At 43.0% G+C, this 72,089-nt stretch overlaps 1 protein-coding gene across 2 annotated transcripts; it reads left to right on the top strand.

Annotated features, from left to right (window-relative positions):
* The first annotated feature begins 50,315 nt into the window (after positions 1-50,315).
* Positions 50,316-62,021, top strand: LOC124649926 (ubiquitin carboxyl-terminal hydrolase 9-like). 2 transcript variants are annotated; one of them, XR_006986834.1, is made up of 14 exons: positions 50,316-50,619; positions 51,815-52,039; positions 53,050-53,194; positions 53,811-53,870; positions 53,990-54,085; positions 54,534-54,932; positions 55,008-55,148; positions 56,389-56,559; positions 58,469-58,726; positions 58,814-58,959; positions 60,419-60,970; positions 61,059-61,335; positions 61,452-61,879; positions 61,956-62,021. XR_006986834.1 is itself a non-coding variant. In XM_047189496.1 (13 exons), exons 1-13 carry the CDS (start codon positions 50,471-50,473, stop codon positions 61,629-61,631), a joined length of 2,799 nt encoding a protein of 932 aa, XP_047045452.1. In that variant the 5' UTR covers positions 50,316-50,470; the 3' UTR covers positions 61,632-62,016. The 2 variants fall into 2 exon arrangements, 1 of the variants encoding a protein (XP_047045452.1); XM_047189496.1 differs by having other exon boundaries at positions 61,452-62,016.
* The last annotated feature ends 10,068 nt before the right edge of the window (positions 62,022-72,089 follow it).

Here is a 72,089-nt window from a genome sequence, read left to right as displayed (position 1 = left end):
ACCATACTTAATGCAATTGTCCTGTTACTTTGCAACTTAATATCGGAAGGGGTTCGGACGATAACCTCGAAGGTGGACTTTTTAGGCATAGATGCAGTTGGATGGCGGTCTATGTACTTTGTCGTAATGCCCAATTAAATCTCACTATACTTATCATGACATGTATGTGCATTGTTATGCCCTCTCTATTTGTCAATTGCCCGACTGTAATTTGTTCACCCAACATGCTTTTATCTTATGGGAGAGACACCTCTAGTGAACTGTGGACCCCGGTCCATTCTTTTAATACTCGAAATACAAATCGGCTGCAATACTTGTTTCTACTTGTTTTCTCTGCAAACAATCATCTTCCACACAATACGGTTAATCCTTTGTTACAGCAAGCCGGTGAGATTGACAACCTCACTTGTTTCGTTGGGGCAAAGTACTTTGGTTGTGTTGTGCGGGTTCCACGTTGGCGCCGGAATCTCCGGTGTTGCGTCGCACTACATCCCGCCGCCATCAACCTTCAACGTGCTTCTTGGCTCCTCCTGGTTCGATAAACCTTGGTTTCTTTCTGAGGGAAAACTTGCTGCTGTGCGCATCATACCTTCCTCTTGGGGTTCCCAACGAACGTGTGAAATACACGCCATCAAGGTTCTTCAAGAGTTTCTAGCCTCTCTTCAAGAGAGGCTATAGTTTCTTGTCCTTCCTCAAGGGCATTTTTAAGAGCGGCTATTTCAAAAGAGTCCTCTCTTTCTATTTGGCATTTTTTATCAAGAGTATCATCTAGTTGTGCTAGACGAACCATGAGAGCCGAAACATGCCTTTTAGTGTCACCTTTCAAGTTAAGAATGAATTCATAGAAATCAAGCATTTCTTGTTTCATTTTTAAGCTAGCATGATCAACCCCTAGAGAATTTGATATGATAGGCATAGAGGGGTTAGGGGATGATACCTCGGAAGATTTAGCCATGAGGCAACTTTCTTCCTTCATATGAATATCCTCATTGGGGGATTCAATTGGTGATGAAGAGTTGTTGGAGAGGGAAGCAAGAGCCACCAATCCATTGGAAGTTTCATCTTCATCATCATCATCATCATCATCATCATCATCATCATCATCATCATCCCCGGATGTGTATTCTTCTTGAGTTGATAGCATAATAGATGTGTCCAAGGAGGACCTTGCCATGAAGCAATGTGCATTCTTGATGTGAGGGTTCTCGTTGGGGGATTCAAAGAGAGATGAAGAGGGAATATTGGGGGTGGCAATGGCGGCCACTTCCTTTGAAGTTTCTTCTTCATCACTACTACTTTCAACTTCATCGGAAGAATACTCTTCCTTAGTCATTAGCACAATCCTTGAAGGCCTCTTGTCCTTCTTACTCTTGTTGTAGAATTTCTTGTTGGGGGTCGTTGAATCTTTGCTCTTGTCCTTGGGAATGAGCCTTCCACCGCGAGTTTCCCTATGCTCATAGGGGCATTGGGCGATGAAATGGTTCTTATCACCAGAATTGTGGCATGATCTTGTTCTTGGGCCCAAACTCTTGAATCCGCTTGAGTTGTTCCTCTTGATGTTATCTTCCTTTGCCTTGGATGGATCAACCCAAAAGGTTTTTGCATGGAATGCCATGTGGTCGTTGTAGTGGTATTCCAAATCATCCGGATAGGACATACTCCAAGATGTACTATATGGTTCTTGAGGGTTCACTTCTTCCACGGTATTGACCATCAAGGCAAGGTTGGTCCCTCTTGACATCCCAATGGCACGATTGCGAGAATCTTGAGAGTTTTGTTCGAGCACCTTGAGAGCTTGCAACTCGTGCACCACTTGTTGTGAGGTGAGATAAGGAAAGCTTTCTCTCCCAACTAGAGTCTTGACATCAATGGGTTCAAACGGCATCATGAAATCAATATACTTATTCTTGATCCAAAAATCATCAATATGTTGGGCACCCACATTCCGAAAAGCATCGGCAACGGTGATAAGTCTTCTATACATGACTTGATGATGTTCATCCGGTAGCCTCATGAATCCTTCGACTTGATTCCGAAGAGCACTATACTTGTTTATCTTCATGCTTTCACTTCCCATGAAGCTAGAGGCCAAGCCCTCCCAAGCTTCCTTGGCGGTTGTGAAATTCTGAACAAGGGCCAAGTCCTTTGTCCCCACACTAGTTTGAATCATGTGCAAGGCAATGGAGTTGAGTTGGTTGTCAACCTCTTCTCTTCTAGTCAACTTGTTGGGGTTGTAAGGCTTGTACCCTTCCAAGATGATTCTCCATAATTCATTGGAGGCACTGCAAACATGAGAGCGGAACTCAAATTGCCAAGTAGCAAAATCTTGATCATTAAACTTGGGTGGGTTGATACGTCTCCAACGTATCTATAATTTCTGATGTTCCATGCTAGTTTTATGACAATACCTACATGTTTTGTTCACATTTTATATCGTTTTGATGCATTTTCCGGAACTAACCTATTAACGAGATGCCGAAGTGCCAGTTCTTGTTTTCTGCTGTTTTTGGTTTCCGAAATCTTACACAGGAAATATTCTCGGAATTGGACGAAACAAAAGCCCACGATCTTATATTTCACGGAAGGTTCCAGAGCACCGAAGAGGGACCAGAGGGGAGCCAAGGGGGCCCCACCCCACATGGCGGCGCGGCCAAGGGGGGGTGCGCCCCCCTATGGTGTGGGTCCCCCAGGACCCCTCCGAGGCTGCCCTTCCGCCTATAAAGTCTCTCCGTCGCGAAAACCCTAAAGAGAGAAGCCACGATACGAGAAAAGTTACGCAGCCGCCGCCATCGCGAAGCCAAGTTCGGGGGACAGAAGTCTCTATTCCAGCACGCCGCCGGGACGGGGAATTGCCCCCGGAAGTCATCTCCATCGACATCACCGCCATCTTCATCGCCATCGCTGTCTCCCATGATGAGGAGGGAGTAGTTCTCCCTCGAGGCTAAGGGATCTACCGGTAGCTATGTGGTTCATCTCTCTCTCTCATGTGATCTTTATGTTTTCATGAGCTTTGTGATCTAGTTGAATATCATCTATGTGCTACTCTAGTGATGTTATTAAAGTAGTCTATTCCTCCTTCATGATGTAAAGTGGATAGTGTGTGCATCATGTAGTACTTGGCGTAGGTTATGATTGTGATCTCTTGTAGATTATGAAGTTAACTATCACTATGATAAATATATTATCTTGGATTTATGATTTGACGTGGATATCCCTATGAGTGGTGTTTGTCAAGTACTTGATGAACTCGAGCGGAGCTTTTGTAGCCACTACACGATTAGTGATTCCATTAGGAGAGTTATCCAGAGTAGCACTATTATACACTCTAGAGGTTACTTTAATATGAACTCCGGATTCACTCTCCACGGTGTGACGGTGACGGTGTGCGCATCGTGCGTGTTTCCTTTATGAAGTTGTGGAGCTTGTTAACTCCGGCTTGAGGTGTGCTTTTGTAGCCCTACACAATGAATGGTGTTTGTTATCCAACAAGAGAGTGTAGCATTTATTTATTCAGTTATGTGATCATTGTTGAGAGTGTCCACTAGTGAAAGTATGATCCCTAGGCCTTGTTTCTAAGCATTGAAACACCGTTTATTTACTGTTCTACTGCATGTTTACTTGCTGCCATATTTATTTCAGATTGTTATTACCCCTCATATTCATCCATATCACTTGCATCTTACTATCTCTTCGCCGAACTAGTGCACCTATACATCTGACAAGTGTATTAGCTGTGTTGGGGACAAAAGAGACTTCTTGTATCGTAATTGCAGGGTTGCTTGAGAGGGATATCTTTGACCTCTACCTCCCTGAGTTCGATAAACCTTGGGTGATTCACTTAAGGGAAACTTGCTGCTGTTCTACAAACCTCTGCTCTTGGAGGCCCAACACTGTCTACAGGAATAGAAGCGTGCGTATACATCATGGGTCACCTCTAGTGTTTATATGAGGATGAGGAACTGGGATGTCGGGTGAGCGGAAAGGTGGAGAAACGACATGGTAGCTCGCACCCTCACTTGTTTCCTTAGTAGAGGTAGTGGGGATTTTATTATTGTCTAAGTGATCATCATCCAAGGGTGTGCTAGAAGGGGGGAAGCCCGAAGCGTCTCCCTTTTCTAACTCTATGACGGCGGAGGGAGCCCGCGGCAAAGGCTCGGAAATCATTTTCCTCATGCTTTCCATTTGAGCTTCCATGGAGGACCTCAAAGATGTTTCCATCAACTTGAGATCATCCATAGAGACCGACTTAGCGACCCCTCCCGTAACATCATCGTCTGGCATACTCTTAGGCGGTTAAGACCGAAATAAGAACCGAGGCTCTGATACCAATTGAAAGGATCATATGCCGCACCTAGAGGGGGGGTGAATAGGTGCTAACCAATTTTTAGGTCTTTTTCAATTTAGGCTTGACACAAAGGTAAATTCTCTAGATATGCAACTATGTGAATTTACCTATATGACAAGGATAACAACTAAGCAAGATGTAGCTACGCACTATATAGGGGAGATAATCTGATAGAGGTAACCGAGAGTGGAGCACACGGAGACACGGAGTTGATTCATGTAGTTCTCTTCCTTTGCAAGAAGGTACGTCTAGGTTTGGAGGAGTGTGGTCGCTACGAAAGCCAGACCAACGCCACGAAGGCTTCACTCAGGTCTCCTGTAAGCACCGCCACGAAGGCCTAGCCCACTTCCACTAAGGGATTTCCTCGAGGCGGAAACCGGGCCTTTACAAGGTTCTTGGGGCACACATCCACAACCAAATTGGAGGCTCCTAAAATCTGTAACAATACAACAACAAGAACAAATCAACCACAAATAACTAGGGATTCCAAAATAGGAACACTAGCAAAGGGACCCTCAAGCATATGAGGGTGAAATGTAAATCACTTCGGTAAAGATCTATATCGGGGTCTTCTCCTTCGAATCTCCAAAGATCAAGAGCTTTGGTTGGTTGGAGGAGGAGATCTTGTGATTCTTGTGTTTCTTGAGGTGGCTCTAATGGTGATGAACTTGGCAGGGATTTGAGCAGCTTGGGTAGGAGGAAAAAGGGGGTATAAATATTAAAATCCAACTGTTGGGTGAAATGGAGGGCCGGATTATCCAGTGTAAGTTAGGGACGGAAATCCCCCCCCCCCCCCCAGAAAATCCGGATTCTGGGAAAATCCAGGAAAATGTCCGGCCCTGGTCCAGAATGTTACTACGCGACATTTCCGAAAGTCCTTAGCCAAATTTCAGGGGCTGGATATTTTGCAAATATCCGGCCCGGAAAATCCGGCCTGGTGAAGTTGAACCTGCTGCCTTTTATCTTGTTTTTCCACACAAAACAACCACATACACATACCTATATATTATCCGCACCATCTCATCAAACATTAGTGTATCACATATATTGACATCAAACATTCCAAAACTTAATCTGAGAGATGTTCTTTCAATCTCCCCCTTTTTGGTGTTCAATGACAGTATACGGATTTGCAGTAAAACCTCTAGAAGAAACCAACATGTTGGCAAAAGACAGAGGCACTCCCCCTACATGTGTGCATACAAGTAATTTGCATTTGAATACAAATGCACAACATATAGGTGCGAGGTGCCTCAACACAAAAGATATCCAACATCTGCTCAAACAAGAGACATTGACAAAAAGAAATATATATATATATATATAGTTGAGATAAGGTGATAGAAATCATACCCATATGGAGATATATAATACCGAATATTTAAAATAACACACCATATCATAAGTCTTGGTCTCAACATATAGAATTCTGAAATCCTTAACACAGTGTCTCACAACCACACATATAACATAGTTTTGAACGAACAAACCAAGCCAAATAGTTCAAACGAACGAAATAAAAGAGGACACAAGCTATAAAGGAATGGTAAACGCATATGCTTGTGCCCTACCCATGCAAATCACGTAGAAGGCCTAAATAGAACACTTCTCCCCCTTTGGCATCGAAACGCCAAAAAGGGGAAAAGCGTGATGCTACTCGCCCCACGGAGATCAGTCGGAGTCCGACTCGGAGACATACTCGTCGTCACTGTTAGCAGCTGGTGGAGAGTCGCAAGCGATGTTGGCCCTCTGAATACTGAGCTCAAGGTCAGACCATGGAACCTGGGAAGAGTGCCACCCACTGTAGGCGGGGTGAACTGGAGGCTGAGGCGGAGGCCCTTGCTCACCACTGAGCCTGTGTAGAATGACCGCCTGAGTATGTTGTATCTCTGCGCGCTGACGGCTGGCCTCAAAGTTCTCCTTGTGAATCTCAATGTTCATGCACAGAACATTGCGCTGGAACCAACTGAGCTTCTTCACTTGCTTCTGAATCAGTGGGGTAGCAACAGGACGACCGGGCGCAAAACCACTAGAGCGGGCATCTCTCATAAATGAGCCACAAACTGGTGCAGCATGGGCAGCTGGCTTCTTCTTATATGCCTTCTTGAACTTGTGCTCCTAAGTGGGAAACCGACTCGGATCTTTTGCCACCGCAGGTGTTGTTGATGAGAAGCTGTATGTATGGAGCATAAGGCACAGTCGTCCGGGAAACCATGGTATCATGCATCTCATGAAAGATAAAGTCCATGACATCAAGTGTGAAGTCTGATTCCTCATCACCATCCTGAGCACAATCAAAGGCGAGGCGCATAAGATCCACAAGAGCACCTCGGAGAGCATCATTATTCCCGCCACTTGGAGCAATGGTGGCTCTGAAAAACCGAAGCAGCTGACCATAGATAGGCAGAAGCACAGTGGTAGTACCAACAGCTCCAGATCGGTCATAAAGATCATATAGCACCTCCTTGTCAGTCTTCTGAGGGCCATGGAGACGGTGACCACCTTCAAATGGATAGCCAAGAATCTCCGCAAACCTGTGAAAGGTGGCCTGACATGGAGAAGAGCCAGACATCCACTGAATCGTGCGCTCTTCGTCCTTCTTGAAGGCCAGACTAGCATAAAATTGCTTGATCAAAGGAACGCTGAACTCACACTGGGACCTTCATAAGCTTGTGTAATCCCATCCTCTCAGTGACCCAAATAGCATCTTCAAAGTGATTATTCTGAGAGAGGAGCTCTACATCAATAGCTTGCATAGGCCTCACCTTCTTCATGGGTTCATAGATATCCTTGAATATGTAGAGCTGCTCCATGCACCAGAAACGAGGATCCTCAATATCAACTTCCCGCTCAACATCCTCATACCAGTTCTTCTGTCTGAGTGCAGAATAAGAGATAATATCCATTGTCTTGTAATTCTCCCTTGTTGCCTTTCCTTTCCGCCTCAGAGTGGCGGACTTCCTTGGAGCGTTCTGAGCAAACTCATCACTTGACGTGAGTGTCCGAGAGCGCCTCCGAGAACTACTACCTGTGAAAGACAAAGATGGATAGCATGGAGAAGAGAAAGCTCATAAGTCATGTATTGATACAGTAATGTACTCTAGAAGCATACTAGGAGTCGGTAAGAGTTTAGACATGACAGATTGAACGAAACTGCAGCAACAACATAGTTCCAGGCCGGATAATCCGGTGTCCCCGAGGGGCGGATTATCTGGCCCCGCGGGGGCCGGATAATCCGGCCCTGCGAATCTGCAGGAATCTGTGGGACAAATATGGATTTTAATAAGTTTGAGTAGTTTTGGTTTGGGCCTGTCCAAGCCAAGTTAGAGAGGCCCACAAGGGCTGGCCGGCCACCACCCCCTCATATAAGGAGATGGTGCAGCTAGGATTAGGGGTAGACAAGTTTAGGTTAAAACTATTGTGTGTGTTCACGTGTATCATCCCTCTGGGATACGGCGATGTCGTTTATCTAATTTGTAATAAAGATCAGCGGCGAAGGTTCTTGTGTCATCACGGATTCTCTAGCTCGGGTTTGAGGCGCATCGTTCGTCGATCCGTTGCTTGCTGGATTGGTCCCTCTTCTCCAGGCTACGTTAATCGCGTTGTTGGGAGATTCTATCTACCCGGGTTCTCGATGTGGAAGATCGGGCAACATCCCTAGGAGGATCGGTTGGGATCCCCTTATCATGTGGTATCAGATTTCTGGGTTGCTCACGGAAATGTTCTGTTGATCGATCTCATCGGATCGGTTTGCGTCGGAGGAGATTGGCTCAAGGTTGAAGGGGGTTGGTTGGAGGAAGATTGGTGCTGGTGTGGTGCAGTTTTTCTATCATCTATGGTTGTTCCAGGTGCCAAAGTCGCGAAATTTGTTGTTTGGCTTCGCGAGGAAGAAGCAGATTCGCGACGGGATCCGGCGCCAGGGCCGGCCGACCAGCTCCTGCATCGGCCAGGTCGGTGCCACCCCCGGCCAGACCGGGCCACAGGTCGGCCAACCCGGCCAAAACCGGCCCCCAGGACCAGGGGCTACTGCCCTCCAGGCCGACATCCAGGCCGGAATCCAAGCCGACTTGACCGGGCTCCAGGCCGGCCAGGCCGGCGCCCAGGACGGCATGACCGGGCCACAGACCGGCCAAGCCGGTGCCCAGGCCGGCCAAACCGGCCCCGTGACCGGCCCTGCTGTTGCTGTGTTGCCTCCGGTTGTTTCGTTTGTTACTGATGTTGATGTTTCCGCTATTGTTTCTTCATGTTTTGGTGGTGTGGCTGATAGGAGGGAAGATGTATATCATGATTACCTTAGTATTGTGATGGGTTCACACTTTGATGCATCTACAATCAAGTGGAGGTTGGCTAGCTCCGCGACACGGGCGGAATTTCAGCTTTGGGAATCCCACATTGACGGTGGTTTTGAGAAATGCAAGGTGTTTGATAGAACATTTGGTGGCCAAACTGAATTTTTTATTGCATACAGACGTGTTAATGATGTTGTGGCTAGTTGGTACCGTGATGTTCTGATAGTCGAGGGTATCATTGGTGTAAGGTCTAGTTGGGCAGATTTCAAGCTGTTTCTGCGTGCTAGATTTGTGGGCAAGTTCACGGTGTGCTCTGACACTACCATGGAGCAGAAACCTGGCTCTGATACCATGGGCACTACTTTGACTGTTGAGGAAGATGTACCATTGAGAGGGCTGAATATGCAACTCAAGAAGGTACAAGATGATGCTTGCCAGACAATTGGCAAGGGTCAGCGGTGGAGTTTGTTTAAGACTCAGTGCATTATAAAGGGCAAGGCTTGCAAGTTTATGATTGATGGTGGTAGCTGTACTAATGGCATAAGCAAGACGATGGTGGCAGCGTTGGGGTTGTCTACATGGCGTCTTCCTGAACCTAAGCGTCTTGAGTGGTTGAATAGTTGTGGTATGATGAAGATTACTCACAAGGTGCGTGTGCCATTTACAGTTGATGATTATGTTGATGAGATAGAGTGTGATGTGTTGACATTTGAGGTGTGTGGATTGCTACTTGGGCGTCCATGGCAGTATGATCGTAATGTGACACATGTTGGGAGAGAAAATACATATTATTTTATGCATGGTGGAAAACAACGGACTTTGAATCCTATGGGTGATGTTCATATCAAGTCCGATGTGGAGTTAGTGGTCCGTAAGGAGAAGTTGCATAATCCTAAAGTGCAACATGATGTGCATGATGTTCCAAGCGTCGATGTTGGTGATGTTTCAGCCATGCATGTAGATGATAAGCCAGTTATTGTTGGTGACAAGCCGGATGAAGCTAATCCTATTGTTCATGAAGATATTGCAGCATGTGCTATAGTTCCAGTTTATGTTGATGCCAGTATACAGACTGATGATGTTTGTGCTGATGGTGTTTCAGTGCATATGGCGCATATGCGCGTGGGAGGAGTGGGAGGCGAGCGCGTCAGAGTAGACAGTGGGCAGCGGCACTACCGTGCTAGGAGTACTGCAGTCCAGTTTTCCGCGACACCTCGGATGCATAGAGACAATGATGGTCGTGTTCGGCAACTTTGTGGCCCAGGCATTACTCGTTCACAGGGTTGCACAAAGAAAGTTCATATTCAGCAACACAGGGTTCCATCAAGACCTCACAAGAAGAAGGTATTGGCGCAGAAGTCCAAGCTCATGTGGAGAAGAAAGGAGGCACCAAGTGTTGTATCAAGTCAAGCACGCCGAGAGGGAGGATGTGGTGTGGTAGGTAGGCAAGACTTCAAGACGGCGCAGACGTGTGATGTTCATATCACGTCACCTTTTCCAGAAGACCCTCACGTGTTGGGGACAACGCTTCTTAAGGGGGGGGGGGATGATACGAGCATGAAGGCCGAGGTGAAGCCCAGTTTCACGACTCCACCTAGCTAGTTATCTTATTTATTGTATTTTATATCTATGGTCATATGTGGGCCTGATACGTCTCCGACGTATCGATAATTTCTTATGTTCCATGCCACATTATTGATGATATCTACATGTTTTATGCACACTTTATGTCATATTCGTGCATTTTCTGGAACTAACTTATTGACGAGATGCCGAAGGGCCAGTTCCTCGTTTTACGCTGTTTTTGGTTCCGAAATCCTAGTAAGGAAATATTCTCGGAATCGGACGAAATCAAGACCCAGCATCCTATTTTTCCACGAAGCTTCCAGAACACCCGGGAAGGACCGAGAGGGGGCCACGAGCCCACTGGACCATAGGCCGGCGCGGCTCGGGTGTGGCCCGCGCCACCCTATGGTGTCGCCGCCTCTTCGACCCTCCGACGCCGCCTCTTCGCCTATATAAAGGTCCCGGACCTAAAACCTCGATACGAAAAAGCCACGGTACGAGAAACCTTCCGCAGCCGCCGCCATCGCGAAGCCAAGATCCGGGGGACATGAGTCTCTCGTTCCGGCACGCCGCCGGACGGGGAAGTGCCCCCGGAAGGCTCCTCCATCGACACCACCGCCATCTTCATCACCACTGTTGTCTCCCATGAGGAGGGAGTAGTTCTCCATCGAGGCTCGGGGCTGTACCGGTAGCTATGTGGTTAATCTCTCTCCTATGTGCTTCAATACAATAGTCTCATGAGCTGCCTTACATGATTGAGATTCATATGATGATGCTTGTAATCTAGATGTCGTTATGCTAGTCAAGTGAATTTTACTTATGTGATCTCCGGAGACTCCTTGTCCCACGTGTGTAAAGGTGACGAGTGTGTGCACCGTGTGGGTCTCTTAGGCTATATTTCACGGAATACTTATTCACCGTTATGAATGGCGTAGTGAAGTGCTTATTTATATCTCTTTATGATTGCAATGTGTTTTGTATCACAATTTATCTATGTGCTACTCTAGTGATGTTATTAAAGTAGTTATATTCCTCCTGCACGGTGTAATGGTGACAGTGTGTGCATCCGTGTTAGTACTTGGCGTAGGCTATGATTGTGATCTCCTGTAGATTATGAAGTTAACTATTGCTATGATGGTATTGATGTGATCTATTCCTCCTACATAGTGTGAAGGTGACAAGTGTGCATGCTGTGTTAGTACTTGGTTTAGTCGTGTTGATCTTTCATGCACTCTAAGGTTATTTAAATATGAACATTGAATTGTGGAGCTTGTTAACTCCGGCTTTGAGGGTTCGTGTAATCCTACGCAATGTGTTCATCATCCAACAAGAGAGTGTAGAGTATGCATTTATCTATTCTGTTATGTGATCAAAGTTGAGAGTGTCCACTAGTGAAAGTCTAATCCCTAGGCCTTGTTCCTAAATAATGCTATCGCTGCTTGTTTACTGTTTTACTGCGTTACTACTGCTACCATATTACCACCATCAACTACACGCCAGCAAGCTATTTTCTGGCACCGTTACTACTTGCTCATATTCATTCATACCACCCGTATTTCACTATCTCTTCGCCGAACTAGTGCACCTATTAGGTGTGTTGGGGACACAAGAGACTTCTTGCTTTGTGGTTGCGGGGTTGCATGAGAGGGATATCTTTGACCTCTTCCTCCCTGAGTTCGATAAACCTTGGATGATCCACTTAAGGGAAACTTGCTGCTGTTCTACAAACCTCTGCTCTTGGAGGCCCAACACTGTCTACAAGAATAGAAGCACCCGTAGACATCAGGGCCAAATAAGGTTTCTAATAAGTTTGAGTAGTTTTGGTTTGGGCATGTCCAAACCAAGTTAGAGAGGCCCACAAGGGCTGGCCGGCCACCACCCTCTCATATAAGGAGATGGTGCGGCTAGGATTAGGGGTAGACAAGTTTAGGTTAAAACTATTGCGTGTGTTCACGTGTATCATCCCTGTGGGATACGACGATGTCGTTTATCTAGTTCGTAATAAAGATCCGCTGCGAAGGTTCTTGTGTCCATCAAGGATTGTCTAGCTCATGTTTGAGGCGTATCGTTCATCGATCCGTTGCTTGTTGGATTCGTCCTCTTCTCCAGGCTGCATTCATCGCGTTGTTGGGAGATTCTATCTACCCGGGTTCTCGCTGTGAAAGATCGGGGAACATCCCTAGGAGGATCGGCTGGGATCCCCTTATCATGGCTTACCGAGGAAACGCTGAAATCTGATACCAATATGATAAGGATCAACGTGATCCATAGGGTTTTTGGACCAATCTTTCACGACGACTAGTAGCAACAACAATAAGTAGTGCGGCTTACGATCTAGACGATGTAAACTCACGCGAACAACAAGCAAACCCTTCTCAGGGAGAGGAATTACTTGGACGGTTCTAGCGAACCACGCAACAATTAGAAGCAGGACGCCTCCAATCCAATGCACGGGAACAACCTCGATGGATCTGAACGGATACACATAGAGACTTTCACCCACGGCGCGACGACCGAAACACACATGTGTTTTAACTCATAAAATTCAACCTAATTTTACATTGACCCCTCATGGCTTTATATATAGCCGACTCCTAACTGGTTTGTCCAACACGATGGTATTCTCAAAAGAAAATAAAACAACCGACTTATCTACATCTACATCTACACTACTTAAAAAGGAGGAACGTGTTCCTTATTCTGCCTAGCTGCAATACGTCGTCGTCCTTGTCGTAGTCCCGTTCTGCACGCGACGGCTCGCTAGCGCCCAAATGGGCCAAAGCCCAGCAAATCGATTTCCTATAGGATTGGTCGAATCCTTGCCTCTCTCACGAACAAGTGTCGCTGCTTTCCTAGGGTTCGGCTCCGCCGCCTCTTCCTTCCACAACACCTCCTTACTGTACGCCGCCGTTCGCTCGCTCGCTGGACAAGACCTCGGCTGTCGCCTCTCTACCAACTCCGCCTCCGCTCGAGCTCGACCAGGACATGAGAACGCATTCACGCGTCTCCAGCTAAGCAACGAGACCGAATCCAGAGTCGTGGGCGACCATGACGCTGCGCCTATCGCTGCTGATTCCCCCTACGATGGGTTCGTCGTCCATATCGCACGACCGGCGCCTCCACACCGACCCACGGCGACACGGCAATCGACGACCACCTGCAGCCGGAACCCGGCTCTGCAGCTCCATCCGGATCGGTTCTCTACTATTTTATTCTCCACTGTTTCTCTACTATTTTATTCTTGTTCATTGCAATAGTAGGATGGGTAGGATTCTATTGGCTTTCAAAGTTGTGCTTACGGACTTTGATTCCGAAAGCTGTAAATCGCGGTGTATGAAACTATGGATGATCTAGGACGAATGAAGTAGTAAACAGATGGGTGTAATTTGTATCTTACACACTCTTTGATTCAAAAGCTCTGATTGCTGGGTATATATATTCAAAAATGTATTTTTTGGTGCCTAATAGTATTACTATTAGGCTGCTGGGATTACCCCCTTAACCACAGTGATGAGATTGTAAAAAAAATTCACTTGTTTGGTGAAAGCTCTTTATAAAAGGTAGACTTCGAGTATAGAGTGCCTAGAAGCCCTCCACCTTCCTGTAGGTGAAACCTCTTTGTAAAAGGTTAATGGTATGTTGATTACTAAAATGAAAACTTCAGATCTTGATAGGATTATATGAATGCGGTTATCTGTGAACTCAAAAGTGATCTTGTTCATGTACCAAAATTTGTGGTATCCATTATTTTCTTCTTAGTAGAAAGCATAGTATCTAACTGCATCAAAATTTAGTAAAACTGTAAGTACATGAAATGTGCATGGATTTTGGTACTCATAAAAGCCTCTAGAATAACAACTTGATCTGAGGAATTAGAAATACCTAATCAAGTCCCTTGAATACCTTATTTTGTTTCCCACAATGTTTGCAACTTTATTCTTTGGAGGAACTCACCTTGCTGGTCTGGAAACTGTTCTTGTGCAGTTCGCGATGGTGCTCTGTCCGGTTTGAGGTGAGACTCACAGGCTGGAGTGTTGATGGAAATCTCTATGGGAAGCACACTTGGGTTATTTGATCAGTTCGCCAGTAGTGGGGAAATAAAATGGCTCCGCCAGACAGGTCCAAATAATGACACCTCAAAAGATACGGTTAGTTGGCTCCAAAAAAATCCTCTTAGTTAGGTTTGCATTGCATGTGAAGTGAATTGGCAAGATAATTGTTTAAATCTCCAGATCAGGATTGAAAAAAAGTTAGAGACTATGCTAAACGTATCTGCAGATGAAAGTTTAGGAATCTTTTTGTCAAATCAAAAGTAGAGACCAAGGGTGATTTCTCAGTTCAGCTAAATAATGTCACCTCAAAAAATGCAGGATCAGATAATGCATTCTGCTACTTTGACTTGGTTTAGTATGCGCTTCCATCATCCTTCTTATCACATATACAATGGTGTTTAAGGATCTCATACACGGAGAATATATCAACTCGAAGGACTTGTTGTCGAGATTATGTCAAAGAGATCAAATTAAGGTCAGATGATATCCCTATCTGTTGGAACTGATGTGTTTGATTCCAGTTAGGTGTTCTGCTAAGTAGTAATTTGTTCCTTGAATTGCAACCATTACTTGGCCTACTTGTAGTAAAACGCTGATGAGTGAATACATATAACTACTTGACACAAAAAACATAGTGTTTCTTAGTTAGGTAAGGATGACATTCAGTAGTAAAAGTATGTCGTCTGATGATTCAAGTCTATAAACACGTTCCAAGTAACTACACGTAACCAACGCTTCAGTTTGTTTATCACTTCGGTTCCACTAACCACACAGAACAAAATTGAGTGTGAAACAATTTGCAATTGATCTACCCATCTACCCAATAAGGCAATTAGTGATTGTAGATGGTCTGGTGATGTTTGCAATTGCAGGTGAGGAAAACATTATGCGAAACAAATATCTGAATTTGGTTTTATACCTAACAAACCTTTTACTTTTGTTCGGTATGTTGGCCTGCTTAAGACGCTAAATGGTGTCCAGTGTTCAAGACTAAATACTTTATGTATTGTTATGTTGAAAACATGGAGAAGCAATTCTCTGGTTTGTACTGCCTATATCATGTTCTTCTAATTTGTCTAGCCTATCGGGGTGGGAATACTTACATATTAGTATTGTGGTTAAACTCGACATTCAATTCATCGATATCCCGAAAGAGTCTCGTCAATCATTTGCCCAAGAGAATGCATGTTGATGTCCCTCGATCTTTAGTTGTATGGTATTTCCTACTCGTGTGATAGGCACGAATGATTTCAATTGTGAAGCTTCTTTTCTTACTTGGCTCTGCAGGTATGATGCAGAAACTATGAATGGTTACCTCGGAGGAGGAAGAGGAGAGCGGTGGTTGCTCCCAACGTTGTGGTCGGTATAGGTGGATGGACGCTGGACGCGGTGATCCAGGCACACCGCATGCGTGACATGGTCAACGCACATTGGCATCGTAACTAATTTTTTTGTGTTTTTAATATAGAGAGTGCAAACAAGACAGTAAATAAAGTAAAGCTAGTAACTAATTTTTTTGTATTTTTGATATAGAGAACAAACAAAGCAGTAAATAAAGTAAAGTAAAGCAAGACAAAAACAAAGTAAAGAGATTGGATGTGGGAGACTCCCCTTGCAGCGTGTCTTGATCTCCCCGGCAACGGCGCCAGAAAAATCCTTGTTGTTGGCGTGTTGACACACGTATGTTGGGAACCCCAAGAGGAAGGTATGATGCGTACAGCAGCGAGTTTTCCCTCAGTATGAAACCAAAGTTATCGAACCAGTAGGAGTCAAGGAACACGTGAAGGTTGTTGGTGACGGAGTGTAGTGCGGCGCAACACCAAGGATTCCGGCGCCAACGTGGAACCTGCACAACACAATCACAATACTTTGCCCTAACTTAACAGAGTGAGGTTGTCAATCTCACCGGCTTGCCGTAAACAAAGGATTAAACGTATGGTGTGGAAAATGATGTTTGTTTGCGAAGAACAAGAAAGAACAGAGTTTGCGGTAGATTGTATTTCAGATGTAAAAGAATAGACCGGGGTCCACAGTTCACTAGTGGTGTCTCTCCCATAAGATAAATGGCATGTTGGGTGAACAAATTACAGCTTGGGCAATTGACAAATAGAGAGGGCATAACAATGCACATACATATCACGATGACTACTATGAGATTTAATCGGGGCATTACGACAAAGTACATAGACCGCTATCCAAGCATGCATCTATGCCTAAAAAGTCCACCTTCGAGTTATCATCCGAACCCCTTCCAGTATTAAGTTGCAAACAACGGACAATTGCATTAAGTATGGTGCGTAATGTAATCAACACAAATATCCTTAGACAAAGCATTGATGTTTTATCCCTAGTGGCAACAACGACATCCACAACCTTAGAACTTTCCGTCACTCGTCCCGCATTTAATGGAGGCATGAACCCACTATCGAGCATAAATACTCCCTCTTGGAGTTACAAGTATCAACTTGGCCGAGCCTCTACTAGCAACGGAGAGCATGCAAGAACATAAACAACATATATGATAGATTGATAATCAACTTGACATAGTATTCCATATTCATCGGATCCCAACAAACACAACATGTAGCATTACAAATAGATGATCTTGATCATGATAGGCAGCTCACAAGATCTAACATGATAGCACAATGAGGAGAAGACAACCATCTAGCTACTGCTATGGACCCATAGTCCAGGGGTGAACTACTCACACATCAATCCGAAGGCGATCATGGTGATGAAGAGTCCTCCGGGAGATGATTCCCCTCTCCGGCAGGGTGCCGGAGGCGATCTCCTGAATCCCCCGAGATGGGATTGGCGGCGGCGTCTCTGGAAGGTTTTCCGTATCGTGGCTCTCGGTCCTGGGGTTTTCGCGACGAAGGCTATAAGTAGGCGGAAGGGCAGCGTTGGAGGGCTGACAAGGGGCCCACACCATAGGGCGGCGCGGGCCCCCCTCTGGCCGCGCGGCCCTATGGTGGCGGCGCCTCGTCACCCCACTTCGTATCCCTTTCGGTCTTCTGAAGCTTCGTGGAAAAATAAGACCCTGGGCGTTGATTTCGTCCAATTCCGAGAATATTTCCTTTGTAGGACTTTCTGAAACCAAAAACAGCAGAAAACAGCAACTGGCTCTTCGGCATCTCGTCAATAGGTTAGTGCGGGAAAATGCATAATAATGACATAAAGTGTGTATAAAACATGTGAGTATCATCATAAAAGTAGCATGGAACATAAGAAATTATAGATACGTTTGAGACGTATCAAACATCCCCAAGCTTAGTTCCTACTCGCCCTCGAGTAGGTAAACGATAACAAGGATAATTTCTGGAGTGACATGCTATCATAATCTTGATCAATACTATTGTAAAGCATATGAGATGAATGCAGCGATTCGAAGCAATGGTAAAGACAATGAATAAACAACTGAATCATATAGCAAAGACTTTTCATGAATAAGACAAGCATCAATAAGACTTGCATAAGAGTTAACTCATAAAGCAATAGATTCTTAGTAGAAAGCTTTGAAGCAACACAAAGGAAGATATAAGTTTCAGCAGTTGCTTTCAACTTCAACATGTTTATCTCATGGATAATTGTCAACACAAAGTAATATAACAAGTGCAATAGGTAAACATGTAAGAATCAATGCACACAGTTCACACAAGTGTTTGCTTCTAAGATAGAAAGAAGTAGGTAAACTGACTCAACAATAAAGTAGAAGAAAGGATCTTCGCAGAGGGAAGCATGGATTACTATTTTTGTGCTAGAGCTTTTCATTTTGAAAACATAGAGACAATTTTGTCAACGGTAGTAATAAATCATATGTGTTATGTATAAGACATCCTATAAGTTGCAAGCCTCATGCATAGATTACCAATAGTGCCCGCACCTTGTCCTAATTAGCTTGGATTTACATGGATTATCATTGCATAACATATGTTTCAACCAAGTGTCACAAAGGGGGACCTCTATGCCGCCTGTACAAAGGTCTAAGGAGAAAGATCGCATTTGATTTCTCGTTTTTGATTATTCTCAACTTAGACATCCATACCGGGACAACATAGACAACATGTAATGGACTCCTCTTTAATGCATAAGCATTCAACAACGAGTAATATTCTCATAAGAGATTGAGGATTGATGTCCAAACCGAAACTTCCACCATGATTCATGGTTTTAGTTAGCGGCCCAATGTTCTTCTCTAACAATATGCATACTCAAACCATTTGATCATGATAAATCACCCTTACTTCAGACAAGACGAACATGCATAGCAACTCACATGATATTCGACAAAGGTGTAATAGTTGGTGGCGTCCCCAGAACATGGTTACCGCTCAACAAGCAACTTATAAGAAATAAGATACATAACTACATATTCTTCACCACAATAATTTTTAAGGCTATTTTCCCATGAGCTATATATTGCAAAGACAAAGAATAGTATTTTAAAGGTAGCACTCAAGTAATTTACTTTGGAATGGTAGAGAAATACCATGTAGTAGGTAGGTATGGTGGACACATATGGCATAGTTTTTGGCTCAAGGATTTGGATGCACGAGAAGAATTCCTCTCAATACAAGGCTTAGGCTAGCAAGGTTGTTTGAAGCAAACTCAAGTATAAAATGGTACAACAAAACTTACATAAGAAAATATTGCAAGGATTATAAGACTCTACACTGTCTCCTTGTTGTTCAAACACCTTAACCAGAAAATATCTAGACTCTAGAGAGACCAATCATGCAAACCAAATTTTAACAAGCTCTATGTAGTTCTTCATTAATAGGTACAAAGTACATGATGCAAGAGCTTAAACATGATCTATATGAGCACAACAATTGCCAAGTATCAAATTATTCAAGACATTATACCAATTACCACATGAAGCATTTTCTGTTTCCAACCATATAACAATGAATGAAGCAGTTTCAACCTTCGCCATGAACATTAAAAGTAAAGCTAAGAACATATGTGTTCATACGAAACAACGGAGCGTGTCTCTCTCCCAAACAAGGAATGCTAGGATCCGATTTTATTCAAACAAAAACAAAAACAAAAACAAACAGACGCTCCAAGTAAAGCACATAAGATGTGACGGAATAAAAATATAGTTTCACTAGAGGTGACCTGATAAGTTGTCGATGAAGAAGGGATGCCTTGGGCATCCCCAAGCTTAGATGCTTGAGTCTTCTTAACATATGCAGGGATGAACCACGGGGGCATCCCCAAGCTTAGACTTTTCACTCTTCTTGATCATATTGTATCATCCTCCTCTCTTGACCCTTGAAAACTTCCTCCACGCCAAACTCAAAACAAACTCATTAGAGGGTTAGTGCATAATCGAAAATTCACACATTCAGAGGTGACATAATCATTCTTAACACTTCTGGACATTGCACAAATCTACTGAAAGTTAATGGAACAAAGAAATCCATCAAACATAGCAAAACAGGCAATGCGAAATAAAAGGCAGAATCTGTCAAAACAGAACAGTCCGTAAAGACGAATTTTTCTGGGGCACTTAACTTGCTCAGATGAAAATGGTCAAATTGAATGAAAGTTGTGTACATATCTGAGGATCACGCACGTAAATTGGCAGATTTTTCTAAATTACCTACAGAAGGGGCTGCTCAATTTCGTGATAGTAAGAAATCTGTTTCTGCGCAATAATCCAAATCTAGTATTGACTTTACTATCAAAGACTTAACTTGGCACAACAATGCAATAAAATAAAGATAAGGAGAGGTTGCTACAGTAGTAACAACTTCCAAGACTCAAATATAAAACAAAAGTGCAGAAGTAAAATAATGGGTTGTCTCCCATAAGCGCTTTTATTTAACGCCTTTCGACTAGGCGCGTAAAGTGTGAATCAAGTATTATCGAGAGATGAAGCATCAATAGAGGGGTTTGGAGTTTTCTCAACTATGCATTGTATCTTATCTATGTAAGTTTCAGAGGCCCCTTTTTCATTACTCTTAGGCTTGCTATTCTCATCAAACAAATTTTCAGGAACAATCCAATCATAATTCGTTTCTAGTGCCTCGCACATTCCTAAGAGCTTGCAAGGTATTGATGTCTTAATCTCCCCTTCACAATTAACTTTATTAGTGTATTTTAATCTATCTTTTTCCATTTTTTCAAGGGTACTAGCAAAGTTGGTATAAGAGCCAAGCATTTTATATTTAATAAAGACTTTTCTAGCTTCTCTTGCTACATCACCAAATTCTTTAAGAAGGGTTTCTAAGACAAAATCTTTCTTTTCTCCTTCCTCCATATCACAGAGTGTAAGAAACATATGTTGCATTACGGGGTTGAGATTAACAAATCTAGCTTCCAACATGTGTACTAAAGAAGCAGCGAAGCAATTTCATAAGTAGGAGCAAGTTCTACCAAGTGTCTATCTTCAAAATCTTCAGCTATACTAACATGAGTGAAAAAATCTTCTATATTATCTCTTCCAATGATAGACCCTCGTCCTACCGGTATGTCTTTTAGAGTGTATTCAGGAGGAAACATGATGAAATAAACAAAAGGTAAATAAAGTAAATGCAAGTAACTATTTTTTTTGTGTTTTTAATATAGAGAGTGCAAACAAGACAGTAAATAAAGTAAAGCTAGTAACTAATTTTTTTGTATTTTTGATATAGAGAACAAACAAAGCAGTAAATAAAGTAAAGTAAAGCAAGACAAAAACAAAGTAAAGAGATTGGATGTGGGAGACTCCCCTTGCAGCGTGTCTTGATCTCCCCGGCAACGGCGCCAGAAAAATCCTTGCCGTTGGCGTGTTGACACACGTCTGTTGGGAACCCTAAGAGGAAGGTGTGATGCGTACAACAGCGAGTTTTCCCTCAGTATGAAACCAAGGTTATCGAACCAGTAGGAGTCAAGGAACACATGAAGGTTGTTGGTGACGGAGTGTAGTGCGGCGCAACACCAGGGATTCCGGCGCCAACGTGGAACCTGCACAACACAATCACAATACTTTGCCCTAACTTAACAGTGAGGTTGTCAATCTCACTGGCTTGTTGTAAACCAAAGGATTAAACGTATGGTGTGGAAAATGATGTTTGTTTGCGAAGAACAGTAAAGAACATAGTTTGCAGTAGATTGTATTTCAGATGTAAAAGAATGGACCGGGGTCCACAGTTCACTAGTGGTGTCTCTCCCATAAGATAAATGGCATATTGGGTGAACAAATTACAGTTGGGCAATTGACAAATAGAGAGGGCATAACAATGCACATACATATCACGATGACTACTATGATATTTAATCAGGGCATTACGACAAAGTACATAGACCGCTATCCAGCATGCATCTATGCCTAAAAAGTCCACCTTCAGGTTATCATCCGAAAACCTTCCAGTATTAAGTTGCAAACAACATACAATTGCATTAAGTATGGTGCGTAATGTAATCAAAACAAATATCCTTAGACAAAGCATTGATGTTTTATCCCTAGTGGCAACAGCACATCCACAACCTTAGAACTTTCTGTCACTCGTCCTGCATTCAATGGAGGCATGAACCCACTATCGAGCATAAATACTCCCTCTTGGAGTTACAAGTATCAACTTGGCCGGAGCCTCTACTAGCAACGGAGAGCATGCAAGAACATAAACAACATATATGATAGATTGATAATCAACTTGACATAGTATTCCATATTCATCGGATCCCAACAAACACAACATGTAGCATTACAAGTAGATGATCTTGATCATGATAGGCAGCTCACAAGATCTAACATGATAGCACAATGAGGAGAAGACAACCATCTAGCTACTGCTATGGACCCATAGTCCAGGGGTGAACTACTCACACATCAATCCGGAGGCGATCATGGTGATGAAGAGTCCTCCGGGAGATGATTCCCCTCTCCGGCAGGTGCCGGAGGCGATCTCCCGAATCCCCCGAGATGGGATTGGCGGCGGCGTCTCCGGAAGGTTTTCCGTATCGTGGCTCTCGGTCCCGGGGTTTTCGCGACGAAGGCTATAGGTAGGCGGAAGGGCAGCGTTGGAGGGCTAACGAGGGCCCACACCATAGGCGGCGCGGGCCCCCTCCGGCTGCGCGGCCCTATGGTGGCGGCGCCTCGTCGCCCCACTTCGTATCCCTTTCGGTCTTCTGGAAGCTTCGTGGAAAAATAAGACCCTGGGCGTTGATTTCGTCCAATTCCGAGAATATTTCCTTTGTAGGACTTTCTGAAACCAAAAACAGCAGAAACAAAGAATCGGCTCTTCGGCATCTCGTCAATAGGTTAGTGCCGGAAAATGCATAATAATGACATAAAGTGTGTATAAAACATGTGAGTATCATCATAAAAGTAGCATGGAACATAAGAAATTATAGATACGTTTGAGACGTATCACCCATCAGGGGTAGCCGGATCCAGTACGGCGTATAAGGAAAGGCGGATCCTTGACGTGCACGACAATGTAATATTCCGTAGTTAGGCAACTTGTATTTGGGCTAGGACTCTCCATGTAAACCCTAGATCCTGGCGCCTTTATAAGCCGGATCCCGGGAGCCCTAGAGGCACAACCACAACTCATTGTAACAACGCGAAAGCGCCCAGATAATTCCAAACAAGCAGCAGTAGGCCCTGTCATCTTGTAGGTGTTCCGAAGCTGGGTAAATCGCGTACCACCGTCTCGAGGACTATCCGCTCGATGGCCCCTACTACTTCTCCCCCCCGTGAGGATCCCTCCTCCGAGGTACCGTCAAATAGGTAACGACAGCAACTCTATTGAATCTATACACCAATTCGCATCGATCTGGTGTTTGTTATTGAAAGTTTTGTGTGATCTGTTGTTCCATTGGAAATTAGAAGGTTGCAATTTACCGCTTCATGGTCGGTGGCTACGTGCGCAAGTGTGTGGAGTTGCGAATATCTTGCAGGGTTGAGAGCTGTTGCATTGGCGACAAGAATCAATCGAGAGACTTCATTGGTGTCATACAAGTTATCATCCACTTCATCATCGTGAATCTCCATTGTGTTCATCGCGTGTTCATCACCATCCACCTCGCTTACTGAGAAGATCGGGCAACCCCTTACCAGAATATTATTTGGATCAACATGAGCTTTACCATTGACAAGCATAGGCATAATAGTATCAATTTTATCACTCAAGGAGGAGGTTTATCGGTGTGCCATTCAAAATAATTTATCATCATATCATCAAGTAATTTAGTTGCAACCCCCAAAGTAATAGACATAAAGGTACCTCCAGCAGCTGAATCCAGGAGATTTCTTGAGAAAAATTTAGTCCTGCATAAAAAGTTTGGATGATCATCCAAGTAGTCAGTCCATGAGTGGGATAATTCTTTACCAAAGATTTCATTCTCTCGCAAGGTTGAGCAACATGTTCATTATCAAATTGTCTAAATTTCATTATATCACTTCTAAAAGATATAATCTTAGCCGGAGGATAATATTTTCCAATAAAATCATCTTTGCATTTAACCCAAGAATCAATACTATTTCTATGCAAAGATAGCAACCAATCTTTAGCTCTACCTCTCAAAGAGAAAGGAAAAAATTTCAGTTTAATAACGTCACCATCTATATCCTTAGATTTTTGCATCTCACAAAGTTCAACAAAATTATTAAGGTGAGAAGCGGCATCTTCAGTACTAAGCAAAATTAAAACTAAGCAACATAAATAAAACCTAAAATAGAAACTATTTTTTTGCATTTTTTATATAAAGACAACTATAAAAGGAAACTAATTTTTTGTGTGTTTTCGATATAATAAAACAAACAAAACAAAATAAACTAAACTAAGCAAACTATAACAAAGTAAAGAGATTAGAGATGAGAGACCCCCCCTTGCAGAAATCATCTTTCTCCCCGGCAACAGCGCCAGAAAATCTCGATGGTGCTCCTGTGATGGCGCCAGACAATCTTGTTGAGCGTTGTTGTGGACACGGTTGGGAAACCCCAAGAGGAAGGTGTGATGAGCACAACAACAAGTTTTCCCTCAATATGAAACCAAGGTTTAATCGACCAATAGGACAAAGATGTGACTTCTAAAGGGCGCACTACCGCCGTCAGCAACAACGTGGAACCTGCACACAACACGACCAAAGTACTTTGCCTCAACTTGCAGTGAGGTTTTCAATCTCACTGGTTTGATGAACAAAAAAGGATTAGAAGTATCGAGTGGAAAGAGATGTTTGCGGAAAGTGAACAAAACAGGATTGCAGTAGATGAATTTATCAATGTAACGGAAACAGGACCATAGTCCACAGTTCACTAGAGGTGTCTCTCTACAAAGATAAATAGCATGTTGGGTGAACAAATTATAGCTGGGCAATTGATAGAATACCGAACATACATGACAAGATGGTTACTATGAGATTTGATTGGGATTACAACATAATACATAGACCGTAATCTAATTGCGTCTATTATTAATAATCCACCTTCCGTTTATCGTCCAAACCGCTTTCAGTATTAAGTTGCAAGCAACAAATTAACGCATTAAGCAATGTGTGTAAAATAAACAATAGAGTTACCTTTGGATAAAACATTGTTGTTTTCTCTCTAGTAGCAACAGTACATCTACAATCTTAGAAATTATTGTCACTCTCCCAGAAAACTAGAGGCATGAACCTACTATCGAGCATAAATACCCCCTCTTGGAGTCACAAGTATCCACTTGGCCAGAGTTTCCACTAGCAACGGAGAGCATGCAAGACCACAAATAATGTATGACATGAATATATAATCAATCTCAACATAGTATACAATATTCATCGGATCCCAGCAAACACAACATGTAGGATTACATAAAGATGATCTTGATCATGTAGGGCGGCTCACAAGATCTATACATGAAGGACAAAGTGGAGAAGACAACCATCTAGCTACTGCTATGGACCCATAGTCCAGGGATGAACTACTCACGCATCACTTCGGAGACGGGAATGGTGATGTAGATGCCTCCGGCGATGATTTCCCCCTTTGGTAGGGTGCCGGGAAGAGCTTCTGAACCCCCCGAGATGGGTTATGCGATGGTGGCCGCGACGAAACTTTTCGTGGATGTAGGCTCGGGTATCCAGGGTTTTCCCGAGAAGATGTATAAATAGGCAGAGGATTTAGATCGGTGGGGTGCCTAGGGGGCCCACACCCCCATTGGTGCGGGTCAAGCCGCGCCAGGGGGTGGTGACATAGGCATCCCTAATGGGCCTGCCGAAGATGGTACCCGGGGTTTTATGAAAGGCCCACGACCCGAAGTTCATGAAGCCTGGAAGCCCAGTTATATAATAGTTTGGAAATATAGAGTTGTATTAGGAATATTGACTTGTAAACTATCACGGGACGAACTCAAAGAGTCTCCCGGACTTTGTAACTTGTACATCACGAAGCCCTCGGCTCCGCCTCCTATATAAGGGGGAGTCGAGGGACAAAGAGAGGATCGATTTCATTGTCAACACAACCCTAGTTTTCTAGTAGTCGAGTACTTTTCCGGTTGAACCTTCGAGATCTACTTGCCCTCTACTTCCAACTAAACCCTAGTCTACAATCCGTAGGCATTGACAAGTTAATACCTTGTCAATTGGTGCCGTCCGTGGGGATTAGAGGCGACAAGGAGCTGATCTCGATGGCACGTTCAAGATCGTCGACTTCTTCGGTGGCAAGCAATGCGATGGACAGAGGTAAACGGATCGAAACTGATCTAGTCGATTTTGTTCCTCACCCACCCTCCCGTTTGGATGCATATGCGTATATGGAGGAGCCTATGGAGATGACGTTCGGAAGGTTCCACTTTCGTGCCGGAAAAGAAGAATCGCATCGTCTCGAGGTTCCGATTTCGTCGGGATCGTCGGCGGTCGGTCCCGATTTTTCGGAATCATCGTCATCGTTCGAGACAGGCGATGAGGAGATTTTGCCGCCACGCTTCGTCAAAACTACGACAAGCGAACAACTCGCCAAGATCTTCGGCAACATGTCCTTCGAGTCATCTGCGGACTCCAGTATAAGCAGCGACTCAGACAGCGTCGACAGCTTCAACTTCATCGACAAATCCACTTCCGTTGGAGAGGTCTTCGCCGATCTATATGACGGTGTCACCATTCCCGACAAAGGTCAAAGTTCAAAATATCACCAAATCTATGCAATTGGAGATACAAGTCGACCACAGGAGGAGACATCAGAGGATTTCGATAACACGGGAAATCCGTACGTCGATCTCGCTGATCTTACGCGAGGCTTGGGAACCAAATATGTCGGACCTGGAACACGACAGATGGTGCAATTTCCGCAGGCAGTTTGGGACAGAGTCGCAAGAGCTATTGATGGTACAGAACCAATGACTGTAACCGCCACAGCTGAAGAGTTGCAAGCGTACCAATACATACTTGCCCGTGCTAGGCGAGAGCTTGAAAAACAGAAAGCTGAGCTGGATAGGAGGCAAGCCGCGGCTTCCGAGTCAAGCAGGCGAAGAGCTGAGTTGAGTCGACAATCAGGTACTTCGGGAGGAGATAGTCACAGAGCAGCTCGAAAGAGGGCAAGGTCTCGGTTGCAGCATATACCTGAGGCGGAGAGGGAGAACCTAGTTCAAAACCTCGACATGTCCTTTATGTGGGGGAATATTATTCCAAAGACACCAGAAGCTGGATATATGGCGACACAAGCTTTCATCCTGGCGTCCAGGCCACCTCCCGGAGATCCAAGAGAAGCACTGTATAACATGGCCATGGCAGGAGTTGGAGCCATGGAACAATGTTCGCAAGTACGCCTCCCGAAGGATCTGCAAGGCAAAATAGTCCACGACCTAACGTAGCGGTGCAAGACCCTGCGAGAACGAGTGGGGCAAGAGATACAGCGACACAAGCAAGGGTTGACAGAGCGCAACACGAAAGAAGGGAACGTCGGCACTCACCAGAGGTTGACGAAGAGGATATGTGTGGGCTCTCGTGCTTTACGAGACGAGTCCGTAAAACTCGAGTTCAATCAGGGTTTAAGCTACCCGATAATTACAAAAAAATCGATGGCCTGCAAGATCCCGAGGATTGGTTAATCGACTACTTGGAGACGGTGAAACTAATGGGTGGAACTAGAGCAACATCCATGCAAAGCATCCAAGTACACTTGAGTGGAGCCGCACGATCATGGATAAAGAAGCTGCCTCCTGGTTCTATCGACAGCTGGGAAAGTTTCGAGGATATATTTGTGAAGAACTTCCGATCCACGTGCAAGAAACCCGCATCATTGGAGCAGCTGAGGGCTTGCAGACAGAAATATGACGAACCAATGCAGATGTATATCCAGAGGTGGAACATCATCAAAAACTCGGTAGAAAACATATCTGACGAGAGATAAATAGATGCATTTGTTGCTGGAATTCGAAGGAGGGACTTTGTCGAGGATTTGGGAAGAACCAACCCGAAAATAATAGCAGCACTCATGGAAATAGCGAATCGTTGGGCGGATGGAGAAGATGTTGTTCATAATAAATGGCATAGGTCGCCTGAGGATGAGCGCAACCGAAACTTTCAAAATAGGCGATGATTCCCTCGACAGTTCTCAGATTATGATGCTCCCGGCCAAATATCGACTGGTTTTCGAGGAAACAGCGGGGGGAACAATCGAGACGATTGTCAAAAAAGTGGCGAGCAGCGAAGCGATTACAAGGACGGCTCCCGTCCCAATAGGCAAAATAGTGGACCAAGGTTTCAGAGGCCGTATGTATCACCCGAGGATCTCTTAAACGGACCATGCCAAATGCACTTTTTCCTCAACAACAATGGAAAGAGGCAGTCGGGGCATCTGTAGAAGGACTGATGCGGGGTGGCCTTCGGACACCTCCACACCAAGACCAACAAGTCCCCCAAGTGGACCGATGACTCGGGCTAGAGTCAAAGCGCTACATGATAAGGTGAACTCGCTCCTCACCACCCTTGATCTCGGTACCCCGTTGGATGGATGCTACCTCATGCCGATGTGCTTTGTGTCATTAGGTACAAGGAGACTAAAGACCCCTGAGAGGAGGGCACCCCATGGTCAAGGGAAGGAGAGGAGCATCAAGTCATGAAGATGGACACGAAGCTGGACCCAACGTCACTCGAAGCGCTCGAAGGAAGAGAAGACACTGGCCGGTCCAGGACCCGGTCGACCGGACCCACAACCGGGCCACCCGGTCCCAGACCCGGTCAACCGGCCGCCAACCGGATTTCCCTCGAGCTCGTACCAGAAACCAACCGGACAGAAAATCTGCGAAGTTTCCGGTTGGCGACCGGTCGACCGGACCCATGACCGGACCACCCGGTCACTGGCCCGGTCTGACCGGCCCCAAGACCGGATCTGACGAGAAGACCCCACCAAACTGCCTAAGTTATGTACCTTTTCGCCTTGCTGGCTATGTATGCCTATATAAGGGACCTGGACCCCTCCCTTACCCCTTAGACATAATTTTGAGCTTAAACCAACTTTGAGCTTAGTCTCCCTAGGGTTAGCATCCATCTTGGACAAGCATCCCTCTGTAATCAAGGCCATCCTTGTTGTTGATTTGGATATTGTTTATTGAGATTCTAGTTCAAGGCACTCTCTCTCCCTCACCAATCTCCTTTCTCCAACACCAATCTCTCACCGGGAATTCTGCCGCGTGCCTCTTCCGGGTGATTCTATTGGCGTGGTCCATCGAGCCACAGGGGTAAGTATCGGGTGTATCGGGTTGGTGTGCGTGCGTGAGTACCGTGTTCTTCGTGTTCTTCGTGTTCCTCGCGTTCTCCCACCTTTTCCCCTCGATCCTTGGGGTCAAATCGCGAGATCGGGCCAACCCCTAGATCTCAGATCTCATCATATGGTATCAGCAGCTCTTGGTTACCGCGATTTTGACCCTCCACCCACCCGATTTCGTTTCTAGAAAATTTTCCAAAAAATCCCCAAAAATAGCCCAAAGTGCCTTTGGACCGATCTGTGATTTGGTTGCGTTTTGAGTGGTTTTGGTCCGTGGATTCGGTGTTGCTGTGCTTGATCTACTATTTCCCCAACTTTTAGCCTCCAATTCCATCGTTTCCCGTCGATTTGCTCTTTTGGTTTTGGTTTGGGGAAGAACATGAGAGAGAAACCGCGAAACCCGGTTGAGAATCCGGTCAACCGGCCCCCAGACCGGACCGTCCGGCGCAGAACCCGGCCGACCGGCCGCCAACCGGACAAGCCGGTCCACAGTCCGGTCCAACCGGCCCCAGACCGGGCGCAGCTCCGCGCCCTCCTCCGAGCTCGATTTCGGCTACCACCACCACCACCACCACCATCATCGCAGGTATAACTTGCAGTTTTCCCTTGTAGCCCTCTTCCTTTTGCGATCTATCCTATCGAGCATTGCTTATCTAGTGTTGCGAGACATTGCACGTGACCCCGATTGTGAGGTGTGTGTGTAGTGTGGAGTAAAGCTTCTAAGCAAACACTCGTGTGGCAAGATAGCAAAAGCGAGCTAACGCTAACATAGTGAGAGAAAAAGCCGAAAAAACACAAAAAGAGTGCTAGACGCACCATACATACAAAAGAGTACAAGTGCCACCATAGTTACAAAAGAGTGCAAGTGCCACCGTATACAAAAGAGTTACAAGCTTTTAAGCAAAAGAGAGAAGAGAAGAGAGGTCACGTGTGAATCTAGTTGTCTCTCCATTTGCAACCAAAGCTTTGCCTCTCCTTGTGTTAGTGTGACACCGAGCACTCTTACATACACTTTTCCGCTCACTTTTGGTTGCACTAACCCCGCTTATCCCGTGTGTGTGTTCCACAACTTTTCCGTGTTTAGAGTGATCTTCACATTTACATTTGGATTTTTGGACCTCACCCACTTTTGACAACATACTTGATCTTGGATTTGGTCTTTTGGCTTTCCACCATACCCTCCTAACACCATATTTGCTAGCTTTTGCGTGTGGTTTTGCGTGTGTCCCCGATACACTTGATCTTGCTTTTGACTTGGTGGATTGCCTCAATACTATCTTACCTTGGTAAGAGTGTGAGGTAGTCTCCTTCCACTAACATACACAACATAGTTCTTATTTTTCCATCATGGATAGGAGCGGAGATGAACCAAGGGATGGAGAAGTCCTCCGCAACACCGAGAGGTTGGCTACCCAACACAACCTATGGACGCAACGCCAAGAGTTCAAGGAGCAACTCACACTCTTCGAGACACGCATCAATGAGCAATACGATGAAGTGGCACACAACTTCTCCGTTGTGAACCAAGACTTGGCTCTCCTTCGCGAAGCTACGGACAACTTGAATGGCCAAATGGCGGCCAATGATGCGAACATGGAGCGGCGCATGGATAGCCTCGAGCGCGCCATCACCAACTTGGGTCGTCATCACCGACACCGCTCTACTTCATCCTCATCAAGCTCGTCACAAGATTACTACTCTCATGGTCGCCATTCGTCCTCAAACTCCTCCTCAAGGCATGAAGACCATCATCGACCTCATCGCCCACATGCTCGTCATGAAGACTCTCGCTCAAACTCTAGGCGAGGAGAAATACATCGCCATGCTCGTCCACAAGAACTTGCTCCACAAGATCGTCCTCAACCGGATCTCCATGCCCACCATGGGCGTGACGGCCATCCACACGACAACGTCTTCCACAACATGGAGCCACATGGTGATGCTCAAGGCCATGGACATCAAGACCAACCGAGGCGTGATCTCCGCAATCATCCTCTCCATGACCAACGTGGAAGAGGAGACCCGCAACATGATCAAGATGAGAGGGCCATCCTTGGGCGTCGTCAACCACCTCGTCAAGATCTTCAACAACATCATCATCATGAACAAAGTGAAGCTAGTGTCCAACTTCAACACCAACCCAATGCTATGGTTGGCCGCGGAAGACCTCCTATACCACCTCAAGCCGCAAGAGATGAAGGCATCCGTCCTCGCCGAAGAAATTTGGAGGATGAAGAGAACATGTTTGGACGGCTCAAGTTCACCATGCCCAAGTTCAAGGGTGAAGAGGATGCCGAGGCCTACCTCTCATGGGCACTCAAGGTTGACAAGATATTCCGCATCCACAACTACTCCGGTGCCAAGAAAGTGGCCATGGCGTCTCTTGAGTTTGAGGACTATGCCAACACTTGGTGGGAACAAGTTCTCACTCTAAGGGAAGAAAAGGGTGAACCTCCAATTGACACTTGGGAAGAGATGAAGGAAGAGATGCAAGCTCGCTTTGTACCAACCCACTACGAGACCGACCTCTTCAACAAGCTCCAAAAGTTGAAGCAAGGTACCAAGACCGTCGAGGAGTTCTTCAAGGAGATGGAGTTGACAATGATGCGAGCCAACATCCAAGAATCCGAGCAACAAACCATCGCTCGTTTCTTCAATGGCCTCAACTATCCCATCAAGCGAATTGTGGAGTTCCAACCTTACTCCAACATGGTTGAGTTGGTTCACCAAGCCTCCAAGGCCGAGCGCCAAGTGAGTGAGGACATCAAGTACTCCAAGTCCAAGTCATACTTCGCCTCCAAGCTCGCGACAACAACACCTACAACAAGTGTCAAGCCTACCGTCTCCTCTACACCATCCAAGCAACCGACTACCCAAAGTCGCATGAAGCAAACGGTGTCCTCTACCGCCTCCTCTAAGGCCTCTACGGGACCCTCTAATGTCACTTGCTTCAAGTGTGGCACCCAAGGTCACAAATCCTTTGAGTGCAAGAATACCAAGGTCATGATCACCATGGAGAATGGTGACATAGAGACGCTCGATGAAGATGAATATGAAGCTATGGTACAAGCCGTCGTCGCAAATGAAGAAGCTTATGAGGAAGATAGTGGAGAAGACCCTCTCTTATGTGTGCATGACCCAAACCCTTCACTTGTGGTCACAAGGGTGCTAACAACTCAACCTCAAGCCATGGAAGACCAACGGTGCAACATCTTCCAAACCCGTGCCGGTATTGGTGGCAAGTCAATAAAGGTCATCATCGATGGAGGAAGTTGCCATAACCTTGGAAGCACCGAGTTGTGTGAGAAGCTCAATCTTACACTTCGCAAGCACCCTCACCCTTACCATATCCAATGGTTGAGCGACAAGGGCAACGTCAAGATACAACATACCGTCACCGTCAACTTCAAGGTCGGCCCCTATGAAGATTCCGTTGAATGTGACGTGGTGCCCATGACGGTGTGCCACATGTTGCTTGGCCGCCCATGGAAATTTGACAAGAAGGCTATACATGACGGACACACCAATGCATACACCTTCAAGGTCAAGGATAAGAAGTTCGAGCTACTCCCCGTGACTCCTAGCCAAATCATCGCCGACAATGCGAAGGCTCTAGCGAGGGCACAACATCACTTCCACCATAATGAGTTGAGAGGTGAGGGAGCGACCCACCAAATGGAGAGTGAGCGCCACAAGCCATACATGAGTGAGCGAAAGAGCGTCCTCCTAGCCAGCAAAAGCGAGTGGAGAGAAGTGCAAGCAAACCCATCCACCATATTGCACTACGTCCTTATTTGCAAGGGACCGTCATCGGAGACTAACGACTTAACCACAATTCCTTCGTCTTTGTTGTCTCTTTTGAAGGAGTTCCAAGATGTCTTCCCCGACGAGCTTCCTCATGGACTTCCACCGCTTCGGGGCATAGAGCACCGCATCGACCTCATACCCGGCGCTCCGCTCCCAAACCGTGCCGCCTACCGCACCAACCCCGAAGACACAAAGGAGATTCAACGCCAAATACAAGATCTCCTCGCTAAAGGGTACGTTCGCGAAAGCCTTAGCCCTTGTGCGGTTCCCGTGATTCTTGTTCCTAAACCGGATGAGACGCAACGAATGTGTATGGATTGTCGCCCCATCAATGCCATTACCGTTCGTTATCGCCATCCCATTCCGCGTTTAGATGATATGCTTGATGAGCTTAGTGGTGCCACGATTTTCTCTAAAGTCGATTTGCGTAGTGGCTACCACCAAATCCGCATGGCAATTGGTGATGAATGGAAAACGGCATTCAAGACCAAACTCGGTCTATATGAATGGCTTGTTATGCCATTTGGTCTTTCCAATGCTCCATCGACTTTCATGCGCCTCATGAATCACATCTTGCGTCCTCTCATTGGCAAGAGTGTGGTTGTCTATTTCAATGACATTCTCATTTATAGCAAAACTCTCGAGGACCATGTGCAACATGTGAGAGAAGTCTTATGCATCTTGTGTCATGAGAAGCTTTATGCAAACCTCCCCAAGTGTACCTTTGCTCAAAACAAATTGGTTTTTCTTGGATTTGTGGTTTCCGCTAATGGGATTGAAGTTGATTCTTCCAAGGTAGAGGCCATCCACAATTGGCCTACTCCTACAAATGTTGGTCAAGTCCGAAGTTTTCATGGACTTGCCGGTTTCTACCGCCGCTTTGTGAAAGATTTTAGCACCATTGCTTGCCCTTTGAACGAGCTTACCAAAAAGAATGTTCCGTTTGTGTGGGGCAAGGCCCAACAAAATGCTTTTGATGAGTTGAAGAAACGCCTTACCGCCCTTCTTGTCCTTCCAAACTTTGCAAAAACTTTTGAGATTGAGTGTGATGCGAGTGGACTTGGTATTGGTGGCGTTCTTATGCAAGATGGAAAACTGATGACGCGTAAAGCACACGCCCGTTGGGAACCCCAAGTGGAAGGTGTGATGCGTACAGCAGCAAGTTTCCCTCAGTAAGAAACCAAGGTTTATCGAACCAGTAGGAGTCAAGAAGCACGTTGAAGGTTGATGGCGTAGGAGTGTAGTGCGGCGCAACACCAGGGATTCCGGCGCCAACGTGGAACCTGCAGAACACAATCACAGAACTTTGCCCCAACGTAACAGACGAGGTTGTCAATCTCACCGGCTTGCTGTAAACAAAGGATTAGATGTATAGTGTGGATGATGATGGTTGTTTGCGAAGAACAAGTAAAGAACAATTGCAGCAGTTTGTATTTCAGATGTAAAGAATAGGACCGGGGTCCACGGTTCACTAGCGGTGTCTCTCCCATAAGATAGCAGATGTTGGGTGAACAAATTACAGTTGGGCAATTGACAAATAAAGAAGGCATAACAATGCACATACATATATCATGATGAGTACTATGAGATTCAATCGGGGCATTACGACAAAGTACATAGACCGCTATCCAAGCATGCATCTATGCCTAAAAAGTCCACCTTCGAGTTATCATCCGAACCCCCTCCGGTATTAAGTTGTAAATAACGAGACAATTGCATTAAGTATGGTGCGTAATGTAATCAACACAAATATCCTTAGACAAAGCATCGATGTTTTATCCCTAGTGGCAACATCACATCCACAACCTTAGAACTTTACGTCACTCGTCCTAGATTTAATGGAGGCATGAACCCACTATCGAGCATAAATACTCCCTCTTGGAGTCACAAGTATCAACTTGGCCGAGCCTCTACTAGCAACGGAGAGCATGCAAGAACATAAATAACATATATGATAGATTGATAATCGACTTGACATAGTATTCAATATTCATCGGATCCCAACAAACACAACATGAAGGATTACGAGATAGATGATCTTGATCATGATAGGCAGCTCACAAGATCTAACATGATAGCACAATGGGGAGAAGACGACCATCTAGCTACTGCTATGGACCCATAGTCCAGGGATGAACTACTCACACATCGATCCGGAGGCGATCATGGCGATGAAGAGACCTCCGGGAGATGATTCCCCTCTCCGGCGAGGGTGCCGGAGGCGATCTCCCGAATCCCCCGAGATGGGATTGGCGGCGGAGTCTGCGGAAGGTTTTCCGTATCGTGGCTCTCGCATGCGGGGGTTTCGCGACGAAGACTATATGTAGGCGGAAGGGCAGGCTAGGTGGGCACACGAGGGCCCCACACAACAGGCCGGCGCGGCCAAGGCTTGGGCCACGCCGCCCTAGTGTGGCGCCACCTCGTGGCCCCACTTCGTCTCCCCTCCGGTCTTCTGTAAGCTTCGTGGAAAAATAGGCCCCTGGGCGTTGATTTCGTCCAATTCCGAGAATATTTCCTTACTAGGATTTCTGAAACCAAAAACAGCAGAAAACAACGAATCGGCTCTTCGGCATCTCGTCAATAGGTTAGTACCGGAAAATGCATAATAATGACATATAATGTGTATAAAACATGTGAGTATCATCATAAAAGTAGCATGGAACATAAGAAATTATAGATACGTTTGGGACGTATCAAGCATCCCCAAGCTTAGTTCCTACTCGCCCTCGAGTAGGTAAACGATAACAAAGATAATTTCTGAAGTGACATGCTATCATAATCTTGATCATACTATTGTAAAGCATATGAGATGAATGCAGCGATTCGAAGCAATGATGAAGATAATGAGTAAACTAATGAATCATATAACAAAGACTTTTCATGAATAATACTTTCAAGACAAGCATCAATAAGACTTGCATAAGAGTTACTCATAAAGCAATAAATTCAAAGTAAAGGCATTGAAGCAAAACAAAGGAAGATAAAGTTTCAGTGTTTGCTTTCAACTTCAACATGTATATCTCATGGATAATTGTCAACACAAAGCAATATAACAAGTGCAATAAGTAAACATGTAAGAATCAATGCACACAGTTGATACAAGTGTTTGCTTCTAAGATAGAAAGAATAGGCAAACTGACTTAACAATAAAGTAAAAGATAGGCCCTTCGCAGAGGGAAGCATTGATTACTATATTTGTGCTAGAGCTTTTCATTTTGAAAACAAGAAACAATTTTGTCAACGGTAGTAATAAAGCATATGAGTTATGTATAAGACATCTTATAAGTTGCAAGCCTCATGCATAGTATACTAATAGTGCTCGCACCTTGTCCTAATTAGCTTGGATTAACACTGATTATCATTGCATAGCATATGTTTCAACCAAGTGTCACAAAGGGGTACCTCTATGCCGCCTGTACAAAGGTCTAAGGAGAAAGCTCGCATTGGATTTCTCGCTTTTGATTATTCTCAACTTAGACATCCATACCGGGACAACATAGACAACAGATAATGGACTCCTCTTTAATGCATAAGCATTCAACAACAGTTAATATTCTCATAAGAGATTGAGGATTAGTCGTCCACACTGAAACTTCCACCATGAATCATGGCTTTAGTTAGCGGCCCAATGTTCTTCTCTAACAGTATGCATACTCAAACCATTTGATTGTGAAAACCGCCCTTACTTCAGACATGACGAACATGCATAGCAACTCACATGATATTCAACAAAGGTAAAAGAGTTGATGGCGTCCCCAGAAAACATGGTTACCGCTCAACAAGCAACTTACTAAGAAATAAGACACATAAGTACATATTCTTCACCACGATAGTTTTTAAGCTATTTTGTCCCATGAGCTATATATTGCAAAGGTAAAGAATAGAAATTTTAAAGGTAGCACTCAAGTAATTTACTTTGGAATGGCGGAGAAATACCATGTAGTAGGTAGGTATGGTGGACACAAATGGCATGGTTATTGGCTCAAGGATTTGGATGCACGAGAAGAATTCCTCTCAATACACGGCTAGGCTAGCAAGGTTGTTTGAAGCAAACTCAAGTATAAAAGGTGCAGCAAAGCTCACATATGAACATATTGTAACTATTATAAGACTTTATATTGTCTCCTTGTTGTTCAAACACCTCAACCGAGAAAATATCTAGACTCTAGAGATCAATCATGCAAACCAAATTTTAACAAGCTCTATGTAGTTATTCATTAATGAGTACAAGGTACATGATGCAAGAGCTTAAACAAGATCTATATGAGCACAACAATTGCCAAGTATCACATTATTCAAGACATTAAACCATTTACCACATGCGGCATTTTCCGTTTCCAACCATATAACAATGAATGAAGTAGTTCAAATTTCGCAATGAACATTAAAGATGAAGCTAAGAACACATGTGTTCATACGAAACAGCAGATCGTGTCTCTCTCCCAAACAAAGAATGCTAGGATACGATTTATTCAAACAAAAACAAAAACAAACAGACGCTCCAAGTAAAGCACATAAGATGTGACGGAATAAAAATATAGTTTCACTAGAGGAACCTGATAAGTTGTCGATGAAGAAGGGATGCCTTGGGCATCCCCAAGCTTAGACGCTTGAGTCTTCTTAAAATATGCAGGGATGAACCACGGGGGCATCCCCAAGCTTTGACTTTTCACTCTTCTTGATCATATTGTATCATCCTCCTCTCTTGACCCTTGAAAACTTCCACCACACCAAACTTGAAACAAACTCATTAGAGGGCCAGTGCATAATTCATATATTCAGAGGAGAAATAGTCATTCTTAACACTTCTGGACATTGCACAAAGCTACTGAAAGTTAATGGAACAAATAAATCCATCTAACATAGCAAAACAGGCAATGCGAAATAAAAGGAAGAATCTGTCAAAACAGAACAGTTCGTAAAGACGAATTTTAAAGTGGCACCAGACTTGGTCAGATGAAAATGCCCAAATTGAATGAAAGTTGCGTACATATCTGAGGATCACGCACGTAAATTGGCAGATTTTTTTGATTTTTCTACAGGGACTACTGCTCAAATTCGTGACAGCAAGAAATCTGTTCCTGCGCAGTAATCCAAATCTAGTATTGGTATCAAAGACTTTACTTGGCACAACAATGCAATAAAATAAAGATAAGGAGAGGTTGCTACAATAGTAAACAACTTCCAAGACTCAAATATAAAATAAAGTGCAGAAGTAAAATAATGGGTTGTCTCCCATAAGTGCTTTTCTTTAACGCCTTTCAGCTAGGCGCAGAAAGTGTGTATCAAGTAACATCAAGAGACGAAGCATCAACATCATAATTTGTTTTAATAATAGAATCATAAGGTAACTTCATTCTCTTTCTAGGGAAGTGTTCCATACCTTTCTTGAGAGGAAATTGATATTTAATATTACCTTCCTTCATATCAATGGTGGCACCAACAGTTCGAAGAAAAGGTCTTCCCAATATAATGGGACAAGATGCATTGCATTCAATATCCAAGACAACAAAATCAACGGGGACAAGGTTATTGTTAACCATAATACGAACATTATCAATCCTCCCCAAAGGTTTCTTTATAGCATTATCAACAAGATTAACATCCAAATAACAATTCTTCAATGGTGGCAAGTCAAGCATATCATAAATTTTCTTAGGCATAACGAAATACTTGCACCAAGATCACATAAGGCATTACAATCAAAATCATTGACCCTCATCTTAATGATAGGCTCCCAACCATCTTCTAACTTTCTAGGAATAGAAGTTTCAAGTTTTAGTTTCTCCTCTCTAGCTTTTATGAGAGCATTTGTAATATGTTTTGTAAAGGCCAAATTTATAGCACTAGCGTTGGGACTTTTAGCAAGCTTTTGTAAGAACTTTATAACTTCAGAGATGTGACAATCATCAAAGTCTAAACCATTATGATCTACAGCAATGAGATCATTATTCCCAATATTTTGAAAAATTTCAGCAGTTTTATCAATTTCAGCAGTTTTAGCGGTTTCGAGCAATTTTGCACGCTTAGCACTAGGAGTAGTAACATTGCCAACACCAATTATTTTACCATTGATAGTAGGAGGTGTAGCAACATGTGAATCATTAACATTACTAGTGGTGGTAATAGTCCAAACTTTAGCTACATTATTCTCTTTAGCAAGTTTTTCATTTTCTTCTCTTTCCCACCTAGCATGCAATTCAACCATCAATCTAATATTCTCATTAATTCAAACTTGGATGGAATTTGCTGTAGTAACAATCTTATTATCAATATCCTTATTAGGCATGACTTTCAATTTTAAAAGATCAACATCAGAGGCAAGACTATCGACCTTAGAAGCGAGAATATCAATTTTATCGAGCTTTTCCTCAACAGATTTGTTAAAAGCAGTTTGTGTACTAATAAATTCTTTAAGCATGGCTTCAAGACCAGGGGGTACACTCCTATTATTGTTGTAATAATTACCATAACTATTACCATTAGAAGCAGGATATGGCCTATAGTTGTTACCAGAATTGTTCCTATAAGCATTGTTGTTGAAATTATTATTTTTAATGAAGTTCACATCAACATGTTCTTCTTGGGCAACCAATGAAGCTAAAGGAACATTATTAGGATCAACATTAGATCTACCATTCACAAGCATAGACATAATAGCATCAATCTTATCACTCAAGGAGGAGGTTTCTTCAACAAAATTTACCTTCTTACCTTGTGGAGCTCTTTCGTGTGCCATTCAGAGTAATTTGTCATCATATCATCAAGAAGCTTTGTTGCCGCCCCCAAAGTGATGGACATAAAGGTACCTCCAGCAGCTGAATCCAATAGGTTCCGCGAAGAAAAATTCAATCCTGCATAAAAGGTTTGGATGATCATCCAAGTAGTCAGTCCATGGGTTGGGCAATTCTTTACCAAAGATTTCATTCTCTCCCATGCTTGAGCAACATGTTCATTATCTAATTGCTTGAAATTCATTATGCTACTTCTCAAAGATATAATTTTAGCGGGAGGATAATATCTACCAATAAAAGCATCCTTACATTTAGTCCATGAATCAATACTATTTCTAGGCGAGAGATAGCAACCAATCTTTAGCTCTTCCTCTTAAAGAGAAAGGAAACAATTTTAATTTTATAATGTCACCATCTACATCCTTATACTTTTGCATTTCACGTAGTTCAACAAAATTATTAAGATGGGCAGCAGCATCATCAGAACTAACACTAGAAAATTGCTCTCTCATAACAAGATTCAGTAAAGCAGGTTTAATTTCAAAGAATTCTCGCTGTAGTAGCGAGGTGGAGCAATAGGTGTGCATAGGAAATCATTATTATTTGTGCTAGTGAAGTCACACAACTTAGTATTCTCAACAGTACCCATTTTAGCAGTAGTAAATAAAGCAAACTAAATAAAGTAAATGCAAGTAACTAATTTTTTTTGTGTTTTTGATATAGAGAACAAGAGAGTAAAATAAAGTAAAACTAGCAACTAATTGTTTTGTGTTTTGATATAATGCAGCAAACAAAGCAGTAAATAAAATAAAGCAAGACAAAAACAAAGTAAAGAGATTGGAAGTGGAGACTCCCCTTGCAGCATGTCTTGATCTCCCCGGCAACGGCGCCAGAAATTTAGCTTGATGACACGTAAAGCACACGCCCGTTGGGAACCCCAAGTGGAAGGTGTGATGCGTACAGCAGCAAGTTTCCCTCAGTAAGAAACCAAGGTTTATCGAACCGAGTAGGAGTCAAGAAGCACGTTGAAGGTTGATGGCGGAGGAGTGTAGTGCGGCGCAACACCGGGGATTCCGGCGCCAACGTGGAACCCGCACAACACAATCACAGAACTTTGCCCCAACGTAACAGCGAGGTTGTCAATCTCACCGGCTTGCTGTAAACAAAGGATTAGATGTATAGTGTGGATGATGATGGTTGTTTGCGAAGAACGAGTAAAGAACAATTGCAGCAGTTTGTATTTCGGATGTAAAGAATAGGACCGGGGTCCACAGTTCACTAGCGGTGTCTCTCCCATAAGATAGCGAGATGTTGGGTGAACAAATTACAGTTGGGCAATTGACAAATAAAGAAGGCATAACAATGCACATACATATATCATGATGAGTACTATGAGATTCAATCGGGGCATTACGACAAAGTACATAGACCGCTATCCAGCATGCATCTATGCCTAAAAAGTCCACATTCGAGGTTATCATCCGAACCCCTTCCGGTATTAAGTTGTAAACAACGAGACAATTGCATTAAGTATGGTGCGTAATGTAATCAACACAAATATCCTTAGACAAAGCATCGATGTTTTATCCCTAGTGGCAACAACACATCCACAACCTTAGAACTTTACGTCACTGTCCCAGATTTAATGGAGGCATGAACCCACTATCGAGCATAAATACTCCCTTTTGGAGTCACAAGTATCAACTTGGCCAGAGCCTCTACTAGCAACGGAGAGCATGCAAGAATATAAATAATTATGATAGATTGATAATCAACTTGACATAGTATTCAATATTCATCGGATCCCAACAAACACAACATGAAGGATTACAGATAGATGATCTTGATCATGATAGGCAGCTCACAAGATCTAACATGATAGCACAATGGGGAGAAGACGACCATCTAGCTACTGCTATGGACCCATAGTCCAGGGGTGAACTACTCACACATCGATACGGAGGCGATCATGGCGATGAAGAGACCTCCGGGAGATGATTCCCCTCTCCGGCAGGGTGCCGGAGGCGATCTCCTGAATCCCCCGAGATGGGATTGGCGGCGGCGGCGTCTCGGAAGGTTTTCCGTATCGTGGCTCTCGGTATCGGTGGTTTCGCGACGAAGACTATATGTAGGCGGAAGGGCAGGCCAGGGGGCCACACGAGGGCCCCACACAACAGGCCGGCGCGGCCAAGGCTTGGGCCGCGCCGCCCTAGTGTGGCGCCACCTCGTGGCCCCACTTCGTCTCCCCTCCGGTCTTCTGGAATCTTCGTGGAAAAATAGGCCCCTGGGCGTTGATTTCGTCCAATTCCGAGAATATTTCCTTACTAGGATTTCTGAAACCAAAAACAGCGAGAAAACAGAATCGGCTCTTCGGCATCTCGTCAATAGGTTAGTACCGGAAAATGCATAATAATGACATATAATGTGTATAAAACATGTGAGTATCATCATAAAAGTAGCATGGAACATAAGAAATTATAGATACGTTTGGGACGTATCAAAAACCCGTGGCATATTATAGTGAGAAGTTGGATGGCGCACGCCTCAACTATCCTATTTATGACAAGGTGCTCTATGCTTTGGTTCGTGTTCTTTAAGTTTGGCAACACTATCTTTGGCCAAAAGAGTTTATCATCCATTCCGACCACGAGTCTTTGAAGTATTTGAAAAGCCAACACAATTTGAACAAACATCATGCAAAATGGGTTGAGTTCATTGAGTCCTTCCCATATGTAATCAAATACAAGAAGGGCAAGGACAATGTAGTGGCGGATGCTCTTTCCCGCAAAAACACCCTTTTGCTTACTCGCTTGGATTTTCATGTCTTGGGACTCGAAGAGATCAAAGAACTCTATACTTCCGATTCTTTCTTTGCACCGATATTTGAGAAGTGTTCCATTGACCGAGGACTCGATGATTTCTATTTGCACCAAGGATTCTTGTTCAAAGGGAACAAACTTTGTATCCCTATGTCCTCGCTTCGCCTTTTGCTCTTACAAGAATCGCATGGAGGTGGTCTCATGGGTCACTTCGGAAGAGAGAATACATACGCCATGCTCTCGACCCACTACTATTGGCCAAGAATGTACCGCGACGTGGAACGCCTTTGCCGCCGGTGCACCACTTGCTTACAAGCTAAGTCTACCTCCAATCCTTATGGTCTTTATACGCCATTGCCTATACCTTATGCACCATGGACCGATATTAGCATGGATTTTGTACTAGGGTTGCCTCGCACCAAACATGGTCATGATTCAATCTTTGTGGTAGTGGATAGGTTCTCTAAGATGGCACATTTCATACCTTGCCATAAGACCGATGATGCTTCACACATTGCTTCGTTGTTTTTCAGGGAAATTGTCCGCCTACATGGAGTACCGGCAAGCATTGTGTCGGATCGAGACGTCAAGTTCATGAGCTATCTATGGAAGTCACTCATGGCAAAGTTTGGAGTGAAGCTCTTATTCTCATCATCCTCCCACCCGCAAACGGACGGACAAACGGAAGTGGTCAATAGAAGTCTCTCGACTCTTCTACGCATACTCGTGAAGAAAAACTTGAAGTCATGGGAAGAGTGTCTCCCACACGCGGAGTTCGCCTACAATCGAGCCAAACACTCTACTACATCAAGGAGTCCCTTCATGGTCGTCTACGGCTTCGAACCTCCAATGGCACTCGACATACTACCGCTTCCCCTTCATGAGAGAACGAACATGGACTTCGACAAGCGCACCGCCGCCATGAAGAAACTACATGAAGAAACAAGAGCAACCATACAAGAACATGTGCTTCGTCAAGCTACACGCCTCAACGCTAAGAAGAAGGAACGCATCTTTGAGGAAGGCGACCTCGTTTGGATCCACCTCCGAAAGGAAAGATTCCCTCATGAACGCAACTCAAAGCTCAAGCCAATAGGAGATGGCCCCTTCAAGGTCCTCAAACGCATCAATAACAATGCTTACGTCATCGACATCCCGACCTCCAAGTAATTGGTGAGCAACACGTTCAACGTGTCGGACTTATCGCCATATCATGAAGATGAAGAGGAACAAGAGTCGAGGACGACTCTTTCCCAAGGGGGGGGGGAGATGATGCGGGGTGGCCTTCGGACACCTCCACACCAAGACCAACAAGTCCCCCAAGTGGACCGATGACTCGGGCTCGAGTCAAAGCGCTACATGATAAGGTGAACTCGCTCCTCACCACCCTTGATCTCGGTACCCCGTTGGATGGAATGCTACCTCATGCCGATGTGTTTTGTGTCATTAGGTACAAGGAGACTAAAGACCCCGGAGAGGAGGGCACCCCATGGTCAAGGGAAGGAGAGGAGCATCAAGTCATGAAGATGGACACAAAGCTGGACCCGACGTCACTCGAAGCGCTCGAAGGAAGAGAAGACGCTGGCCGGTCCAGGACCCGGTCGACCGGACCCACAACCGGGCCACCCGGTCCCAGACCCGGTCAACCGGCCGCCAACCGGATTTCCCTCGAGCTCGTACCGGAAACCAACCGGACGGAAAATCTGCGAAGTTTCCGGTTGGCGACCGGTCGACCGGACCCATGACCGGACCACCCGGTCACTGGCCCGGTCTGACCGGCCCCAGGACCGGATCTGACGAGAAGACCCCACCAAACTTCCTAAGTTATGTACCTTTTCGCCTTGCTGGCTATGTATGCCTATAAGGGACCTGGACCCCTCCCTTACCCCTTAGACATAATTTTGAGCTTAAACCAACTTTGAGCTTAGTCTCCCTAGGGTTAGCATCCATCTTGGACAAGCATCCCTCTGTAATCAAGGCCATCCTTGTTGTTGATTTGGATATTCTTGATTGAGATTCTAGTGCAAGGCACTCTCTCTCCCTCACCAATCTCCTTTCTCCAACACCAATCTCTCACCGGGAATTCTGCCGCGTGCCTCTTCCGGGTGATTCTATTGGCGTGGTCCATCGAGCCACGGGGTAAGTATCGGGTGTATCGGGTTGGTGTGCGTGCATGAGTACCGTGTTCTTCGTGTTCTTCGTGTTCCTCGCGTTCTCCCACCTTTTCCCCTCGATCCTTGGGGTCAAATCACGAGATCGGGCCAACCCCTAGATCTCAGATCTCATCAAGGACTGCCGAACTTTTCTAGCACTACATAGATATGCAGGGCATACCAGCACGCACACAGTAAACAGAACCCCCCAGGGGCCAAGGAGTGAGATTCACCTTCCACCTCCACCCGCAATCACGGACGAAAATCGACACCAGTTGCAGTTGGCGGCAACTCCGCAACCAGGTCCTTATATCGACACCAGTGGTGCGGTCTCGATGATTCAGAAAGGCAGACTATCTAACAGAGGTCAGAAAGTAATCTCGCGGCAAGTTTTCATGGCAAAGAAGATACCTCCATCAACAATCGAGTACCTGAACTGGTCAGGGCAAGACATCGGCTTCACTATAGCTGACCACCCGCAACAGGTTCCACGACCAGGATAGTCTGCTTTGATCTTACCAGCGGTTATCGCAGGATTCGACGTTTCACGAGTGTTCATTGATATCGGGAGCAACTTAAACATTATGTACGCAGATACATTGAGGAAGATGAACATATCCCTGGCAAACTTATTACCAACTGATACACGTTTCCATGGTATTACACCGGAGAAGCCCCCCTATGGACTTCGTCTTTGTTTCGGTAAAATATTGACTTCGACTTTTATTTCATCCAATTTCGAGAATATTTCATTTACAACTTTTTTGAAATACAAAAGCAGCAGAAAACAGGAAACTGGCACTATGGCATCTTGTTAATAGGTTAGTGCCGGAAATCATATAAAAGTGCAACAAAGTGTAAGCAAAACATATATGAATTGGTGTAAAACAAGCATGGAGCATAAAAAATTATAGATACGTTTGAGACATATCAACGGTACGGGCGGGCTCCCCCCGTACCGATGCCCGCTAAACTTACTGGAAATTGTCATCGCATCCTTCCTTCGCCTAGATGCATAATTCAGTGCTAAAATGATTTTTTATCGCATCAAAATACCATAAAATGATAGCTTTTATTTATATTTCATCATTGCCTTATTATTCTGAGATCTTGCGTAGACAAGCATAAAAAGGACGCGATAACGCGGTGAAATACAAAAATCCTATTGCTACTCAACGATATCTTAGTAAAATAACTGTGCGAAAACATGCTAAAAATGCACTCATCAACGTCCCCAAGCTAGACTTTTGCTCACCCCCGAGCAAGATAGAAGCTTAATGGACAGAGTCATCTTTGTTCATGAAGCGTGAGTCGCTAAAATAAAAGAGGCATTTTTATGAACAAATTATATCATCGTATATAGAACTAGAGAATGAATCACGCCACACTATTCTCATACTCAAATGACTTAGAGGTCTCCACACCTTTCAAGTTCGATAATAAACATGAAGACTACTTTCTTCACATATCATAAGATCATGAAGCTTAGCTTTTGTATGAGAACTACGAGCAACTCTTTTTAGTTTATTTGTTTCTCTTTTCATAAACAACTTGATAGCATTACACTGTTTTCACAATCATTTTCTCCTTCTAAAATTTGCTCTCACATGATTAAACCAATGATCATAATATGCTTTATAGAATATTTTCTTCTCATATTCTATCAAGACTTGTTGGTGTGAAAGACCTTAAAATCATTATCATGGTGCAAGCACAATTATACCCATCCTAATTCATACATCTAAATACGATAATCATGATTCAATCATACTTCAAATATAATAACTGCTCATAATTCATTGGATAAAAATCCTTCGCTCTCCAAGGGAAATTAAACAAGCACTAATGCAATCTTTATCGAAATTCGAAACTAAATGCATACGGGAAAGTAAACATGCGAGCTATAAAAGAAAAATTACAAGGTGTTATAGATCTCCCCAAGCTTGGAATAAAGTCAGGTGGGATAAAATGATCCTTGCGATTATTTGATACCGTTGCAGCTTCAGGGTGGAGGGATGGGGTTGGAGACAGTTGCACGAAGCTTCCTATTCGACTCCTCCAAAGCAGATTTGTGTCGGAGAGCTTTCTGCTGCTCAGAACGCGTGGAGTTCATTGCATCAGTCATTACTTCTACTACGTCATTGATCTCCTTCTTGTTCCCCAGGTCCAGGAGGCGCCGACGCACTATTTTTCGATGAAAGAGCTCATTCTTTTGGTGCTTCTCGAGTAGACTAATGCACTGTTAGTCCTCATGAGGGGCTTGCTTGGTGGAGCGGGTTCATCATTGAGTTTGAAGTCCCACCCCTCCACTGGCTTCATGCTGATGCGATCACCTTCTTTGTTTGTGAAAGTGTGAGCGGTGGTCTCCTCATAAGTTACTACATCAACACCATTATGCTTACGTTTCGGTGGCACGTAGTTGGTAGATATGGGCTTTAGAAACCACCTCGCCCCGGCTTCCAGTGTCGTCGCGAATAGCAACAAACGCCAGCGACACACCGAGAAACTTATCTTGCAAGATTTGAAGATTAGCGAGAAGCCCAAGCTGCCAATGTAACTGTTACTTCTCCAGCAGACTAATGCGCTATTTAGTCCTCATGAGCGGCTTGCTTGGTGGAGCGGGCTCATTATTGAGTTTGAAGTCCCACCCCTCCATTAGCTTGACGCTGATGCGAGCATTCAACGTCACCTTCTTTGTTGTGAAAGTGTGAGCAGTGATCTTCTCATAAGTTACTACATCAACATCATTATGCTTACATTTTGGTGACACGTAGTTGGTAAAGATGGGCTTTAGGAACCACCTCACCTCGGCTGCTAGCGTCGTCGCGGATAACAACGAACGCCAACGACACAGCAGGAAACTGATCTCGCTAGATCTGAAGACGGGTGAGAAGACAAGCTACCAATGTAACTGATCTCGCCAGAGCAAACCCGCCTCATTAAAAATCTTCCAGTCCCCTTTGGTACACTGGAAAGAAAAGAGTGCGTCTCGAAACTTGCTCGCCAAAACACAGATAGTCTGGCATCACGGTTACATCTTCCACTAACTATGGATAAATAAAAGCGGGCGGATCATCTAACCAGAAACTATTATCTATATCATCTAGTGATTTTGACACTAGATCCGCAGCTATGTTACTCTCCCTAGGACAGTGGCCTAAGCGTGACGAAGCAAATCCTGCCAAGATTGCTCGACACTCGTCGATAAAAGGCATGCCCACGATCATGTGCTCCTCTGGTTCCATGAAAGCCTGGACAACTTCCAATGAATCTGTCTCCACATATATATGGTTGCACCCAATTCTCTTAGCTAGCCGTAGACCGACTCGGACTACCTGAGCCTCCGCAGTGGTGACATCAATAACCCCCTCAATCGGGATCCTACAAGCCGCTATAAATTGGCCAGTGGAATCTCGGATGAAACACCCCGTCGTTGCCCTCCTTGTGTCCAAAATTTACCGCTGCATCGGTATTTAATTTTACAAAACCCAACGGTGGTTTCATCCAGCCCTTTTTCTCACCTCCCCCGTTTTTCTTCTTCGCCTTTACACAATTCATAACCATGGCCTTGATAGATAGAGCAGTTCTGCTAGCCAAGGGCACGTTTCCGCCATGTTTTACTTCTCTTCTTCTCCACCATATAAACCAAGCAGCAATGACTATGATTTCATGAATTGGTAATCCATTCAGGCCTTGTGGTGCTCTCAACTTAGTCATCAGAAGGTGCTCCAACACCATGCAACCTGATAAATCCACCTATATAGCATCCTGTATAATTTCTGCCAGGCCTAGAGCTCTCCAAACAGATTGAGCTTTTTCACATTTAAACATCATATGATCTAAGTCCTCCGCTCCGCTCTCACATAGGGGACACTGCCCACTTCTTTCGATATGACGATTTGCTAAAGTACACATGCATGGAATAATGCCATGCAAGGCACGCCAAGTAAAAATCCTTACTTTTGCAGGAACCACTAGCTTCCTGGTTTTTTGCCAAACCGGGTTTATGTTGGAGCTACTTTGCTGATCTCCTCTCACAACACGACTTCCATATTGGTGCTTCCATTCCATGCGGTAAGCAGATTTCACCGAAAAGATGCCACTCGATTGTAATGCCATGCTACGGTGTACTCCGTTTCCCAAGGTGACAATGGTAACGCCATGATTTTATGTGTGTCGCAGGGATAGAAATTTTCCTCCAACAACTGTGCGTCCCAACTCCCAGTCATCGGATTGATTAGATCTTCTACTTTGCTGATCAGTAGGTGACCTCTGGGTGTAAGCACCTTCCTTGTTGGACTATTTGGTAACCATGGATCAGCCCAAACATCAATACTTGCTCCATTCCCTACACGCCATATATACCCGCGTTTAAAAGTTTCCATTCCCGCCATCAGACTCTGCCACATGAAAGATGCCCCTTTCTTCGGACCCGCTTTTAGTATCTCTCCTGTAGGATAATATTTAGCACTAATAACTTGCGCACATAAGGAAGTAGGATCAATAGTCTCCAAATTTGTTTTGCGACCATCGCAAGGTTAAAGCAATGCATGTCTCTAAACCCCATGTCGCCTTCCTTCTTCGGAGTGCACATCTTCCACCAAGAATACCAGTGCATAGCCTTCTTTCCATCCTTTTCTCCCCACCAATATCTAGCAATGGCGGCCGATATAGCCTTTATAATACCGTTTGGGATTTTAAAAACTAACATGGCATATGTGGGTATTGCATGGGCCACCGCCTTCAAGAGAATTTATTTTCCTCCCATAGATAGATTTTTCTCATTCCATCCATTTATAATTTGACAAACTCGATCCATCAAATGTTGGAAGCAATCTGATCTCTCAATTTCCACATGGGAGGGAAGACCCAGATACTTCTCCGTTAAAGCTTCAAAATTAATATTTAGCGCTGCACACACTGCTTCATTGTCCGCCACCAGGGTATTGGGACTGAAAAAAATACTTGACTTTGGGTCACTCACTAGTTGGCTAGAACTAGCACAGTAAGTATCTAACACCTGTCGAAGAGTAGTCTCATTCGCCATATCAGCCTTCATCAAAATCAGGGAATCATCGGCAAAGAGTAAGTGAGATACCGACGGTGCCCCCGGCACACCCTGACACCTCGTATGCGATCCGCTTCTTCTTCATGCGTCAACAAACTTGAGAGACCCTCCGCACAAATCAAAAAGAGATACGGCGATAAAGAATCGCTTTGTCTTAAACCCCTTGTAGGTACAAAACTATCCGTTTCATCTGAATGAACCACACTCTGTAATTAACTGTAGTGACACACGACATGATAAGCTCCACCCATTGTTGTGTGAATCCCAACCTTCGCATCATATCCTTCAAGAACCCCCACTTCACCCTATCATATGTCTTTAGCATGTCCAGCTTAACAACACAATAACCATTCTTTCCTTGCCTTTTCCCTCTTATTGCATGAACACACTCATAGACCACCATGACGTTATACGACCTGGTACAAAAGCGCTCTGCGACACACTGATTATTTCAGGTAATATCACCTTTAATCTATTAGCCAAAACTTTTGAGATGATTTTATAAAGAACATTGCATAAGTTTATTGCCCTAAATTGTGTAATCAACTCAGGTTCATTCATCTTTGGTATCAGTACGATTGCAAGACGTCCTTTGTTGGTTTTAATAAAGCTAGCCACGATGGACTAAAGAAAGAAAAAACGATTGTCCCGATCCCATACATAGTGGGCAACTCTCGTTCTCACCGACATGTGGGACGGGAGAGTTTTTGACCCACACGCCATTGATACAACCTGCCCTGTCGCACGCGGAAGGAGTTCGAGGCCTATTATATCAATCCCAAATATTGTTATTTTCTGTCATCCTTTGTTTATTTCTTCTCCTTCCCTCGTATACTCTTCGCCTTTTCCCATTCCGTCCAAATAAACGCCCCGAGCTACCAAACCCTAGGCAGGTCTCGTTTCGATCCGATTCGACTCGATCTCAGTTGCGCGCGTGCGTGATTGGATCGGAGGGGGATGACGATACCCAGCGCCGAGGGGTTCCTCCCGGCGGCGAGCTGCCTGCCGTGCACGGCGGAGGAGGAGCGGGCGGCCGTCGAAGCCCTCACGCGGGATGCGGAGGCGAATGTCAAGGACGGCGATCTCCGCTACCTCGTCTCGCAGAGGTGGGCGCTCCAACTTCCTACTTATCCCTGTATTTTTCCTTCGCGGCTTTTTTGCTTCCTCGTCGAATGTGTTTGTGTTTCCGGTTGATAACGCGGACGCCTTTGCGGATCTTACGCGCGGAGCTATTTATGGCTTGAATTGGGACATGAGATCTGACGCATTTTCCCGTGATACCGTCTCCCGATCGAATATATGCTATGGCTTAGGCTGGTATTGTTGGGGGCATTAGTATAATTATCTAATCCTGAACGCTCTCCCGTTTCTGTTGCTGTTTCCTTGGAAATCGTGGGTTTTATAGGGGTGACGGTAGCTTATGATTCAAGGCAGATTTATCTCTTATGTTGTAAATTGGAGATTTACGAGTGCCCTTGACTTGATTCACCATGTAGGTTTTAGTAACGCTATATATTAACTTTGTATATTAGTGTCTAATGATACTCTGCTCTATTGTTGCGTAGCAATAGAAGCCTGCTCATGCTGCTTCGGCGGCTGTAATAGGTGATTTGGGAGGGATTCTAATCATTATATTAGAGAAAACTCTTCAGTTCATCTGTTGATTGAGCAGACATTATGTATGGCATGAGTATATTGTTGAGCACTTATTTTTTTTAGATCTATTGTTGAGCACTTGAAGTGAATGTATATAGGCCTCCATGCCTTCATACATTAAGATATTTGGCTACTGATAAAATGATATGGTGTACAGTCAAGGAAGATAAAGGAAATCGATTCACATTGACTTAGTTGGCTTTGCTGTCCTAAAATTAAGGAGTTATAAGTTTGATATTAGAAAAGGGCTTCATTTATAACGTTACCTTGTCTAGGAATACAGACATTGATAAAATTAAAGTTGCGTTTCAGTATTCCTGTCTACGAATGCAGATACTGAAATCCAATTGATCGCTAGTGGAAATTGCAAGTTCCATATAAAACCCTGCAAATTAATTTGTGCTGCAATGTTATGTTGTCTAAAATAATCGAATCCCCAAACAAGCCCTTGTTGGTTTGTTGCTGGTAACTGTCAGTACCTTTGTATTGCACTTATGGCTGTACATATCATATCTGCATTGGAGTTTGTATAGCCTGTTTGAATTTAATTTATAGAGCCTTCTGCCTTTCATCAAAATGGTTACTTTGCATATTTCAATCCCTTGGTTTGGTTATTCAACTACACATTTTATGTACATTTTGCAGCTGGTGGACAAACTGGCAATCTTATGTGGGCTTACTCAGTTATGGGGAGAATGACACTGACATTCCTCTTCAACCTACGAGTAGACCTGGGGAGATTGATAACAGGAAGCTTGTTTCGGAGGAAAATAGCAGTGGCAGTGAAGAGCAAGAGCTTCAAAGAACCTTGAGGGAAGGGGAGGACTACACTTTGGTGCCACCAGAAGTTTGGAGAAAGCTATATGACTGGTATGCTATTGCAGTGCAATGTAATATATGCATTTTCTTGTTTTTGGATAGTCCCATTTAATGCATCTAGTCTACGGAGCTCTGGTAGACCAATAATTTCTTCTCTGTCATCCTACCTGTTGGATTAGCTCTTTCATTGTTATTCTCCTCATGCTTGTTACTATTAGTTCGGCACCACAATATGTAATTATGCCACTTGTGAGTTGAACTTTGGGATGTCTTTTGTTATGTTGTCTTGTTTATTTGTATTTCATGATAAACTTATGTGCCTTAGTTCCCACTTCTTTTGTTGTGGATTGTCATCCATCAGTAACAGTTCCATGTTAAACACAATTGGTTTAGCTAGGGGTCCTGTGTAAAAAATACTCTTGCGCTAATTTCCGTGCCAAAAAACAATAGGCATTATAGAATGGAACAGAGGAAGTATTCATGTTGTCCAAGCATGATTACAGAATCATGTAGTCCCTTTATTGGATCTTTTAATTATAACAACTTCTTGCAGATGTTAAATCGCTGATGCCAATGACATGAAAGAGAAAGGGGCATATAAGAAAAACAAGTAAAAGTAATGTGATTTCAAAGAACAAAATTCTAGAGCTACAAACATGGGGACGAAGCGGTAAATAATGTAATGTCGAAGAACAAATTTAGAAAGCTAGAACAATGTGTATCGGGAACGTATGAATTATTTGATACTCCTCTAGTTCTCAAACAAATAATTGACGCTTTGGACATCAACACAGTCTTCAATAGATGGTTTTGATCATAAATTTTGTACTATGGGACATGTGTAAAACCCAAGATAGTCATAGTATTCTCAAAATACTTGGAGATAAATACTTTTGATTTTCAAGTTTCTAATTTAGATGTTTAAAATGATATAGGCAGTCAGAGTGTAAAAGCTTGACTGAAGGTATGCCCGTAGTGTCAACTATTTGTGAACTGCAGAGTACTTAATGTATTTAATCTTCGATGCCATCAGTTACTCATGAGGTGGATTGATGTTTCAGGTATAAAGGTGGACCAGCGATATCAAGGAAAGTGATTTGTGAGGATCCAACTTCTAGGAGATACATAGTGGATGTCTATCCCCTCCATTTGACACTAATTGATGAAAGAGACAGCTCTGTGCGGACTATCAAACTAAGTAGGAAGGTAAATTAGCTTCAACTTATTGCTTTTTATACAATTATGTGTAACTATCCATCCAGGCATCCACATGCAAGCTGAGGTTCTTCTCATAGATTTATGATTTGTGATAGATGATCTGTTGGCCAGTAGGTTACACCGCTACATTACTGAACTTAGATGGCCATTCACATTTGTAATCTTGTTTTTTATTTATTGCATCGTGGATGATAAGTTTAAGATCCCGAATTTCTTTTGTAAGGTCGTGCCAAAAAACGAAAAACTCAATTGGGCTCGTCTATCTTTCTTTCCTTATTTTTGACTTCTCTTCTTTTGTTCTCCGGAACACTATTTTGGGGTCTTGATATTTTTCGTTTGCCATTGGTGACGGAACAATAGTTTGTTACAACTAACAAGATATCCCAAATAGTAATGTCACATGGTGGTATTTGAAACTACTTTGGATTGACAGTGCATGAAATGAGATGAATTTTATATGAGCTACTTCCCTTGGTACTGTTTTGTATTCAGCCCGATTCCCTTGGTACTGTTTTGTATTCAGCCCGAAATTTAATATGCCTTTGTTAGCAATTTTATTCTTGAACAATTATTATTTTTTACACCTGCTTTCTGATGCTTCCAGGCCAAAGTTCATGAGCTTTACAGATTGGTTTGCTCAATTTTGGCTGTAGAGCAGTCCAAGGTATACTCATTGCCATCTATGTATCCGAGATGTTTATGCCTTCTACTTTTAGCAGAGCTGCAGCATTCCTATGCTTATTATATCTTCCATTTTGTTTATTCTTTGTTTTGATGATTCAGATCCGCCTCTGGGATTATTACCAAAAGACGAAGAACAAAGAGCTGACCAATCAGAGTGAGACACTCGAGGAAGCTCAACTTACGATGGATCAAGAGGTATTATGTTATTATCATGCACTCTTGTCTTTGCTGAAACATGTGGCTCCTGCTCTTTTGCTGCGTTGCCTTGCATCCCTTTCTCCTCCAGTCCGATGGTGTGCTGTTGCACTACCATTTTGTACATGGCTATAGCATCCACAATTAAGTAGTAATAAACCCTTGAGTTTGTTCTCTTCTTATGTTGACGTAATTTGCATTTAATAGGGCTATCTTAGTATCTTATGGTATAACTCTGTTTTTCAACACTGGTAAAAACTGGCGAAAACAATATCTAGTGTGAGTTTAATTTTGCAATAGTTAAACCCACTTTTCGGGTGGGTTGAATCTTACAATCCTTTCTGTTTATGTAAAAATGTTCTCCTTATACATGATTGCCCTTGGTTTACTTGCTTTGCTATTTTCTCTGGCTTGGCTGAAAGTCCTTCGTCTTCCTTTATGCTTGCAGATTCTCCTGGAGATTAGTGTAGATTATACCTGGTCATCTGATCTTTCTCCGAGATGTACCAACAATGAATTTGCATTAGTTCCATTGGAACCCTCCACATCATCATTCTCAATTGCTGGAGGCCCTAACATCTCGAATGGTTATTCATCTAGAATTGGCTCCAGTCTTCCTCAAGATAACCACTTTAATCCTTTATTAAGGGACACAGAAGATGGGTATAGTGGTTTCAACAATGGAACAAAAGATGAAATCCATGGATTGACTGGGTTACATAACTTGGGCAATACATGCTTCATGAATAGCGCCATACAGTCCTTGGTACATACACCTCCATTGGTCGAGTACTTTTTGAAGGACTACACTCAGGAGATAAACACGGACAATCCGCTTGGGCTGCAGGTACGAGCTTATTTCTACCCACTTGGGCAATGTGATGATGTCATTCCTGACATTTGGGGATTATCAATTGTGCAGGGTGAACTTGCAGTAGCATTTGCTGAACTACTGAGGAAACTTTGGTCGGCCGGTCGCACTTCTGTACCTCCACGTGCATTTAAGTCGAAACTTTCTCGTTTTGCTCCTCAGTTTAGTGGATATAATCAGCACGATTCTCAGGTTTGTGATATGCGGAATGTATTGGTTCAGATGTTTATGCTATTTCAAGTTGGAAGAATCAAATACATCTATTTAAGTTTGTTAATGTACTGGTTCCTTTTTATTGTGTTAGTGATAATGCTAGAGTAGCAAGATGTCCTATCTCTTATTTTGAGACCTGATGTCCTATCTTCTGTACAAAGTATATCTGGTTTCCAACTTTGTCTCAGTGCTTTGATCAAGCATGTTTCGTTATGACACCAGTACCATATCACCTGTTTGATACTTGGTAACATTTTGGTCCCTTAGTTCCTGAAGCATTGATTATGTTTTCTGTTCTTCCAGTTTCTAAATACCTCTCTTCCATCTCCATAACTTGTTTCCTTCGTGCCCCCTTGGCTATAAATTATGAAGCACCCACACTCGGACATGACCCAGGGGTACGTACAAGGGGACATGAGATGTGACATTGTCCAAAAACAGCCATATAGAACAATTAAAGAATGCTATGCAATAAGGTAAATATATATAATTTATAAGAATGCGTGACGAGATCAAAATGCTGCCCAATCCCCAAGTTCACCCTCCTCACTCTCAAAACCAGCATTGGTGCTACCAGTCCCAGCTGCATATTTGCTGCCAGCCGTGCATCCATGCCACTGCCCCTAGATGCAATGCTCCGTAGTCAGCAACAAGAACAGCATTCAGCAAAGAGCAACTGCAGTCCACAGCAAGCAACAAAAGTAGCGGACACCTTGCTTGAGCTTACTTGCTGCCAGATACCAGGGGGGGAGCTGGGACCTTGGGGGATTTGGCAGCGGCGAGTCTAGGAGTGAGGACCAGTGAATCCAGGGGGCAAGTGGAGCCTGGAGTTGTGCTTCCCCATGGAGATATAGGGTGTACCTTTAAGTATATGGCGTATCCAAATTACCTTCTCTTTTGTAATCTTTATTAGATATATGGTGCATCTTAAATATCAGGGGTGGACCGTGTGCTAACTATTTTTTATTCTATATATATTCTGCTTTACTTTATATTCTCATGCGTGCCTTGAATACAATATTTAGAAAAGTTAAGGCATGGTTTCTTTTGAATCTGCCGGTTCTCAGTGATTTATTGGGCCTTGTCCCATTAGCTGTGTCACTGTACTCCAGTATGGTGTATATATAAAACTGCATTTTTGCTGTTTTTGTTTTGCCATGTTTTGTGAAACATTAAAATATGATATTCTCTTATGTAAGAATTGTCCTGTTTCCTACAGGAGTTGCTTGCATTTTTGCTGGATGGTTTGCATGAAGATCTCAACCGCGTGAAGAAGAAACCATATATTGAAGCAAAGGATGCGGATGATCGTCCTGATGAAGAATTTGCTGAAGAATGCTGGAATGACCATAAAGCTCGAAATGACTCCATAATAGTAGATAAGTTCCAGGTAAGTACATTTCAGATTTGAATGATAAGGTATTCATGCTGCCTTGAGAATTATAATAATAGGAGCTCATTGACATCTAAGTTAAGTATAATTGGATGAACATGTGAAAGTTAGTCACTGCTAGGAACTAGTCGGCTTTGTGATCTCTTGCTTCGACTACATCTGTTGTTTCTTTTGGGGTCTGTTTGTTTAAATGTAGCTGCGGAAGGTTGTGGAATTTCAGCTTTCCTTTAACAAGAAAGCTTATCTACATTTATCCTACAATATTTATCATGTTTCTGACCGTTGATCGTTAAGACCGTGTTGTTTTGCTTGCCTGATGTTCGTCTGGTTAGTCAATGAAAAATGAAGTAGCCAGTACAGCGTTAGGTGGTTCGTGATCTATTAGTTTGATTATCAACTGTTAAGGGTAAAAGACACTGTAGGTCCTTAACTTGTATAGATTGTTTGACTAGGTCCCTCAACCTGAAATTAGGTCCTTTGGCTTTTAAGCGAGGTCCAGAACTGGCTTTGCTTGCTGACATTGATTCTATGTTGGAAATTGTATTAAATGCTGATGTGGCATCTAATTGTGTGACTGCTGTTTTGGAGATAGTAGTAGGCAGTTCCACAAAAAACTGCCCCTGCGCTCTGCTATCCTACCACTATCTGATGGCCAACATAAAGGTTTGCTTACCTTCTTGGGTTCTTGCTCCTCAGAATGGGATAAGAAAAAGATACACATAGAAGAACAAGAGCTATCTTATGTGTGTAGCTTCTGAGTTCGTAGAGCATCGAAGACACCCTAGGTCCAGGCGGCTTTGCCATTTCACTGGGTGGAGATGCTTCCTGGTAGATTGGTTGCTCTTTATACTCCAGTTGTCTCTACTGCGATCGCAGGCACTGGGGAGCACAAGAACAGCAGAGTTCTTTGAAAACCACAGTTTGTGTGAGATGCAGATGCTGCTTAGGAGCACCGCTATCAGGCAACAACAGATACGACATACTTGTCCAATTGTGCACATAGCTGAAGGGTTTGTCTTGGCTCATTGCTTACAGATATCATGAACCACATTCTCTCATGACATCTCCATTGCCTTCCAGACATTTTGTCCAAATCTGATATGTTAGTGATATTTGATATGCATGCTGATTTATTGAAACAGGGGGCTTAGGTCTCTAAAAACAAGAAAACTCATTGGACATGGCAAAGTTGCTGCCCTTGTTTTTTTTTGAGCTGAAAACTGTAGGGAGGCCCTGGCAGTAAATTTTATTAATAGAGAAAAATATGTACAAGATAGAAGAAAAGAATGTACAAAATGGCTTAGCCCCAGGGCTACATGGTGGCTATGGCTTGGTGGTTGGCAATATTGCCGATGCTGCTAGCACATTGTGGCGGTTGAGCTCACTATGAATACGTGTTTGTACGAGGGTGATATCATTGTGTCCAAAAGGTGCTGGTTGAATTGTTATATGGAGAGGAGGGAGAACGCTTGCCACATCAGCCAGTAAATTTTATTGTAGAGCTCACTTAATCTATATGTCCAATTTTCAAGTCTAGGGATCTAAATGTTCACTTTTCAACTCTAAGGATCTACTTGAACTCTCGAATATCTATGTAAGATTAGGGGCATACACTGCACTGTGCTTGTTATTAATAACTCACTTGTTAGTAAAATTTGATGGACGCAAAAATATTTCTCTGAAACTTCATAAGCGTCTCTAATTGCCCAGAATGCTTCACTTGCAAATGATTACAGTAAGACTGGATATGAAAGTGAACCACAATATTTCATTCTTGCTCTTTGGTTTAATTATATAACAATTAGATTGCCATTTCTCTTGCTTCATATGTGTTGACTGTTCGCCAACAAGATTACCTTTTTCGCATTCTCTACCGTAACGACTATTTCTTTATTCAATCTTTCAGGGACAATACAAGTCTACCTTAGTCTGTCCAGAATGCAACAAAATCTCTGTTACCTTTGATCCATTCATGTATTTGTCACTACCATTGCCCTCAACTGTTACTCGAATGATGACTGTGACTGTATTTAGTGGTACTGGGGAGTTTCTTCCCATGCCTTACACTGTTACAGTACAAAAGAATGGAGCTTGCAGAGATCTCTTTAAAGCCCTGAGTGATGCATGCTGTTTAAACGATTCCGAGACATTGTTACTTGCAGAGGTAAAATCCATTTCTGTCTTTGCTTGCCTTGCCATTCCAGAAACTCAAAAGTGTAGTTTTTCATTAACGGTTACTCATGTTCCTCAGGTATACGATTATCGGATTTACCGTTATTTCAGTCCATCAGAGCTACTTCATAGCATAAAAGATGGTGATCAGCTTGTTGCTTATAAGCTTCCTGTTGGCCATGAAAAGCTTTTGAGGGTTGAGATCCTGCATCGGAAGGTGGATAGGTAAGAGCCATGCAAATGTTCATTTGTCATATCTAAGGCTCATTTTCCCCTTTGTGTTGTGGTGCTCTTGGATGGTGGAATTTAGGAAGTTAGGAGAATCTTGCCAGTAAGGTTTTCTCTTGCATCTGAAAAATGCTCCCAACGTTACCATATCCATAAATAGAAACAGATAAGCGCTTTTGATGAGGTTTCACCACACCAAATGGATCTGTATGAATTTCCTCATGTTATTATTTCCTGGACACTTGAGCCCTAAGTGGTCCCACTCTGCACGCATTGCATAGATGGTTTCAGCACAGCAATCACACCTTCTTCAAAGGGGTTCATAAAATGTAGCTGATCTCAATTTGGTCTTTCAAAATTCCTACATGGAGCTGGAGGCTGACAAGTGTTGATTGTGGTTTCAGTTTGTATAGCCAAAAACACGATTAGAGGCTGGACTTATCTTGATTGTGTGGATTCTGCCTTGCGGTCATAGTATTAAAAAATAGACAGATGATTGAATTATCAGCCTGTAGGTTCACAGGTCTGACTGCCAGTTCGCCGATTGATTTATTGGACTGGTAGTTTCGGTATCCTTCTAGCCCAGCTCCGTATTTTTTTTTCAGTTTCTCCCTCTATGTGGAAAACCTTGATCTTTTGAATGAAGGAAAATAATAATTTTTACTAATGAAATAGAGAAATAATAAGGCGGTCAATTAAAATAATGACTGTACTTTGAACGTGAAATAAGTATAGACTATATTTCTAGTGTGACGTAGAGAACCTCATTTGGTGAACTCTGGTGGGCAGTGTTTGATTCTTGCTGATCTAAAAAAAAGGGGTTTGATTCTTGCGAGAGCACCATTATTTAGTGCTAGTGGGAGGAATGGAGATTCCCTCGGCCGATTGGACCGTTCCTGGTTTCCACCGGTTTAGGTTAAAACCGATGTTTGGATCAGACTTTGTCTGGTTTGCTTCCTTGTCTGGTCCTTCTGTCACAATAGACCAAAGAAATTGCCCCTTTGCTTTATTCAGGTAGAACTGCCTGCCAGGTCCAAATATTTCAACTAGGCTTGCGGCTGCATATTTAGAATTGCAACTGCAAGATCGAGATCGATTGGGAAAGAGTAGACTGGAAGTTGATACATATCTTCCTCACTTGCTGGACTCTTGTCTTCTTTTTATCGGCTGGTTGGTGTTAACAACGCAGGAGAAAGCCACCAAGTAAGAAAAAAAGAGGGTTTCCTTGTGTAGTTTCTACTTTATACTACAGCACTGTACTTGATAGATATTCCTTCTAGTACACCTTTTTGTGCTCATTTAAGTTGCAGCTATCCTATAAAACTGAGATCACTTATTCCTCCATTTTTACTTATGTCTTGACTTCTGTGATGATGTATTTGTTCACAATTCTGTTAGTATGCTTGTGAGAATTACTTTCCAAATGAGGCTTATATGTGCTTATTATTTCACCCAGATTTACTTCAGAGCCCCAGTTTAGTATTGCTAGGAAGCTTATTGGAAGCCCTCTGGTGACTTGTATTCCTGTTGACTCAACAAGAAAAGTTGATGTTTATGCGGCTGTCTCTGCGGTGCTGGCTCCATTTGTACGAGCAAAAGTGCATCCTCCTGGCGATTCCATGCTGAATGGTAGCGGGCCAAGTTTGGATGGTATTGTACTAACTGATAATGGCGCCTCATGTGAGAAGGGTCTTTCTACGTCGAATGTGGATGAAGCAATAACTGATGCTGAGCTTTTGCCCTTTAATCTTTACTTGAGTGATGATAAAGGTCATGCGAGAAATCCTATAGATGAAGATTCTAATCATGTTTTGGGGGCAACCATGAGGTTATTGATGGACTGGTCTGTTAGAGAACATGAGATATATAACCTCAAGTACATGGAGGATCTTCCTGATGTTTTCAAGCCGGGATTCATGTCAAAGAAAACCCGGCAAGAAGCAGTCAACTTGTTTTCATGCTTGGATGCTTTCCTGAAGGACGAACCTCTGGGCCCTGATGACATGTGGTTAGTGTATTTCCTGCTCTTTTATTTGACTACTGTTACCGACCTTCAGTTTCTGATGGCTTCCACTGCTGCCTTGCATCTGCAACAGGTACTGTCCTAGCTGCAAGGAGCACAGACAGGCCAGCAAGAAACTTGACTTGTGGAGGTTGCCCGAGATATTGGTGGTCCACTTAAAAAGGTTTTCATACAGCCGTTATATGAAAAATAAGCTAGATACCTTTGTGAACTTTCCAATTCATCATCTTGATATGAGCAAGTATGCGAAGCACACATCCAGAGGCGACCAGCCTCCCATCTATGAACTATATTCAGTGATTAATCATTATGGTGGTTTGGGAGGTGGTCACTATTCTGCCTATGCGAAGGTGCTTGGCCTGACTTTGTGCTATATTGTTGTTACACATCCTTGTCTTGCATACTATTGTAAATATTCACCTATGGGTTTCCTTAAATTCATTTTATGTCCATTTTGCACTTGCAGTTAGTAGAAGAAGACAACTGGTATCATTTTGATGATAGTCATGTCTCCTCTGTCAATGAAGAGGAAACTAGGACATCTGCGGCTTACCTGCTCTTCTATCGGCGTCTTGATGGCAATTCTTGTCCAATGTCTGAAGATGTTCTTGTTGACACTGATATGGTTGATTCTCCGGAGGCATAGATTATGTTCGGATATCAGTATGGCTGTGGTTTTGTGCACCTATATGGTGCTGGTGCTATGAACACTGTTACCGAGATTTTGCTGGTTTTAGGGCCACTATTGGTGTTAGGTATGTCCTTGAGCCATTGACGGTTTGTTGCATGAACGTGGATCTTCTTCCATATGTTGGAGCCCTTATATGATTGATCAGGGTTTCCAGTATCACCTCTCATCTTGACAAGTAGATTCACAAGCGTCACTGGCTACAGGTAGTATGTCAAACCTTTGAGGATATGTTGTCGCCTTTGGGAAATATACGTACTGTCATTATTTCTATCAATGTAGGTGGTAAACTGATACTGTAACGAACTGAATCGACCTAGTGGAGCTGAGATGTTCTGCATTATCTTAGGCCTGTCTTGTGTGTGATGAAGGGGACGACAATTTTCGGAACCTGGGTACTCCTGATAACGTGATGAACAGTAAAGAACAGTAAAAACATACTCCGTTGGGTTTTAAATACTCGTCGCATATTTATCAAGTGAAATATATAAGCTAAAATATGTCAGGTTCATTGAACATGGCACAAGTATTGAAGTCTGGACTGCTGGAGGGAATAAATAAAGTAAAAAATGAAACAAATTTGGCATGTAGAAGATGTATACCAAGTTTAAAACTTAAATATGCATGAAACAGTTACCAAGTGTAAGTTTCATTCTCTTTTTTGTCTGTAGAATTGTGTGATTTATCTCAATTTTTTCTGAAACTTAGAAACACGAGTTGGTTCATATGTGCCTTTTTGGTGATTTATGGGCACATATGTACCGGTCTTCGTCGTTCTCCAGCACTGATTGAATCCCGTTCCCCAAACCAACGCTATGAAAATGAATTGGCTCGATTTGTCGTTCGATGTGAGCCCCGATTCAGTTCCTCCTGTAGAAATTATCCCCTCCCTCTAATCGATTTGTGGTTCCAATATCACGAATTAGTAGCCGCCGGCGAGATCCTACGTTGAGCTCCGCCCCTTCTGTACAATTCTAGTTTTATCCTCATGTTTCCTTTTGTATGTTTGTGGAGATCATGTTTCATTTATCTTTTTAAGTTTATGAACTTCGTTCTTGTTGTTTATCTTATGTTTACATATTCCAAGAATAAAGTAACAAGTTTTACCCATTTTGAATGTTAGAAAGTTGTTATATCACATGTAGATTTTTTCAGAACACTGTTCACCAAATAAAATATTTAATTTTTTATGTAGCTCTTATGTATACTGTAGTTACAACTTTAATTACAACTTTTTATCCTCTATATGCAAAAAAATTGTCTCACCAAATAGATTGCGCTCATATTTATATTGCAGTTACAACTTTTCATCCTCTATATGCAATTTTTTTTGGCAAAACTGCCTCACATGTCTAGGCGGTCGAAAAAATTATGTTTTGCAGTTGTTGTTTTTCTTGACAAATTCTGTCCCTCGAGAACTCCCTCCGTATGTGGTCGATATCGAGGTGGAGGGGGCGGTCGAGCTCACCTGCGCGTTCCTCACCGCCGACTATGCTCACCTCCCACCGGGCACGCCGGTGATGTATCGCCTCGACGATACCTGTTACCACAGATCCTCTTGTTGCTTACGGTCACCTTCACCAACCCTTACGACACCTTCACGCTCCTCGGACAAGTATTTTGGTGTGGTTGCGAGTTCATAGGCTTCACAATGTTAACATCTTCACCAACTTTGAGTGCATCTTCCCACCATAGACTAGATGCACACCCTCCCCTAAAACTTCGACGATGAGGATAAAATTGGCGAGTGAACCAGAAGATGGTGGTGAAGCGGCCAAAGCTTGTCATGTTTTAGTGTTATCGAGTTCATTATTTTGTTTCCCGTGTTTATCTATGTCATGTCATGTCCATAGACTTATGTAAGGGTGCTACTCGTTTGCATCTTATTTATCTATGTCATTATGTTTGTTGAAAAATGTTTGTGCAAAAAGCTCAAGTTTTTGTTCTTATTTTCCTGCAAAAAAGTTCGTGTAAATAAGCAACGTGTTGCGAAAAACAATGTGCATAGCCAACTTGCCCCAAAATTCTGAAAACTCACTTGTGCATAAAAAAATCTCAAAACAATCTCTAATTTAATTTTAGGGAAACTACACAAGTGGATAAGCAAAGAGAAAAGGCTACGTTCATGTAAATACATGTAAATAACCATCATGCCGCAAAATTAAAAAAATCCCTTCAATTAAAAAATTAGTGTAAAAAAGCAACGTGCAAGAAAAAACAATCTGCATACGCAACTTGCCCAAAATTTTCGAAATCTCACATGTACATCAAAATAGCTCAAAACAAGCAATAATTTCAAAACCTAGAATTCTTTTATCACATGTGCACTACACAAGGAACTAAAAAAGCTCAAAATGATTTCAGTGACCAATAAGATGAGTGCAATAATCTAAAAATGAGTGAAATTACATAAGCTGAAAAAACCCTAGAATTCTTTTATCGTTGGGCCAAGAGTGAAATATAGTGTGCAAATTTGTTTTTAGTGCAAGCTCCACTTTTTTATCATTGGGCCTGGCTACGCTTCTACTTGGGCCTGGCCTTTTCTCCTACCCTCTCGTCTAAGATTTTTTTCTACTGAACCTGAACATTGCACAGTGTCAAGCCAACTAAAGAAAGTAAACCATACGAGAAAACTTCGCTGATTGCATTTTATTCAAGCTTAAGCAGGCATAAAATAAGGGTAATCCATATCAAGCTAACTCCAACACGAATTACACTGTCAAACGACTAATGATTAGCACATAAACAATCCCAAGAGCAATTCCACAAAAATAAAAAGTGCAACCATGAGATTGTCCTGCTTCTTCAGATCGATAAGTTTGGTTAACTTCTTGTTCATCTTTTTCAAATCCTTCAACTCAGTTGCCTTCACTTCATCATTCCCCATCGTAGCAGCAATGGGGGGTCGCAGATCCCAATTACAGTAAATTGAGCCCCTGGGTTGTGCCTTCCTTTTCAATCCTCTCGATGTACTCATCCAACCACTCAAAATGCCTGCATTTGCACAAAATCTAGAATCGAAACGATAAACCCTAATTTTCAAATTGGATGAAAAACCACAAATCGGCGACAACAACAAGAAATTGGGAGAGGGGAAACTCAAATCTCACCTCCCCAACCTCAAGCTTGCTATCACATTTCACATACTTGCGCCCAAGGTTGTCATTATTGTCGCTCGATGTGACCAGCCGCTTTAGGGGCGCGGTACGTGGGCAATTGGGGCACCTTGTTCTCGGCACTGGACCATATTGCGGCCATGGGGAGTGGGAGGCTGAAGAGGATCTCGACATCTACCACTGATACCTTCGATCCGGATTATGGATTGTAGTATTGTAAGCTTTTTCCTAGAAGATCTAGGTTTAATCGAACCTTGGGAAGCACTGCTAAAATGGTGTAAAGGAAACGTCTACAAGACTTGCTAGTTGATTTGATTTTATGTTTATCAGACCTTTCTAGTTTACTTTGTTTTATGTTGTGTTTAATGGATGGAAATAGACCAAGGTTAGGGATTCTCCTGCAGCTATGCATACATATAAAAATGAAGTGCAAATGTGTAGTAAATAAAATAGTGATAAGAAATTTGTGAGCAACACATTCGTAAATACTATTGCCTCTAAAGCCAGAGGTGACAAGAGTCTCTTGGTTCAACCATTGTTCCCATAGCCGCGAGTAACAACAATTATTAAGTAAATGAATACATACCAAAGTATTAAGCTAGATGATTGTGTCGTTGATCCCGAGTGAATCACTAAACATGTACCGTTACTTTCCCCTTTCTGTCACCGAGGTTTCGCGGTAGCACACCATTCTCCCTTCATCCCACATCTTCCCTTGATTGATCCAATAGACATGGGTACTTACAGATCCTCGAATCGAGGCAAAGAGACAAGGATACCCGATTGCAAAACTCCTATTCGATTCTTACACATGTCCATGAGATTAGATGCATATAAACACTGCGAGGATTCACCCCAACCCGCAGCCCACGAGAACTACTCACACATGATATCAAGATCAAAGATAGAAATCATTGTTGCAAATACTTGGATTGAAATCAAAATATTCTTACAATGATCGCCAATTCTCAAGGAGATCTCTATTACAATGGTGATGACTATGACTATGGAGGTGATGGCAGATGAAATGGATGAACTATGGTGGTGGATATCCTTCGGTGTGGTGATTGATAGCTCCAAATTTCGATGCATTTTACTATGGATTTTCCACCACCTATCTATTTGTTTCTATGGTTTTTCATTGGATTTTGTGTTTCAACTAACGATTATATCGCGATCCAACCAAACCCATGTTTTCAACTATGTATTTCAGGAAACCATCATATTTGGAGGATCCAAGGACATTTATGGGCTAATTGCAACGAAATAAAGACATTTCCTCTTGAGGCCAATTCGATCCTGGCGATGCAGGGGCTTTAACGGGCATATGTACGGGCATGGCTTGCTCGTACGGACCGGAACCGCCTTCGCCTTATCAAACCGAACATTTTCTGTGAAGGCAAGGGGACGAGATATAGAACACAACAGCCATCATTCGCACTAGAAAAGAGGAGATCAGATCTGACGAAGGAGAAGACCAACCTCGACTCCATCGACGATCAATCTCATCAAGGTCATCACCCCATCCACTACATCCAACTTGTACCGAGAGAGAGATTCATACTTGTAATATTAGGGATTGAAACCTCTATTTCATCATGGTTTATATTTGATTTGATCTTCAACTATTGTGGCTTGCTAATGTAATATCAAGATGAACTCCATTTACTTTGCTATGATGTTTTTATGTTATTCTCCTCTCATGTGTGAGTAGATCCCATTAGCGTGGGAGATGTAGGGGATTGGTGAGATGTGATGTGCCAATTTTATTCCATCCATTTGTGAACTTATGTTTGAGATTATTGCATATATGAGTAGGAATGTTTATGTCACCTAATCCTGTTATCTAATTTAAGGGCCCAAATAGCATGATCTCAAGAACTCATAAACATGAACTTGTGTGCTAGTGAATCGGTGACCCCCCGAGTGACACGACCGATATCAAAGCGGATCTAGCAATACTTGAGGAATCACAAGGAACCACCGAGCTTAAAGCTTTACTCCGGTTTAACCACCTTAATAGATGCGTTGACCATGGCTTTGGTAACAGGCAGAAGGATTATTGGAGGAAGATGAAATCTACAAAGAGGAGTCTTTCTCTCTTACGGGTTGCTTGCCTTCTCAGATATAAATATGAAGAATCATATTCACTTATCACATTTATTCCACCTGGCACATTCACTATCACCATGAACCGAATCACCCCGCGCCTACTTTTCCATCTGCAGAAACTCGTTTATTTCCTATTAGCTATTTACTTTTATGCGTTTTACTTTATTGCACTATCAATACTCCAAACTCTTATTATTCACACTCATCGCTTCCAATTTCAATTCTTGCAGTCAATTCACCTAAGACATGTGACACCTTGGGTGCGATAGAAACACCGCTGATAAACATCCTCCTACGCTCCTTGTTGGGATACGATATAAAAACCAGAAATAATACTTCCACAAAAATATCCTTGTTGGCTCCCTTCACAAAACTTATAGGGTTTGACCTTAGGAATGCTGCAACGCACAGTACGGGCGGGGCTTGCCCGTATCAGTGTCCGCTAAACCCCCTGGAACCGGCTTTCGGTCTCTGGTTGATTTTATTGCACTTGTGACAAGATTTTCTTCAAATTGTAAGTCCATTTGCCATTATGACTTGATTTCCTGCACACCATTCAAAGATAGAAGATATTGCACATCTTTGCAATAATTAGCCATTAATATCACATTGAGAGAGAAACTTAGTCAATTTCTTGACATATATAGCTAAAGATTTAAACGTGAGAAAAAGTGACGTATTTCACAGCCATCAAATTCCCCAAGCTTAGCCGTGATCGTCCTCGACCAAGAAAAAAAGAACCACAAGGAACTTGGCGTTTAAACCAAAAACAATGGGAAAGTAAATTCACTTACAAGTGGTAGCCTTATGAGTTCAACACTTCTTCCACTCGAAAGCTTAGCATAGTTAGAGAAGTGCCAAGATTATAATACGAATATCGGTAACTCAAGACAATCACAATAAAGATTTATGAGCATGAATAACTAGTTATATAAACAATGACTCTAGCTTATTATCAGTATGGCATGGAACATTGATACGTCTCCAACGTATCTATAATTTCTGATGTTCCATGCTAGTTTTATGACAATACTCACATGTTTTATATGCATTTTATATCATATTATGGCATTTATTGGAATAACCTATTAACGAGATGCCACGGTGCCAGTTTCTGTTTATTATGTCTGTTTATTGTAGAAAAGGCCCAAAAACCAAAGTGCTCGGAAAAATCCCGAAAAATCACAGAAATTATATTTCGCCGGAAGACTCACGGAGCCAGAAGGGCAAGCCAGGGGGAGGCCCAGGGCCTCCACACCATAGGCCGGCGTGGCCAGAGGGGTGGCCGCCCCACCCTATGGGGTGGGCCCCTCGGGACTCTTCCGACTCCGCCTCTTCGCCTATAAAGTCCCTCGTGACCTAAAAAACCCGACACCAATTGACGAAACTCCAGAAAGACTCTAGGGACGCCGCCGCCATCGCGAAACTCCGTTTCGGGGGACATAATCTCTGTTCCGGCACGCCGCCGGGACGGGGAATTACTCCCGGAGTCATCTCCATCGACACCACCGCCATCTTCATCGCCGTTGTTGTCTCCCATGATAAGGAGGGAGTAGTTCTCCCCCGAGGCTGAGGGCTCTACCGGTAGCTATGTGGTTCATCTCTCTCTCCCATGGTGTGATCTTTATGTGATCATGAGCTTTGTATCACTATTAATCTATGTGCTACTCTAGTGATGTTATTAAAGTAGTCTATTCCTCCTCCATGATGTAAAGTTGACAGTGTGTGCATCATGTAGTACTTGGCGTAGGTTATGATTGTGATCTCTTGTAGATTATGAAGTTAACTATTACTATGCACTCTAGAGGTTACTTTAATATGAACTCCGGATTCACTCTCCAAGGTGTGATGGTGACAAGTGTGTGCATCGTGTGTGTTTCCTTTATGACGTTGTGGAGCTTGTTTACTCCGGCTTGAGGGAGCTCTTGTAGCCCTACACAATGAATGGTGTTTATTATCCAACAAAAGAGTGTTAGAAAGTAGTACAAGAGAAGAGAAGTTATTTATTTATGTGATTATTGTTGAGAGTGTCCACTAGTGAAAGTATGATCCCTAGGCCTTGTTTCTAAGCATTGAAACACCGTTTCCAACAAGTTCTGTTACATGTTTACTTGCTGCCATATTTTATTCAGATTGTTATTACCACTCATATTCATCCATATCACTTGCATCTTACTATCTCTTCGCCGAACTAGTGCACCTATACATCTGACAAGTGTATTAGGTGTGTTGGGGACACAAGAGACTTCTTGCATCGTAATTGCAGGGTTGCTTGAGAGGGATATCTCTGACCTCTACCTCCCTGAGTTCGATAAACCTTGGGTGATTCACTTAAGGAAAACTTGCCGCTGTTCTACAAACCTCTCGCTCTTGGAGGCCCAACACTCGTCTACATGAATAGAAGCGTGCGTAGACATCAAGCTATTTTCCGCGCCGTTGCCGGGGAGGTAAGGTAAAAGGTATTCACATCCTCCGACTAGTAAGCTATTTCCTAGCACTGTTGCCGGTGTGTGAGTGCTCGAAGCTATTTCCTTTAGATCCTGCAATTGCATCTTTTTGTTTCTTGTTTTCACTAGTTAGGCTTAATGGAAAATAACAAAAATATTAGAGATATTTATAGTATTTATCTTGAGTTAGGACATGAGGGGTTTGAAGAAAAAATTAAAAAACCAATGGAACTTTATATGCATGCTAATGGCAACATTATTAGTATGAATGCTTTGAACACCATTGTTGCTAATGCTATGGAAAATTCTAAGCTTGGGGAAGCTGGTTTTGATGAGCATGATATTTTTAGTCCCCCAAGCATGGAGGAGAAAATTTTCTTTGATGATACTTTGCCTCCCATTTATGATGATTATAATGATAGTGGTATTTTGGTGCCACCTACTATGGAGGATAAAGTTTATTATGATTATACTATGCCTCCTATATTTGATGATTATGGTGATGAGAATAATAATGATAGCTACTTTATTGAATTTTCTCCCACTACAATTAATAAGAATGACTATGCTTATGTTGGGAGTAGTAATTATTTTATGCATGTAGCTCATGATAAGAATGTTTCATGTGATAGTTATATTGTTGAGTTTGTTCATGATGCTACTGGAAGTTATTATGAGAGAGGGAAACATGGTTATATGCATCTTAATAATATTAAGTTTCCCCTCTTTATGTTGAGAATCTTGAAGTTACTCGAGTTTTATCTTCCTATGCTTGTCACTTTGTTCTTCGTGAATTTATTTGTGAACAAGATTCCTTTTCATAGGAAGTGGGCTAGGCTTAAATTTGTTTCATACTTGCGTTTTGATGCTCTCTTTGCTTCAACTTATGTGAGCATCATTAAAATTGCTGAGCTCATCTTAATGGCTATAAAGAAAACACTTCTTGGGAGACAACCCATGTTTTTATTTTGCTACTGTTTTGTTGTTTCTTGGAAGTTGTTACTACTGTATCAACCTCTCCTTATATTTATTTTATTGCATTGTTGTGCCAAGTAAAGTCTTTGATAGTAAGGTTGATACTAGATTTGGATTACTGCGCAGAAACAGATTTCTTGCTGTCACGAATTTGAGTAGACCTCTTTGTAGGTAACTCAGAAAAATCTGCCAATTTTCGTATGTGATCCTCAGATATGTACGCAACTTTCATTCCATTTGAGCTTTTTCATCTGAGCGAGTTAAGTGCCCCTGAAAAATTCGTATTTACGAACTGTTCTGTTTTGACAGATTCTGCCTTTTATTTCGCATTGCCTCTTTTGCTATGTTGAATGGATTTCTTTGTTCCATTAACTTTCAGTAGCTTTGTGCAATGTCCAGAAGTGTTAAGAATGATTATGTCACCAATGAATATGTGAATTTTTGATTATGCACTAACCCTCTAATGAGTTTGTTTTGAGTTTGGTGTGGAGGAAGTTTTCAAGGATCAAGAGAGGAGGATGATACAATATGATCAAGAAGAGTGAAAAGTCTAAGCTTGGGGATGCCCCCGTGGTTCATCCCTGCATATTTCAAGAAGACTCAAGCATCTAAGCTTGGGGATGCCCAAGGCATCCCCTTCTTCATCGACAACTTATCGTGTCACCTCTAGTGAAACTATATTTTTATTCCGTCACATCTTATGTGCTTTACTTGGAGCGTTCCGTATGTTTTTGTTTTTGTTTTTGTTTGAATAAAATCGGATCCTAGCATTCTTTATGTGGGAGAGAGACACGCTCTCGCTGTTTCATATGAACACCGGTGTTCTTAGCTTTACTTTTAATGTTCATGGCGAAGGTTGAAACTCGCTTCGTTCATTGTTATATGGTTGGAAACGTAAAATGCTTCATGTGGTAATTGGTATAATGTCTTGAATAATTTGATACTTGGCAATTTTTGTGCTCAAATAGATCATGTTTAAGCTCTTGCATCATGTACTTTGTACCTATTAATGAAGAACTACCATAGAGGTTGTTGAAATTTGGTTTGCATGATTGGTCTCTCTAAAGTCTAGATATTTTCTGGTGAAGTGTTTGAACAACAAGGACATAGTGTAGAGTCTTATAATGCTTGCAATATGTTCTTATGTAAGTTTTGCTGTACCGGTTCATACTTGTGTTTGCTTCAAACAACCTTGCTAGCCAAAGCCTTGTGCTGAGAGGGAATACTTCTCGTGCATCCAAATCCTTGAGCCAAAAATTATGCCATTTGTGTCCACCATACCTACCTACTATGTGGTATTTCTCTGCCAATCCAAAGTAAATTACTTGAGTGCTACCTTTAAAATTTCATTCCTTGTCTTTGCAATATATAGCTCATGGGAAAATAGCCTTAAAAACTATTGTGGTATTGAATATGTTGCTTATGTATCTTATTTCTTATAAGTTGCTTGTTGAGCGGTAACCATGTTTCTGGGGACGCCATCAACTATTACACCTTTGTTGAATATCATGTGAGTTGCTATGCATGTTCGTCTTGTCTCGAAGTAAGGGTGATTTATCATGATCAAATGGTTTGAGTATGCATATTGTTAGAGAAGAACATTGGGCCGCTAACTAAAGCCATGAATCATGGTGGAAGTTTCAGTTTGGACATTAATCCTCAAATCTCTTATGAGAATACTATCTATTGTTGCATGCTTAAGCATTAAAAGAGGAGTCCATTATCTGTTGTCTATGTTGTCCCGGTATGGATGTCCTAAGTTGAGA

The sequence above is a fragment of the Lolium rigidum genome, chromosome 4 (assembly GCF_022539505.1).
Source record: "Lolium rigidum isolate FL_2022 chromosome 4, APGP_CSIRO_Lrig_0.1, whole genome shotgun sequence".
NCBI lineage: Eukaryota > Viridiplantae > Streptophyta > Magnoliopsida > Poales > Poaceae > Lolium > Lolium rigidum.
This window is presented reverse-complemented; position numbering and strand designations above follow the sequence as displayed.

Bases quoted from the DNA above. Each gene is read 5' to 3' on its own strand.
- LOC124649926 (XM_047189496.1), top strand. From the start codon at position 50,471: ATGACGATACCCAGCGCCGAGGGGTTCCTCCCGGCGGCGAGCTGCCTG. The intron at 53,871-53,989 runs GTATACTCATTG...TTGATGATTCAG, and splicing joins TGGCTGTAGAGCAGTCCAAG to ATCCGCCTCTGGGATTATTA. The intron at 54,933-55,007 runs GTACGAGCTTAT...TCAATTGTGCAG, and splicing joins ACAATCCGCTTGGGCTGCAG to GGTGAACTTGCAGTAGCATT.